Here is a 72,089-nt window from a genome sequence, read left to right as displayed (position 1 = left end):
ACCAGATATCAACTCCGGTCACAAAATGATAAGACAGTCCTACAAATCCCACAAGCAAAAACTAAAGCTTTCGAACGTACATTTTCACATGCTGGATCTGTTGTCTGGAACACTCTACCAAAACAACTCCGTCTATGTGATTCAGAGGGAATGTTTAGAAGGAAACTCAAGACTGAACTATTTCAATTGTAACTACTAAGTATGTTCCTATGCTTTGTGAATGTTGTTTGTTGATGTATGTACAGCGCTTTGATCAGGTCCTGTAAAAGCGCTCAATAAGAAATAGTTATTATTATTATTATTATTACTGTAATGTAATGTAATGTAATGTTATGTTATGTTATGTTATGGAAAGAAATGTTATGTTATGTTATGTTATGTTATGTTATGTTATGTTATGTTATGTTTTGTTATATTTTATTATGTTGTGTTGTTATGTTATGTTATGTTATATGTTATGTAATGTTATGCTGCGTTGTGTTATATTGTGTTGTTATATTATGTTATGTTATGTTATGTTATGTTATGTTATACTATGTTCTTTTTCCTCGTGTTGTGTTGTGTGACATGTCATGTCATCTCATGTCATATTATTTGCGTGCAGTGCATGAGTATCCCAAATTTTACACCGGTGATTTCACAGTCTATTCTTTAATTATGTGTATGTATGTAAGTATGTATATAATTATGTATGTATGTATGTATGTATGTATGTATGTATTCATTTATGTATATAGACTCCCTCAACATCAGCACAAACATTCTTTTTTATCATGGTGTCATAGAAAGTATAATAAAGGGCCTATATATATATATATATATATATATATATATATATATATATATATAATGTACGTGTGTATATGTGTGTGTGCGTGTGTGTACGTGCAAGAACACGTATATTCTACCCCCTTTGATATGAGTATAAAGGGCCAAAATGCAGTACTCTCTCTTTTTCACTATACATTGCACCGTATTTTCATTTGCGGTGTTTTTATCATTCAGTATTTCAAACTTAGCATGCTTGGGTCCAAAAGCGAATTGTGTATATTTTCTCATATTTAAATAATAGTAATGATAACAGATAGCGGTACTACTAGTACTACTACTACAGATACTAATACATATTCGCATATAGACCTACAATATCACCATATCAATTATATTACAATAATGGAAATATTTATTCTTTGATATAATCGCTCTCTATTATTTCTCATGCCTATGTGGCATGTCTAGGACGTCAGTCGCCAGTTCTTAATGTATTGAATTGAATGAATTGAATTTATTTATTTAACCACGGTAAAAAGCCTGCTATCAGCTATAAGCTGTTTTTCAGCAAGACCGTGAAATGAAAACAAAACATAGACATCATACAATGAAGAGAATTCACATAAAAAACACAAAATAATCATTACAAACGAACGCCAGAAAAAAAAAATGAAAGAGAAAAAAAAGTCACAGAGTATACATTGTGTTAAAGTACAGACACACACAAAAAAGGAAAAATCAAACATGTGACAAGTTATTGGGAGATAGTAATTACAAAAGCATTGTGTACTTTGATAAATTCGATATAATCAGGTAGAATGATTAGCAAAGGAGATGTGCGAAATTGCTCTTGAAAATGCAGTAATTGAAGTTAAGGATCTTGTTTCTGTTGGTAATGTATTGAATAATCTCGATGCCGAATATAAAGGTGCACAATAATGTCGCAACATGTAAAGTGTTTCAAACATGTCGCCGAGTAGCGATATTTGCCACACTAATTTTTAACCCGTTCCCTTTTCTGGTGTGATATCTCAATGGATTTGACACACATAGTCCAGGACGCACCCATTATAACCAATGCGTTTTTCGGCACACAGGTGTGGCCTCGCACGAACACACTGAATCGTGTCACGAAACGTTCCTTCTGTGACCTTGCAGTACCGTATTTGGTGTACTTGCTGCTAAGGACACTTTGCCTGATACACCGTGTGATTTTTCATTCATAGGATTGGTTACTTTTTGTTTTCTTATCATCATTAATTTAGTTGAACAACATGGCCTCCATGCGGCCTCTGTCTCACGTCTTGTGCACGTATAGAGGCACTGTCAACATCCTCGGCATGCTTGAAATTTCAATTAGTCCTAATGGCCTTTCATTTACAAAATTGAACAATGTTGAATGCACGGCAGTCAGCAGTGTAGTTCTTGTCCTCGATGTCGTCCATAGACTGTACCCCCCCCCCCCCAGAAAAAAAAAAAAGGGAAACTGCTGTACAGTCAAACCTGCCTATAGCGGCCACCCAAGGGAGGCGAAAAGAGTGGCCGCTATAGACAGGTGGCCGCTGAGGCAGGTTTAACTGTATATATAGGTTATGAAATGGATTATGAATGAGATGTACGATGAATGAGATGTACGATGTACGTGTAGTATTTTTTTTACCTCATTACTAAAATCATCAGAGACATTTTGAGTGCAATTCCGTGTTACAGACGCACTCGTTGATAGCTAACTTGATGTTAATTCGAAGATAGCTGCTATCCAAGAGACATGCAAGGTTAGCGCTCTATCAACGATGCGTGGAGGGGGGTGGGGGAGGATAGGGTCCCTATACTTTAGTTAAGCATCGTGTGGACCAGGGATGTGGTCTATAAGCGTATAGCTATACGGGGTGCAGTGAGCCTATCCACGAGGATAGCTACCTTCACAGGTTGTATTTTGAACAAACTTAAGAATTTTCAATTAGTTGAAACCTTAAAAGTATTGTACATTCATAGAGAAGGTATTTTGAAAGACCTTGGTCTTTCAAAATTTCATTTACAGGATTGTATATGGTTGAATAAGAAAGTTAGTTTGAAACATGGACTTTTTTATTATTCTGACTGGTTTGAGAAAGGAATTCATTTTATTAATGATTTGCACATAGGGGCTCGTGTCAAAACCTTTGAAGAGCTAGTTTTAGAATAAATTCGATATTTCAATAAATATAAATATATAAATATATAAAACATAATTCTTTAATGACTGGTATTTATCTTTCATGGTTTGATTTTTCTTTGGATACCAATGAAGATATATTTGATAAAATAAAGACAGCGCTTGTATAAAAAATCAAAAAATCAAAACGTGCTTATCCGGTAATAAGGAATGTACACTTGACTCTTCATGTGCGAAAAGAACAGGTTAATGGAAAGACTTTCTCTCCATTGATGATGTAACAGTTCAGTGGGGTGCTATTCATATGAATAACTATTTAACGTACTACTGAAACGCAACTTCGCTCATTCTATTTTAAGGTTTTTCATGGTATTATTGGTTTAAATGCATTCTTATTTAAGATTTTAAAAAAAGAACACCCAGAGTATATGTTCTGTAGTCAAGAACAGGAAACTGCTTTTCATTAATTTCATTTGTACAATGTCCTAAAACACTACCTTTATGGCAAAAATTATTTGATTTTATAGCGAAAAAGACCCAAAAGGTATACACATTTTCGCTATTTAACATGATGTTTGGTGTAAATAATGGCATAGAATTTTGTACATATATAATTTTTTTATTTCTTTGTCTTAAGTTTTATATTCATAGATGTAGATTTCAAGGTTCAACTCTGAATTGCATTTATGGATTTAGTAAAGTATAAACAAAAACTGAATATGCTATAGCACAAAAGAAAGGTAAATTGCAATGTCATAAACGAGAAAGTGGTCCATGCTTGTGTAATGGTTGATTCTCTACCTTCATATATCTCATAGACATCCATCTTCTTTTTGTTATTTCATTATGGCAGATAGTTTAAGTTGACTTGTTTTAACTGAACCCTTTTTATTGCTATAGGCAGATCACTTGTACATTGTTTATATTTTGTTTTTGTTTTTTGGTTGCATTAAAAAAAGGATAGTTACCTTCGAGGATATGCTTTGTCGTGTGAACGCACGTTGTAGTCAGGGGGCCAGAGCTTGCCCTCAAAGATTTATATAGATTTATATATATAAGACTTATATAGTCATAGCTATTAACATGCAGAGTTTTTATAAGCCCGTGTGTTTATGTGAGAGTGCGCGCGTGTTTGTGGCCCGTGTGGGTGTAGCGTTCTAGACAATTCAACGCCCTTAATTCTCATTCTCAACCGACGATATGCTAATGTGTGTGTATATATATATATACTAGTAGCATATACATATACATTGTACATAATGTATATCCATATTGTACGTATGTGTATGTGTGTGTGTGTGTGTGTGTGTGAAATGAACATTTCAAATTGTGTAGCGAATACTATGCCTTATACGAATCATTAAAACGAGATGAAAGTAATGAAAGAGAGAGAGAGAAGGGGAAAAAAGGGGGCAAAAGCAGAGAAATTACTCACCAGAGGACTGCCGATGCGATATGGAGAGAAAGTGATTATTAGATTTTTGTCATTAAGTTAATACGTTATGTGGTTTGCGGGGAATGTTTGCGTTTATTTCTTTTAGCACTGAGAATCACTGAATGATAAAAGACCAATGAATTAAATATGACTATCAAATTTATACTCATCACAAAGTGCATGTAATCCGCGTTGAGCTATTAAAAAATGAGCATTTCAACCAGTCAGCATTTGTTGTTGTCGTAGTTGTTGTTTTTTTCCCACAACACCCAAGGGCACATGCATACACGCCCCAACCCCCCCCCCCTCCCCCCTCCAACACACACACAAACCACACAAAGAGCACAAAAAAAAAACAAATGGACAGAATATTGTCATGTCTAGCTATTACCTGAATTCTCTCGACATCACGTTAGATTTTTTTTCTTTCGACCATCAAAATTAGCGATGAATAAAGGGCTGCTGAAAACTCACGCACACACAAACAAACACACACAAATATTATATAATACAGTGAAACCCCCGTGAAACGAGTTCGCTTATAACGAGGAACCGCTTATAACGAGGTGATCACGTCGGTCCCATTTTTCTTTGAGTGTAATACGTAACCTTGTAAAACGGATCGGTTACAACGAGTTCGGTTATAATGAGATTCCGGTTTAATAACGATGACATCGTCGGTGAGTCATGATAAAGAAACACATAAGCAATTTGATCGGTACAACGAGATTCCGTTTCTTGACCTGCAGCTTTCAAACACGCGACAAACGAAACATTGAAAACAATTCACGCTATCCTTCTGTTCTCTTTCCCGTTCTGCAGGGTCATTCTGAATACTAGTACACTGTAAAAACATCGGTGTTAGATTTAACACCACGGCTGTTAAATCTAACACCGATCAAACTTCAATAGAGGACCACACCCACAGGTGTTGAAAATGCACTGTGATGGTGTTGAAAAGTGTTCACCTGACACTTCGTGGTGTTAATTTGACATTGTACCTGGTATTATTTTGACACTGTACTGGTGTTAATTAAAAAATGACACCACATGGTGTTTATTTGATATTTGTTGGTGTTAATATCAATGGTTTAACACCCGTCCAGCTTCAATAAGAGACCACACCAGCTGGTGTTACTTTGGTGTAAATTTATTTTCACATTTTTTCGAAAATCTAGTATTTTAATGTAAAATTCATGATCGTCTTGTTTAAATCAAAAATCAACAAGAAGTGCAGTTAATAAGAAACTCTTCAAAAAACAGTTTAAAATTTGGAAATGACACCCGGAGGTGTTAATTTAACACCATAAATGAGCACCGAAAATTTAACACCAGCTCGGTGTTCACTATTTAACACCGGACTTTTTGCAGTGTACGTAGCGCTCGTTTGTACTGTATGTGGAAAAACACGTGAGCTGTATTGTATAATAATAGCGATCCCCATGCCGTCTCTCTACATGAATGATCTGAGGCGGGAAGAGGAGACAAACGTGCTAGGCCCAGTCGTCCCGCCGTTATCCCTCTTTTATCCTCCATTATCAGTGACAAATGCCGATCGAGTCCGGTTTTTTGCACGTTTTCTTATAAACCATGCGATAAGACACACGGATACCGTCCGATGTTCTTCAGTCTGTGAACATAATCATTTGATTTTCCTTTTTTTTTCGAGATACGCGTAGGCGGCCTACTTGATATTAGCTCAAATCAGTCCATGATGTGAAAACAAATACTTATTCAAAAATGTTTCATCCAGTGAAACAAACTGGTGGCAGAACATGGAGAAATACGTTTTTGGAATGTGTGGGCAGCTTATCATAATCCTTTTCATATTAGTTCCGACTTCCATTGTTTTGCTGGTTGAGAAACATTGATGTGTACACTACGTAAAATATTACAGCCGAAATAATTAATGAAATAATCGTGATGTTCATTATTATTTCACACTGTATTTTACAAATGAATAAGTTCATTCTTTCAGAATGGTCCGTTATAATGAGGAAGAGAAAGGCGTAAAAACGATCACGAATTCAACCATGTCGTGTACCTTTCAAGAACGCATGTACAAAATACGAAGAGATTTTGGGAAGAAAAATACAAAAAGCATTTTCAACCCCTGCTGGTGCAAACATCATGAAACACAGTCTAAACAATATCAACGTAATCATCGCGATCCCGCTGGGCGCACACAGCGTAAAATAAGTTGAATAATTATATGATATTGGATGGCCTTGAGGTTAATACAAGGAAATATTGGACGAGCTATGCACAAATATTGAACGAGTCGAAGACGAGTCCAATATATTGCTTAGCGAGTCCAATATTTCTTTGTATTGACCGAAAATAGGACACCCAATATTATCATTATTATCCTACAGAGGATTTTAGCAAAGAATATTTTCACTTTTATACCCTTCCTGTTTCTGAGTGCTTTATGGTCTCCTACTGTAATTGATCCTGACATGGGGTATGGTACACTCTTCAGTGCAAGTTAATCCACTTCATTCCCAGATAAAACAGTGATCTATGTATTTTGATGTACATTCCAAAGGAAACTTAGATCAACGTCGAACTAGGCCAAAACAAATCTTCTGTTCTTAAAACAAGTCTAGTAACACAATATAAACACAGAATTTTAGAAAAAAAAAAACAAATATTTTAGTTAATTCGTGATTGACCAATCACAGACGTTTTTACTTGATATTTCGGGTCATCTCGTATATCTCAACCAATCACGGTGCAGTTTATAAAAACTTTGGGGAATCCCCCTCTTGCCGTCCAATGTTTTAGATATTGGTCGCCTCGGCAAAAAAAAAAAATATTGGTCGAGTTCAACAAACTTTCTAAGTGGGTTGGAGGTTATGAGGTGCGTCGACAAAATAATACTTGTATTTGGGCTCTAAAAATCCTCTGTATGGATAATAATGTATGTTACTCTGCTTGCACCCATGTTCGGAAAAAAAGTAACAAACGTTTTAGTACAAAGTGATTTTGCTTATTAAATTTTATACTGTGTTTCACAAAAGATATTTTCATTCTTTCAGAATGGTTCAATACACGAGGAAGAGATAAGTGTAGAAAGGATTACGAATTCAACCTGCCGTGCACTTTTCAAGAACGCATGCACAACACACGCGAAGAGATTTTTCAGAAGAAAAACAAAGAACGCGCGTTTTCAACCCCCCTTTTTTATATTTTCAGTACCAACTCACAAATGATTCGAATCCTTTTTATTCTTTCTCAATGAAAATGATCCATCTACTTGTGTAATAACAACGCAAAGACTGCTCATAAGTTTGATTGCTTGGTATGTGACTCCATGCTTATGTTTTTCTTTGTTTTTAGTGCGTACGGTTATAACGAGGTACCGGTTATTAAGAAACGAGGCAATATCGGCGGTCCCACGGACCTCGTTTTAACGGGGTTTCACTGTAATGTCACACACACACACACACACACACACATGTATATATAAACACATATATATATATATATATATATATATATATGATTTTAATCTAAACATATTAAACCGAGGTGGTAAAAGGTAAAAGGTGGCATCCACCTTTTATTAGGACCTCTGTTTTTCTTTGTACTAGAATGTCGCAGCCATTTCAAAATCAATTTCATTGAATAAACTTTTATTGCTCTCTGAGAATTGTATGCTCTTTCATATTTAATATAAGTGGTTTCTGATTATGGCTGTGATATCCAAAAACGAAGAGGTCCTCATAAAAGGAGGTTCCCAACTCTTACTAGGACAACTTTGTTTAACTTTTTGTTTTGATATCTCAGCAATTTCAAAAACGATTTTCACCAAATAAACTTTGAAAAATAAACTTTGAATTTCTTTTAGAATTATATGCTCTGTCATACTTCTTCAGTGGTTTCTAATTACCTCGCAAATGTTAAAATCTGTATCCCCATCTCAACCAAAACTACACCATCCCTTTAAAATATTAAGGCAGATAGATATTCGTCGGTCCTGTGTATGTCGACTTACGAGAGGTTTTGTGTATTGCAATGTTTGGATTGAAGACAGAAGAAAGAAGTATACACTGCTCTATTACACCAAGAAACAAAAACACAAAGCTTTGCATCGGAATCAAAATGTACAGTTTTATTGGACAAGAAACGTGAAGAAATTACAATAAATTAAGCGATGCCTGCAGTGTAAGTGTGTTGACGTGGCATCGCTTCTACCTCTTGAGAATGACACGGTTACGTGAGATATTGGCAAAAAAACAATTGCTTAAGTTATCGTAAAATCTGGAATACACACAAGTACTACCTACCTACCTACTTAACTATAGCATTTCTGATTTGTCAAAAGATTGATAGAGCGAGAACATCGGCAGTTTAGAGATCTATTTATAGGAGTGAAGCGGGCGAGAAGCGCTGTAAGTCTAACAAAGGCCTTAGAGAAAACATTCAGCATTCGATTGCTAACCCAAAATACCAATCATAATACCGAATCGATCATCGAGTTTTGAGTTGTCACTCAATTCCACCGTACGCATGACTGCATGACTCCGTGCGAAGTGCTGCCAAGCCAGATAGCTAATTGAAGAATTTAATGCTTTGAATGCTTTGAATGTTTTACGGAAACGTTTCTGGGTATGTCGTTTCTGGGGTCACTACACTTTTGTTGATCCCGGCACAAAGTTCGGTTTAAGTGTGTTTGTAACAAATAGTACATAATCGAGACTTTTTATGCAACAATAAGCCGAGTATAGAAAGAAAGTATAGAATAGATATTACACTAGTAGTCAAACTTGCTGTATCCTGAGTTGTTGATGTGGGATTCGCTCTCAAAAGTCCATCAGCAAGCATACAATGTAGTATTTCTGTCCTATCGGCAAAGCTACCACTGTATCCCGATGTTCGTCATAACTTCATCAACAAAGATTCCAATGGCAACCCCAGTGTCTGCCTGAAAATTAGACTCGGGCCTCCATTACCTTGGAATAAATCCGAAAATAGACAAACAATCACTGCATGCCAATCAATTATAAATTCCAGCAAACTGGCTTAAATTCCAACAGAATTCTTTGTAATTGAATAGGGGACAATTGGGTCGTTGACTCGTGATGCTGTATCCACCGCACGCTCCAGATAAAGTAGATTTAATAGCAAGCGTGCCACACACGATATAGGGAGCTTTAGATTTGTGATGCGGGCGTTTAGACGACGATTGCATTGGCCGTTCTCCTCAGTGTCTCCCTGCGTCGTTTTGCAAAGTAGCTTTAACCCTAATCAGGCCGGGCTTTTCTGGCCATGCTAAAACCGGAGGGGGCGGATTCCGCCTCCCCCCCCCCCCCCAGACCTCGGCCAGTGTGGTGCCATCGCAACGAAATTTGGCATGCGTGACACCCACGTCATAATCTACAATATTGTGTCATAAGATTTTTTTGAACAATCAATTTCTAATTTTAATCAATTAATTATGCAAATAAAGCACAAAATCATATCTTAGCCTGATAAAAAGCATTGAGAGTCTACTTTTTGGTTTGTAAATCTGGTTTAGCATATTCAACAATTGTACATCACAAAAACTTCCAAAACTCATTTCAATTCCTATGTATTTTATTGTTTTCAGAACTTCTAATGTATTTCGTTGTTTTTCAACTTTTGTTTTTTCTTTGTTTTTTATTGGAAATTGTCACTGACCACTTTTCTACCATAATTAGCATAAAAATACTCACTGAAAGTGATTAATTGTAAAAATAATCAGGTTTTTATGACTTTCATGACAAAGCACTGTTTTCCATAGGAAATGTACACAAAATCACAAAATTGTGCCCGTTTTGGCCCAGCGACATGCCGTTACAAAAATGGGCGTGGCTTCGAAAAAGTATGCGCGGACGTTGCAAATTTGGTCTCAAAAGTTGCGCGCGACTTGAACGAAGAAAGTTAAGAAGCCTCGCAACGAGGCCTTCTCGCGTTACAGAATTATAGCTCGAAACGTGGGGGGGGGGGGGGGGGGGGGGGGGGAGGGGGATTCTGCCCCCCGGGCCCTGTTAGGGTTAAATTACGCAAGGACGCAGCCTACACAAAGTAAAATGGCGCCCCCATCAAATCTTTCCATCAAGTACTTGAGCTCGCTCTCTTGGGTGTGAATTTGAGCTGACGCAAAAATAGCCCAGAACCAACTGTGAAAACTCAGATGACGGGAGGTCGATTTTTACACGCAAATTTGCGAATGCGCAAAAAACAGGTTTTGTTTGATTTTTCCTCTGAACGTCCGCGTCACGGAAATCCAAAGCTCCCTATTATCATAGTCATCACTGCCTCCGTTGGCTGTGCGTTTTTGGTTGGCGTCGGCGGGGAGGACGAAGAATTTGACAACTATGGAATTACTCATATAACTAACGGGAAAATAGGAAGATTATCTTCCCCTTGACACTGTGGAAAAAGGATGAAATTTTTCCATCAACAAGATTGCTACTCTCTTTGAATAATGTTTCTATTGTACAGTAAATCTAAAAATCCTCAAATGCGCCCTTTTTTATATTGATTGTTTTTTTTTTTTTTTTGTCCGCTTAAAGTTTGGATACAAGTTCAGTAACTACCACGGTAAAATTGGCGTGCTGGAGACACGTAAGTGAAGTCAATAGACACACAAGTGACAAACTCATACTTCATGAATATTAAGTACTCATAGTGTGGTAATAGATTGGTTGGCACCATATACATTGTGGCATCTTACTTTTCACTCACCTTACAGCACATAGACACATATTCAACAAATCAATCAAACAAACAAACAAACATACAAACAAACAAACAAACAAACAAACAAACAAACATTCAAGCAAGAAAAGCAAGCAAGCAAGCAGTGAGTTTGCCCATAGATTACAAATCTCATCGATTCGTCATTGGAATCTTTTGGGAGAGGTGAAACCTCAATGCCTGACTGTGGTTGCCATGGGAACCTGTCGTGAGGGGTAACCGTGCGGGACATTTGAATGCAGATCATTACATCAGCCAATTAGATGAGATACGGAGACGACATGTACAGTCAGACCTCATTCATTATCTAACCATCACTAACCCGGATCTCTCTATTATCTGGACAAGAAATGGCACGTTATTTCCATCTACCATACAGAAAAAAGTCGGGATTTATTCATATTCTGTTTCATTTCCACATCGATTGAATTATCGAACAGTCAAATGTCATGTACATTTTAATAGCGTTACACGTAGTAAATTGGTAATGATTTGTGCACACCACTACACAACTAGCCAGAAAGTGTAATGCTTGCGAAAATCTCGTTTTTCCATTAATATTACTTTTGAAAATCAAGATAGCCACCGGTCCATCCAGACGTGACCGGATAGCTGACGATGGGCTTTACTCCGAGTTAATGCCCAGTCTGCCACATATAATCTTGAATTAATTCAAGCACTGTAATAAAAAATTCCTGGACAACAGAAAAAAAATAATAATAATAAAAGAGGCTTCAAATTGTGTATTTGTTTCTTTTTCTTGTCCGTCTTTACAAACCTGAACGGCGCAGAGATCTGTTACCTCTATATACATGTACAAAATAAATATATAATACAAGTACAATTACAAACAGCACCCAAGAAACACAACGATTTGCTCACAACAAATCTATACAGCCGATCAGAGTGTGACGTAACAATCATGGAAACACGTAGATGGAAATGCTTACTCTATGTTTAGTACCATACTTTAAATCTTCAAAGTACTTCTACCTTCCAGGGTATTTTTTTTTTTTTCATTCTAGAGATCATCACTACAAAAACTTGCTAGAGTGGGGATCATTCTGGAAATGGGAAGGCTGGCCCGGATACGAACTACTCAAGTATCTTCAACTGTGTGTACAACGTAGCTTTATTACTGATCTCTATTCAGCGTTGCCAGGGAGTGTTTCATAAAGCTGCTCGTAAAGTTACGAACAACTTACGAGCGACTGGTGATCAGCTCTTGTGCTGAATTATGGAAATTCTGATAAGTATAGCACACCACAACTAATCACCAGTCGCTCGTAAGTTGTTCGTAACTTTACGAACAGCTTTCTGAAACACCCCTCAGTTCCCATAAGAACAAAATCACCAAAAGACATGTGAAAAGTCACTTATTCACACACACACACACACACACACACACACACACAAACACACACAATCGAATTGGACGTGTAGTTTCGTCTCCGATTCCAAGACAAATATGTGTGTGTGTGTGTGCTAAGAGACAAAAGACGAATATGTTATCTTTGTATAGGCAATTGCAATATAATTCAAGGGGAGAACTTTTGGTAAATGCATTTTCGTTTTCATTATTGTGATAATTTTTCATTGGACATCACCAAAACATCACCAAAAATCACCAAATTTTGATTTGGTTACCAGGCTAGAATTTTGTTCCCAAACAATTTCAAAAATCACCAAATTTCACTCTTTTTGGTTACCAAAATCACCATCTGGTAACATCGTTACCGGTGGTACTCTATTATAAAGTTCAGTACATACACAGTCGGAGAATCCCGTCTGGACTCAAACGGTACTGAACTGATAAGTGAACGTTTGATATTGATGAGCGTAGTCAGTTTCGATGCACATATTAGAAATTATTACTCACTGACGGGCGTGCAAGCAAGTTGCGCTAGTCGTGGTTTCGAATGTACGGCAATGGACAGGGAATAACGATCGAATCAGTTGCTACACACCACACTGCCCGACTGAATTTTCCACAACTTATCTTGTTAAAATCTCAATCTTCATGTAATATTTCTTGTCCCAATCTCAACAAACTGTGCCTTTGTACTTTGTCACTCACTATATTTTTCATGAAATCTGAAAACAGAAAAGACATTTACCTGTAACCGTTACATAAAAATTTTTGTGCGCAGGATCCTCCCCTCCCCCCCTCCCCCCCCCCCCCCCCCCCATGCACAATACAGTCAACCTCGCATAAGTCGACCTCGTACAAGTCCAAATATTGGCTATTAAAATCGCGGGCAAAACTCTACTCCGGATGAATTGTGTTTATCTTGTGTTTATCATAATTCTACTGTGTAAGTCGAAATTCATGCACGTCTTACACCTTCTTGGGTTGGACGTGAGGCGAGGCTGACAGCACTATACACGGGCTTCATGGATTAAAGGACTGCACGGATATATTCGGGACTGATCTTTGGTTTCACAAAACCATGGTTAGGCCTACTGCATGGCATTTACGCGCAAGTTTCCATGGCAAGTTAATGGCGTGCTTTGGAGTGCTCTAAACCTTTTTTCACATTTATTTTTTTCATCCAACTCTCTGGCCTGAATTCACAACGGTAGATTAAATTCAACCCATGCATTATGCAACAGACATCTAATAATGAATGCAAACTGCTAGGGGAATGTGAAAGGTATACCTGGTACTTATGTGACACCTTTTTCCCATCCATGGATTGAGTTTAAGCCATGATGGATGTGATTAAATCTACCCTTTGGAATGCGGGTTTTTATTTCCAGGATAAGAAGAATCCTTGACAACGGAAAGCACTTTAGGAGACAATAATAATAATGATAAGAAGAACGTAATACATCACTACTACTCTTTTACAAAGAGCTGAAGCAAAAAACAATAACACAAAACACAAACAAACAAACAAATTGCAAACACAAATTGCACATCAATGAGTAACATAGACATAACTTATTTCTGCTGTAAGTGTAATATCAGCACATTGCACTATACGGGAATGACATGCACACAAATGCAAGCACAAGTCTCATCAATTGTGGTGGGAGTATTAAAGACCAACTCAAAGAAAGTCCACTTATTGTGTGTGTCGATCAGAGACGGCAAGGAAACATGGCCAAAAACGAACAGCCACAAAACATCTGACAAACTGAACAATGACCACACATAAAAATAATCAGCACTATAACACTAAACATTATTTCCATCTTATTTCAGCCAGATTTCAGGAAATATTCCCGACAATACCAATAACTTGTTGCCTGGACAATGCAAGTCTAGTTCTGTGTGGTCAACAAATGTCAACATCTTTAATAACCCACGAATCCTATAATCATTGTAATTACGCCGCAAAATCAACTTGGAAAAGAAAAAATGATTATAAATTTGATGTGACAGCTGAATATTTTGTATCAAATGAATGAAATATTCAACGTCTTCCCTGTCCTTCCCATGGCAAAAATCAACACCAAATTTTCACAAAATTATCATCACGCAATGTCACGTTGGAGGAGGGAGCATTCCACCACAGACTGGGCTATAGGCTAACTTGTCCACATAGTTTGGGGCCAAACTACATAGATTTTGTATGGTGACCGCTGAATCCGTTTCCGAAACATTGTCACTGTACGACTCACAGTCAGAAGAGCACAAAGCTTACGTCAAGGCTTCATTGGTATCATTGGTATCAATGAAAGGGAACACCCCTTCCCCCCCCCCCCCCAAAAAAAAAGAAAGAAAGAAGAAAAGCACCAACAAACTTACAAACAAACAAACAAACAAACAATCAAACAAACAAATTACATACATTGCACTAACAGAAACACAGCAGACACAAAATATCAAAATGATTCACCATTTACGTGCCCACGCACTTGGCTTAATATTAAAGCTGTTTCATCAGTAAATAATTCAGCCAAACTTTATCGAAACAAAAAGTTAGCATCTCACTTGCCTGTAGTAATATTTCTCATTGCTGGTAGGACAAGGTGGCACAATATGAATTACGGGACCTAGATAAGATCCATGCATTGGCAAGTACATTGTAGTTTCTAGACATTTCTGCCAATCAGCACACAACAAAGCAGAGAAGGGGTTCAAAGAGGATACTATGACACGCAATCAAATAAGCACACACAACCTACGTATCAACAGGTAAGAAAGACGGACATTACCTAGGACATAATAAGGCCGAGTATCCCAGCTCCCCCCATCTCATCCCCCTCCCATTTACGTAGCAGTGTTTTTGGTACTAAACCATGGAGCCCATTGAGACCCATGACGATTAAATAGAATCTGTGCAACAGCTGCAGTACAGTTAGTAGTGGATGGCAGTATGAGTGAGGTGAAATAAGCCATGAAATGCTCATCAGCAAGCCAGCCAGTTGAAGGCTTACCTCATGAATCATTGAACACCACGGCCAGCCGAGTGCCACAGTGCCTGTCACTGATGCAGATTTTTACGACCTCGTTTGTACTTGTACCTTGCCAGCCAACCATAAATCACAAAGCGTTTTTCACTTTCCAAACAAGATTATTCTCATGTTGTGTTTTTTTGGACAAATATCTATTACATTTTGTTAATTGTATGTTAATTTTTACAGGGAATCATGTCATATAAGTATTCCCCCCCCCCCACCCCATGAATTTATCATTGCACAGTGAGAACCAGCCTACACATACATCGTACATCGAGGTCTGTTGCATGCTGCTTATATTATGTGCTACAAGCTGGCACGCAAAAAAAAACATGTATGATATTGCAGTTAAAACTTGACGTCCATTTTTTGTCTTGATAGGCCATTATTAAACAGAAATTCAACTGCACATCTTCACTGAAAACCCTGTTATTTCCACAGGAAATCCACCCAAAGAAATATCATGACGTCAAACACAGCGTTTGGGCGCAGTCAGGAACAAACAACAAAATGGTAGCCAACTCGCACTTGCACTTTCACCATCCCAAAAATAGATGAGCGGTTATCTCTACCGGCTTTCAAACCATTCTCCACAAACAACTCAGCAGCCCTGCAACCTGGCCAAATCCAGTGACTCTTGATGGGTCCAGTACCAATTAAACAATGAATCTCATAATTATCGATGGGGATTATGAAGATTATATGAGCCCTTTCCATTGATGGTTCAAGGTTTCATGAAATCTGTAGCAATCGACTATTAATTCAGCAGGCCAGCCAAGGGAAGTGTCAACCAGCAAGTCCAGCAGAGGAAGGGGGTGTACTAGTCTTTTTCAAGGACCCTCAGGTTTGTTACTACATATTAAAGTAGCAATGACAGTCGTGAAGCTAGGTGCATTAAAGGGACTGTACAGTACTGGTTAAGGTGGGGATTCGTGTTTTGAACATTCCTAAGTGAGATAATGAGAAACCTCCTGTGAAATATGAAAGAGCATGTAATTTTAAGAAGGATTCAACGTTCATTTGATGAAAATTGGTTTTCAAGTGGCTGAGATATCCAAAAAAGTGATAATAATAAAAGGCGACAGGCCACGCCTTTTATTAGGATCTCTTTGTTTCACCTTGTTTTTGGATATCTCAGCCATTTCAAAACCGATTTTCATCAAATAAACTTTTGATACCCCTTAGCATTGCATGCTCTTTGACATCTCATAGAGTGGTTTCTGAACATCTTGCCAAACATTAAAAGCTAAATCCTCACCCCAACCAGAACTGTACACACCCTTTAATACCAGGGCTTTGGGATTTCTTCAAATGTGACAATTATTCATGAGCCTGGAGATAGCTTAATGACAAGCCACTCCTGCCAAATAATCATATACTAGTAGTTACTTTGACCAATAAAACTGCAAGATACATGTATATTAACTTCTTTGAATGACATGGTTTTGATCGGTTGTGACTTTGCTACACACAACGGTAGCCAAATTGAGTAATTGAGAAGGTTCCCATCTTTTGCTTGCTTTTCTATCTTAAATTCACTACATACAGGGAGCCTTGAATTAAGACTAGGCCAATGCAGGATTACACGCAGAGGAATTCAAATGGCGATAAACAAGCAACATACTGCAACACAGGACTGTAGCCTTTGGTTTCAAAAACCACAGAGGCCAATACAAATCATACTCATTGAACAATGTGATAGGAAATAATAACAGAGACTCCAACCCACAGTACCTTCTGATCTGGAGATTCTCCCGCCTGAAACCCCTAGCAAACGGGAGACTCAAAGTTGATGTGTGCGAAGCGTGACATTCCCAGGGTTCTAGATGCTCTCTGGTGCTATCTAAGGCTTATTTTTTCAACATATGATAGAAAAATGTAAGAAATCCTTTCCAACAGGAGACACAGAGCCAGGGCGGGAGAAATTAAATTTCAAACGGGAGAACGGGAGATTTTGCAAAAATGGGTTTTCGGCGGGAGATCTCCCGTCGAAAACGAGAGAGTTGGAGTCTCTGTAATAAAGCCGTTGGTGGTGGAACATCATGTTGCACTAGCACACAGAGCAAGAGAGGGCAGCAGACAGAATGTCCTTTAGCAGCATGATTCACTACCTTCTGGAATGGTTGAGGCACCCGTCTGTGCACACTTTAAGTCATGTAGACTGTCAATATACTTCAAATGAAACGAACTCGTCTCAACCCTGTATATCATTTTAAAATTGCACATTTTACTCATATTGGACTGTTTCAAATGACGGGCAAGAAATACCCAACATTCACCTCGTCTTGTAAAAGAATTATTCACCGAAAGACTTCACGTAGGGAGTAGATGCAATGGGACTTGTATGCTTTATCCCATGTTTTTATTAAGTCGTGAAATTAGATTTCACTACTAGTGTGCTGTCATTAATTTTAAGGAACTCTTTTTATTCCCCTTAGACAAAAGTTCAAATTATGTTATCTTTAATATGCATGCATGAATAAAAAAACAAAACAAAACAAAACAAAAGAGTTCATATATTTTCTTCCCAGTGGTTGCAGAACCCTACTGCATTGTCTCCTAGAAAAGCATCAATGGTGAATCTCAGATCACCAAGCTTGAATTCAATGGTATGAATAGAAAATGAAGGAAAGTTGTTTGAACAATGGTGGGCTTCATTGCATGAAACTAAATACAACGACTCCAACCCCAAGCACCTTCTGATCTGGAGATTCTCCCGCTTGAAACCCCTAGCAAATGGGAGACTCCAACTTGATGTGCGCGAAGTTCTTTGGCCAGGGTCCTGGGGCCCTGGAAGATCTAGGGTTCTAGATGTTCTCATGCTATCTGAGGCTTATTTTTCAACATACGATGGCAATAAGTAAGAAATCATTTAAAGCGGGAGAAATTAAATCTCAAGCGGGAGAACGGGAGATTTTGCAAAAATGGGCTTTCGGCGGGAGAGTTGGAGTCTCTGTAAATATAGACACCATGATATGAGGAAAAGAAGGTAGATTGCACAGTCATAAGTAGAACAATAACAAAAACAAACACAATTCACCTCAGTACTCTTAGCACGTGAGTAGGATGTCTCATTTAAAGGTACATAGCATCTCAACAGGGCACTACATGTACCTGCACTGGTGATACAAGTCACAAATACTGCCACAATTACTCCGTCTCAGTTTCTTCAAGGACTTAGGGTTGGGGTTATGGTTGTGATAGGGTTTGAGGTTTAGTTTGATGTGAGGATTTAATAAAAATGTGATTTAATAATAAAAAAATTAAAAAGGTGGATGGTAATTAAATGCTCATTTTTCTTCCTAACTTGTGAACTTCAGTGCCGAGTCTGTATATGCTGAAGGGCTCTCGGTCCACTTAAATGAGGTCACCCAAGTTGACTTCTTTTTCCTTTAGATGAGCATTGGTCCAAAGATTCTCCTTACTCTACACTTTGACTGGTATCTGTGGCATTTTCAGGGTGTGAACGAATAGATGCATTCTTCTTTAACATCAAATTTCATCTACATGTAAACTGATAAGAACTCACAAAACACATCAGATAGTTCTATTTAAAATGCACTTGTTTTGGTCAGGAGAACAAGAAACAACAGTTCAATGCCCTGTTAAAATGATTACCTATTGCTGATGAAGATGGGCATTAACCCCAACGTCATCAGCTATGGCTGATCGAGCTAGATACATTTGTAGTGAGGTACAAATTTCCAGGAACTGAAAGCTCCGTTTTGGTCATTTCAGGAACACACTAGACACTGCTACAACGAGATTGATATAACCGGAGATGGGCATAGATACAGCGATTCCTTGTGGAATCACATTACCATCATTTCTAGATGGAGGAGAAAGACTTCAAGTTTAAAGCTGTGTAGTACCCAAAATCCATCCTCAAGGATCTGCCCAAATTTTCATGTTTAAATAATTGGGAAAGACATGAAGCTGCACGGCTAAAATGAACAAAATATACACTGAAATATAAGGTTCAAATTTGCTCTATTAAGTAGTTGGTCATACCATAAACACAAGGCACAAATTCATGGACTATATTCTAAAGTTGCATGGGCCAGCCATATGCAAAACAAAACTATAAGAAATGCAGGACATTGGACTCTAGTATTGAATCGCTTTTATATGATGAAAAAAAAAACAATTAACCCTTTGTGTGTTTTGTGTGCTAATTGGCACAGGAAAACCCATAGCATTGTACACACTGTCCAAAGTCTTTGGCACAGAAAGGGATAAGACTGTCTTTTCTCCTCAATCTTTCCTCTCCATCAGTTAAATGCCTCATTTTGTGTACTTCAGTCCTGGAAGTGGTCTTTGCACAATGTGGGGAAAGTTTCTTTTTCTTACATGCTGCTGAAGAGGTGCTGTGAAATGTGTATCAAACATTTTCTGCCATGCAAAACGATTGCACATAAGGTTCGAACATCATTCCATCACTTTAGAGTGCTATTTTTAGTTGTATGCAGTAAATCCTACATCGCTGCCTGGGGAACTGATTAATAGCGACAAATTTTTCTTGACTGTGCTTCACTCTTTGATAATTTCATGTTTAAAACAACAAGCTAACCTGAGGGACCTCCTACAAAGGCTTCAAATGGGTGGTGGAATCATGGAGTGGTGGGAATGGATGTGTATCAGGCAAATAAAATATTCAGGAAAGGTACACTGTACAAATTACATAATGTGCTGTTTTAAGTACACACAAAAAATGCACACATTATTGCAAATACTGCTACTCATCTCTCTCAGGCCACAGCGTGAGCGAAAATCGCAGCGGCCATTTTTTGCGCAGCGAATCCAAGCAATGCGGATCTGCACGTTCAAGAGAAAAAGCCACATGCTCTCGTCTGAGGCTTTATACCAGCTTTCTGCCAAGGACTATACTATGAAACAGCATTAACAAGAACATCGACAGCAATGACAAAAAGATCACAGCAGTTTATGTGATAAGCTATTGCAAACAGATTTGATGGCATTCTCTGCTAAAGACTCGTGGGCAAGCAACATCATACAGTCCTTCTTTTTTGGTTTGTTTTGTTTTCTTCCTTTTTTCTTTCTTCCTACCAACTGTTGAAGCTTCTGCTACAGCTACATATCACAAGGGACAATATGTGAATATAGAAGTTTTTTTTTATCAGCAGCTTTCAGAAATTCAAGAAAAAAACTAGGACAGTATGGCGATAGATCCGGGGACACTGCCTACAAAAATCTATCTCGAGGGACTGATCATACATAATTATATACATGTGTACTGGTAAAAATTTCATCTTACATGTATGAAAATTGCATGAGGTTGAGGACAAACAAACAAACAGACAGAGACCATGAGAGAAAAGTGGTTTGGCATGGCAACGGGATGCTCTCATCATCATTGTCATCATCAGCAGATGTTATTTTGACACTTGGCTACAGGCACGATCCTTAGCATCCGCCATCAGGCCCCTCCCCGCGACACGGAGCGGGCCGTCCGCGAAGACCTCATCCCCGTCGTCCTCGCTGAAGGAGGGGTTCACCGGCCGCGGTGACACGGCGTAGTCCCACGCTCGTTGACGACGAGCTGCCCGTCGAGGAGGAGCGGATCGGCCCTGGGAGGGACTCAGTGGAGTTGACACGCGACGATGATAGACGTGACTGGATGAGCTCCACCAATCTTCGGAATCTCCTCACAGGACCTGGATAAAGCCCAGACATTATCGTTGCAACAATTAATACCTAATATTTGACCGAATAACGGAAATGACTTGGCTCAAAACATTCAAGCCAAAGAGAGAGAAGAATTATTAAAAAAATGACATCGGCAAGAAGCGTGCAGTACTGTTGCAACTTGGAATATGTATTCACAAGCAAGCTTGTTGGCATCACCGTTGCCAAACCTAGAACCTTAACATCATTAAAAAAATGCTTGAAAAATACTGTTAGAGTCTCTACAGGGAACTACGAGCAGACAAGGTTATACTTGTTTACTGTATATGCCGTATATTTCGCAAGGTTTTTATTTTCACGAATTTTGCGAGTCCGGTGTTATTCGCGAAAAGACACACGAGAATAATGACTCTGATCCCGATATGAATGTGACGCACATGTATTCATGTCTCTCTTTGGTACAGTACTCCACAATCGCGAATTCAACCACTCGCGAAATCGTCGGGAAGTCCCGATTCACAAAAATTTAGACTCGCTACATATATGGCATATACAGTAATCAATGTCCATCATTATGGGCATCAGAAGACTTCCTGTCACAAAATTACATGAAAACAGGTGCATGCATGTGAGGCAGAGCCAAGTTTGTTTAACCCTAATGCTGTGTTTACACCATATTCCCGGCGGTCACGGCAGCCATATTTGCCCAAAACGTAGTGAGCCATGGGTAGATGAGACATTCTCCTGTTTTCCCCTCTTGTATTCTAGTCTTGTTCATTTCAGTCCTCGCCCCGGAAAACATATACACCTGTAGCTATCAGAAGCTGTTTTCACGGCATCTGGTCAGGTTAGACTTGTTTTCACGGCGTCTGGTCAGGCTAGACTATCAATATTTTCCGCTGCGTCCCGCTACGAACTGCCTGCAACCCGTCTTGTAATGGCTTTGTATAATGTACGTGTCGTCATGTTTTGTTACGTTCATCTCCCATTCTAGTATGGCATACAAGTTTTATCATTAGCACCGGGACTGCCGTGGCAAATTTTTTTGACTGTTTAAAAATCTGACATGGCATCCACGGCAATCATGGCCTGTCACGTTTGCCTTTCCCATCTCAACACGTTGTTTCACGTCCAACCAGTTTTGTCCATGGTTGGCCTGAAAAGTGATTGCTGTGGCTGCTCAAAACACGATGTAAACACAGCATTACCATGTTGTGCTTGCTGCAGTGCTTTCTTTGCCATTAAGAACAGAAGTCTGCAAATTATATAACTTATGAACACAGATTACCTTATTCCCTCTATTGTGTTACCATGACCTTTATTGTTAGACTGAGGCACATAATGACATCTGAGTGGGTTTGCTACTCAACGACTCAGTCAGGCTTGCATGGATTACTGAATACTGATGAAAAAGACCTTCTAGAAGATACTGTTGCCATGGAGACAAGAAGTGATGCATTCTCACCTGAAAGCAGGAGAAAGTGGAGGATGTGGACGCAGTTCTCCTTGGAGGTATCCGCCCCTCCGTCCGGCATCAGAATCTCCACCTGGAACTTGATTGGCTTGGCAAAGACCGCACCCGACCCCGCCCGTTTGAACTCCGCCCTGAACGAGGTGGTCGACTGGACGCTATGGCTCATGTCTGGTATCTAGGGAGGTGAGAGGAGAATGGGAAAAGTACGCTAAAATTAAGTTCTTGTTATACTTAATCTTACCAAATATGTCATACCACTGTCTTTAGGAATAAACTTTCTCTTTTGTTTCCACTTTCCGACTTGCCTTGGTATTTCATTAACCCCAAAAGGGCGAGAGGCAAATCTGCCCCCTGCTACATTTCGCACGATAATTCTGTAGTGCGAGAAGTCCTCGTCAGGTTTTTAAACCTTTTTTTTTCTCAAGTCTCATGCAACTTTTGAGACAAAATTTGTGGCGTTGGTGCATACTGTTATGAAGCCCCCCCCCCCCCCCCAATACTGTAGCATAGCCCCAAACCCAGGCTGAGTAGGGTAAGCATGAGTCAAGCTACAATGTACAATGTATCTCATCCTCCTTTTACTAACAAAGAGTACATGAAAATTGGCATTCAAAATGTTTATACTTATCAAACCAGAAATTTTTGAAGCCCTTCCCATTCATCTCTGTCTGACCACTATTGAAATATCCTAAGAGAGAGATAAAAATACTTTCTTGCTTTAAGATGTGAGTGACTATAATTTTTTCATGTAAGTTTTCTGAACTTTGTCAGGAATGAGAATGTGGGTTGAACATGAACCACTTTACCCCTCCAGGATAAATAAAAGTGGTGCCCATATTCAAGATTGAAAGTCTCCCCTTAAATTAAGGGCAGAATAAAAGATCCAGTCCTACCGTAAGGAAAGCTTGAACCAGCTCCGCCTTGATGGATCCCAGCGACTTGTCCCTGACGGCTATCGATAACTCCTCGTCCACCCTGTCCGATGCCATGAAGCTGCTGAACCATGACTTCTTGGACATTCTGCAGCAGATGCAAATCAAAATAGATTACAATCATTCACCTAACCAAATGTGTCAGGCCTATGGCTTTTTCACACTTATTATTTTAGCGATGGACATTTCTTATCTCAAAGTTTGGTTCAGATATTTGTGACCCGCTACAACAAAAGGATCCTAAAGTCGCTGACGGGCAAGCCAATCATGGCCCAGAAAAATGCTATTTTCAGGCCTTTCCTTTGATCATTTAGCTTCGAAATTTCGGAAGATGGTAGAAGATACATTAGACTACAAAATTATGTTAAAAACAGAAATCCAAACGTTTAGACAGATTTTGGTGATCTGACTTCAAACTCGATTTTCTCAGCTCACCCGTCAGCGACTTTAGGATCCTTTTGTTGTAGCGGGTCACATTTATCATCTTCTGTGCAACTGGTCTGAATTAATATTTGATCCTCATAATGAATTGTAGAAAACAAAGCTTGAGCACTCAAGATTGGGATCTTAAACATTATCTTGAGAGGGAAAAATGCTTTGAGTAGGGGTGGTGACATACAGGCAAAGATTCTATATGTGACCGTGCACCACAAAACAAACAAAAAGTCGCACTCCTTGATTTTACGTAAGGAGTCTTAACAGGTGAAATGGGTCAACACAGTCAATCTTAAGTTTTTCATATTTTCTGAAAGAGCTATCTTTCTTCCACAATATTATTTAGTTTGGGATCATAACACGAATGGGAAAGTGTGTTTTCAGCAGTTTTTCTACAACCCCTTTTTGGGGGAGAGTACAAGAATGATCAGGTATGTATTAGAGGCCCCTTTTCATTTCTTAAAATCGTTTGTACTCTCTTCTAATAACTATTGAAAGGATAATAAAATTGTATTGAATAAATTGATGACGGCTATCCCAGCAGAGTTAGAGCATGATATGAAACTGGTCTTGAGTGGGATTGTTATGATCGTGATCTCCAAACCATTCATGCAAAAAAAAAGGAAGAATGACACAATAGCATTCAAATAATTGCTGTTTGGTTATCCATCCAGCTCTGCATGTACAATGTATGTGGAATTTCATCATTATCACATACCTGCCAACTCTGAGACTTAATAAATCTGAACAAATAAAGAAAAATTATTCAAAAATCTGAACTTTCATAAATTTCATATACTGTACTATTAACAGATATTTCCAAAAATCAGAACACAATGAAATTAAAGCATTTTCGTTCAGTGAAAAATCTGAATATTCAGATTGAAATTGAACAGTTGGCAGGTATGTAATCATCATCTTATATTGATCGGGGGGGGGGGGGGGGGGGGGGAGGGTAGATATGTAGCTATATAAACATAAAAACATAATTCATGCAGAGTACAATGAAAGATGCAAGGAGTCTCAGGGACAGGGGCATTGGATGGACTGTCTCTTCACTGAATGGGGCAGAGATGCTCCCGTGACATCTTGTTCATCTTTTCGACAATATGTGACCGTGCATCACAAAACAAACAAAAATCGCATGCACTGATCTTGTGTGAGGATTTACATAGGCTAGGAGAGCCCATTTGAATTGAGTTATACATCATTTTAAAGCTTAAAGTCTTCTCTTTCAGAATCTGCTCTTAATTAAGAATTCATGTCTGGCGACTTTTTGTTGGTTTTGTAATGCAGGGTCACATATTATGATGTCAAAGTTCAAGTGTCCCTCTCAAAACTACAACGACAGAAAGCTGGGAATGAGACAGACGCTTGCATCCGTCCTTTTGATGGTGTAGCATTACAGAATAAAGAACAAGACCCGATGACAAACACTTTCACATAAGTATGCATTTTACACTGGCAAATCTTGGCTTCTCGCAAAATTCACATAAATTTTATGCATGCGACAATTTCTGATTGTACGGTAAGCTGACGGATGGCGCACTCACTCTGGTGAGTTGTCTGGCGTGAGGGAGAGTTCGTCCGGTTCGGCCGGTTGCATCTTGCGCCGGTGGAAGCGGGGCGAGCCGAGGATGGAGTTCTTGAGGCTGTTGAGGCGCGCCCTCCAGGGCGTGGACTGCTGCTGCTGCTGGGAGGAGGTGGCGGTGGGGCTGGCAGGGGGTGTACTACCACCACCGGAGCCTGTGGAGACCAGACTGCTACCGGAGTGCTGCCGACACACCTGCCGCGGGCTGTGGGTGGGTGATGCCAGGGGGCTGCTGGTGACACTCCTAGACCTGCAGGGTGGGGCACAGAGGGGTGCATTAGATCCCATCAAACTGGTCTTTGACCCCATTTCCACAAAGTTTATGGTGTTGAAGTAAAAATCATTGTTTTGAAGTACACACTGTAGTTATAAAATCTTCATGGTAGCACCATATAGATTTGAAACCCGGAAATATGTTCTGCTGTTTTCTCCGCATGGCTGTTCCCTTAATTTTCCATGGTATCATGTCATAAGGCCTCTCACTGAATTCATCATTCTTATTGACATTACTCTAAAGGATTAATCACAAGAGAACAGGCTGGAGTAACATTTGAACGTGGCAGCAACACTAGTGTACATGTAGTTCAAAGCTCATCTCTCGTGATGGTGCTAGAAGACATTCATCGGCAAAAATTTGTGTCCCAAATGTAAAGTAAATCAACCCAAAGGCAGAAATTTGCTAACTTTGCTTCATGACACATGATAACAGATATTTCTCCTTCATCATCAATTGACCACTTGCAAATTGTCTATAAATTCCAATTCACACAAACTATTTTGCTAGGGGTGAAATGTGCTGTATACAATAAATAAAAAAAGATAGGAGAGATACAAATTGGAGATCTAATCTCCTTTTACCAGTTGAGGATGAACTGATTTTCCTACAACACGCAATTCACATAGACACCTGCCCGAGTTTACTCGGGACTAGTCTTAAACAGGTTCACCACTGGTAGCAGCGACATTTGATGCATATATGTATGTGTAGGTCATTTGTTTCACAAAACATCCTTCCATATAAAAATTTTGTAATAAAGCCTGAAATATAAGGAGATATCACTATTTTTCTCCATAAACCATAACTGTAGACGGTTTATTCTAGAAACAATTTTATACCCCCCCCCCCCCAGATCTCGGCCGTCGATCGCGCAATTGCCATGAAATTTGGCACGCGCATTGCCTGTGGCGTAATCTACCAAGTTATACAAAAAGAAATGGAAATTTTCGTCAAAATAATTGATTATGCTAATATATGCATAAAATCATACATTTTGCTCTAAATCAGAAATTAAAGCTCCTAGAATCCTAATTTTTGGTGAAAACATTCTTTGTAGCATTCCTAACAATGTACTTGAAGAACAAATTTGGTATCAAAATCAATTTCTTATGTATTTTATTGTTTTATGAATTTCTTATGTATTTCTCTGTTTTTTCGACCTTTCGTTTTATCATTTTTTTCTGCAAAATTTATGACAGAACCTATATCAAGCATAATCATGCTAAAATTAATTAGTTTCAGCCTATAAAAGTGAAAATAATCAGATCTTTATGAATATGAAGAGAAAACTCCATTTGCATAGACTTTATACACAAAATAACGTTTTTGAGCCATTTTCGATCTGACAGGCATGTATAAAACGTTATGCAGTGTCGTAACGGTATGCATGATTTTTGCGAAAATGGTGTCAAAAGATGCGCGAGACTTGAAAGTAAAAAGTCAGCGAACGGCGCGGTCAAAAAATTTCGCGTGGTGGAGAAGTCTCGAAAAATGTCGAGGGGGGGGTGATTCAACCCCCCCCCCCCCCCCCCCCCCCCGGCCTTTTTAGGGTTAAAACTATGTGTACTTTGAAGCACTAAAGCTGGGTTTTTGTTTCATCTGCAAATGTTAAATAATGCTTTTAACCCCCTGAGGACAGGCTGATTTTGCTACAACAGGCATTTCCCACAGACATCAGCCTGAGTATACTTGGGAATAGCCTTCAGCGGATTAAGGAGAGATGGGCTCACCCTGAGTTGTGATGGGACATGGCACGCCTGGCTGGTGACATGGATCCATCTCGAGGCATATCAAAGGACTTCCTCTCTGATCTCCTCCGGTGGTAGGAGTCCACTCTCTTCCTGGGCGGGTCCGCTGCTCGAGAGAGATGGGCAACCATTAGCACCCGCATCATTTTTTATTCAGTTATTTTTTTTTGTGCTGCAGCAATACAGGTATGATTAACAGTGTACATCATATCATCAAGGAAATGACACACCAATCAGTGACTAGATAAACGTGATCACATGACAGCAGACCATTTGTAAAGTTTCCCCACGAGCAGATTGTTAATCATTATGTAGAGAAAGCATAAACTGCCCAAAAGTACCATATTTCTACTCGTCTTTGAAGTTGACGCAGCACTGAAAAAGGAGTAGGCCCTACGCAACAGCATATAAAGCAATTATGCAAGATGTTTGTGCGCTTGTGAATTATAACAAGATTTTGAGCACTAGTAGCAAGCGTTTGCACACTCACGAAGCGCTTGGGCAACAGATGAGACAATATATGGTGTATCATTGAGCAGCCAGTAACAACGGTAGCCTATGGGGAAATAATCTATTGGCCTATGCATTTCGTTCAATATGCTCTCATTTTGTACAGAAAAATGAGAAGACAACAATATGTTGTCCACTCAATATATAGATGATAATGCATTATGTTGTTACTACAGTCCTTAAACCTTGCCAGTCATGAGAAAGGAGCTTTTAAAGACTTTATGAAAAGAACACTGTAGAAAATATTATCACCTGGCAGGTCGGCCTTACAATTCATTTTTTGCACAACTTAAATTCAATAACACAAAAGGTTAAAATCTTCAGCTCTTGTTTAATATAGCGATGACATTTTCACAATGACAAATTGTTGTGTATAAACATACATAAGCTTTGGTTTCTCTCTCTCTCTCTCTCTCCCTCTCTCTCTCCCTCTCTCTCTTTCTCCAGTTTTCACTACTAAATACATCTTCTGTCTGAAAAGGTAAATATTATGTTTAATAGAAATGATGACATTTACATACAATATAGATTTCTCATATTTCTGGAATGACACAATACATTGTACACTCAAATGTCAGCCACAGAGGAGACGACTGAGCTAGAATGACATGCTTGTCGTCATGGTAACATTTCAGTCATGGTGAAGTCTTGGAAATATTTGCATCCTTACTACCAAGAAAAGTTGATGGAGACAGAAAATTCCAAGGTTAAAATTTTATGCAACCATAATTATGTACTTGAGAAAATGTTTCATTCCTCATGACATGTATGTATCTTATTTGCATACAAAATTAAATAACTGAACATAATCCTCCTGCCAAATGTGTTGCCAATTTAAGGAAGTTTTCAATTCAACAGGTATTTGAAGGTTTTTGATATTTCAAATAAACAGTAGGATATTACAAAATTAGGACACAAATGAAATCCATTCATTTATTTTTTCAATCATATGAAATACTGGTATGAAATAATAGAAATCAAAACAGAAAGTTACAGCTGCAAACAACCAGCCACGTTTATGGTTAAAAAGCTTCACAAGTTCCTGCATCATGGGACACATGAACCAACAAGGACTGGAAACTCACCAGAATCTGATCTTGTCCTGTATTCCAGCTCATCTTCAAAGCTGGGTTTTCTCTGTTTTCTGTCTAATAGCAGTGAGTATATCACCTTCTCTGAATTGTGGCTGAAAGATAGAGAGAAAAATATTAATATAATATATAATGATGATGGATTCCAATCAAACAATCAGCTGAAAGCTATCACGTGATCAGATTTTAGTATTTTTGCCGAAAGGTCCAACTTTACTTTTCATCACGTGCTGGTACATTAATGACCACGACTTCAAAGTGCTGGATTGCCTACATATTACAAAGATATTGTAATAGTTAGTGTGTGTGGTTCAGTAAAGTTCGGAGCTGGTGCCTGCCTTTTTGAAATCTTCCCACAATGGCTACTGTCGAATTCAAATTGTGTCACCCATTCTATAAAACAAATAATGCACATCACTTGGTCAGGCTCAGGGGGGATACATTCATAATTTGTACTCAACTGACACTCTCTGTGTGATATGATTATATTATTTGTCACTGTACAGTACTATCAATAAGGCATTAGGCTCTTGTAAAGACATGGCCATTATAGGAAAGTCACAATGTCACCATAGCATACACTACAGAATCACTCAATAAAACATGGATGGTTTTTCCCCATCAACGAACTGTGAACACAAAGCAATTCTCGGTATCACCAATGCCTACGTAGGTGCCATGCGCAGAGCAGCGTTGTAGATGCATTATGGGATGGAATAGCTCAGGTGACAAACTTGCCCCAGTTTTGGCTGCACATGCACTCAGATCACGCTCTGTCTTTTCCAGAGGTATTTTTTGTTGAAGATTTCTCGCTTTCCATCATGTGACTAGCACATTGAAGCCCTGCAGTAGTGAACCATGACTCAAGTGACTGCAAATCAGTAAAACTTAGAAACTTTCAACTCTTTAAAGCTGAATTATAGCCAAGAAAAAAAGGGGTAACAACAGAAAAGCAGACAAATAACTCCAGTGGATCGTATGGGAACTGCGACTCGCGTGAGACAACCAGAAGCAAACAAGGGCACCAAGGAATCCCACAGTGCAGCTGTGACAGAGCTCTTCAGCAATACTGAGAATTGCTTTGACTGTACACTATTTATCACGGTCTTCGCTAATGGAGTTAGCCTCCCCGGAGAGTCTTACTGGGGTGAGAGAAGATTCCTCAGGAGCTTCTGTTTGTCTTTGAAGCAGCCGAGTGAAGCCATGCTGGCGATGACATCGGGATCAATGTCTTCGTCGCCGAGGATGGGAGGTATCTGGGATGGATGATGACAAGAAGATTTTAGACCTTTTTTTTTTTCAAATTCAAATGAATTTGTTAGGAATTTTCTGTATCGAATGTATATTACACATAAAATACAGTCATTTCTTTTTGTTTACAAGACAATAGAACATACAGTGTGTACATCCGAATATAAAACTGAGATATGCGTGTACAGATTGAAGAAAAGAATAAGAGAACACATCAATTGGGAACCACTCAGGATAAAGTGAATCATTATGATCTGACTGTTATGGCACATGTACTGGGAGTGTGAATGCAGAAGACTGTCGTTAAATAAGCACATAGCTTGCAGACTGTCGTCAAATAAGCATATACCTCAGTCTACATATTATCTGTGGTAAGCTTCAAACCATGAATACAGTCAGGCAAGGAGAGATTTGGCCCTTTCTCCCCTGCAAAGTTTTTCTCTAACCCCACAAGTTACTCATCTCCCCCCCCCCCCCCCCCCCCCCAATTTAGTTCCATCAACTTCAAGGGGTCAAGTTTGGCCCTGGTACTACTCTCATTAGCTTGCTAAAAAGATTCATCTGATTGGAATATCAACTGGTTGAAAGTTCATTTTGTCACAATCAGTTACAAATTACCTTTGCTTGATGAGACTTTCGCCGACTAGATCTGTAGGCTTCTTCAGACCGAACGCTGTGCGAGAGACTTCCCACTCCATAAAACAACAAGGGAAAACCTTCAACCGAGACCTGGGGCAATACTCACTTTCCTCAATATACGATCCCATTTTCTCAGATCGGCGTGCGCCAGCTACGTCGGCTAGTGGGAAGTCTCTCTCGCAGAGATCGATCTGAAGAAGCCTACAGATCTAGTAGGCAAAAGTCTCATCAAGCAAAGGTAATTTGCAACAGATTGTGACAAAATGAACTTTCAACCTGTTCTCATTAGCTGTTGTTTAAAGTGAGCTCTCCACATCATTAGTCCAGGACTATCTTGTACTGCACTGATTTGGAAGGCCATATCAAACAATTTCTAGTACCCCCAGGCCATCGATACTACATTGTATGTGGTACCTATGGCAGGTTGTTCTGTGCAACCTGGGGCCCCTTTCAATATCAGTGACAACTGCCACATTTCTAAGACAAATTTTCTCTCAGCCAATCAGTTGCAAGGATTTCAGTAGCTTGTCACATCTATGAAAACTTGTCACTGGTAACAAGTTTTATGAAATGGGGCCCTGGTCCCATGTTTTATCAAACATACCAATTTGTATGTTTTCAGAGCATGCCTTGGTGAGGTATTTTAGTAATTGAAAAAAAATAGATACTAGATAATTATGGTTGTTTTTTCATGAAACATGAATTTCAGTTCACTGATGAAATATTACTGTGAAAATGTTCAAGGGAGTAGAGTGGTGTCAGTTATAAAACTAAAGCTCTACCACAGTACGTAAGCTGACCCAGGAGTTTTTGTGTTTTTTGTGTAATTTGCATATTAAATCAAACTCTAGGATCTTACCTTAATGTGATGCTTCTTGGGAAGATCTGACTCGGGTTGGTTGTCATTCCTCGTCCCTCTGGAATCATATGACACAAAGATAAAAAAACAAAATCAAAATGAAACAGAAAGCACTTCACTAGGGCTGAATTAACGGACAACAAAATCATATCTAAACATACGACCACACATATCATTTCCTCACATGCTATAAACAGTTCTATTTTAAACACACACACAACGTTTTGCGTTATTACAGTTTTTAAGGGTTCTGCAGTCTAAAACGATCTACTTCATGGGGTTTCTTATCATCCATTTCTACATGATAGCATACTCTTACAAGAAAAAAAGGAATAAAAAAGTAAGATTTTTTGAATAGATAAACATGTATGGAAACATTATGTTCCATGATGGCTAAGTACATACTGTATGTACAGTGTATGAGGCATGACAGAGCTTACCTAATGCATTTTCATCTGCAAAGTTCTTAAGAATTTGATTTCTGCCATTCCTCCTATATCACACAATACTACTCATTGGGGCCAGAACATAATAGAAATGTGCAGTTACTTCAAAGACATAAAACACTGTACAATGATACTTACAGTACAAACCAAGGATGCCTCTGTATTTGTGACAGCTGTAAAGAATCAAAGAAAGGAAAGAGACTCAGAACAACAAAATAATTGAAGATGTTTCATGGATCACATTCAACATCCAGAGATTACAGATATGCAATCACAAAACATGCATACAAATAACCTAATATATTACTCTTCACCAGCTGGGAAACATAACACACATTGTAAAATTATGATGCACTTTAAATTGCATTTCTGCGGTGACAGCATTAAACATTCCACTTCTGATGCTAGCTCACTTCTATCTTTCTGATAGTGGAAAGCATGTCAAGTATTAACAGAAAAAAAAAATGGTGCTGACCTGGAGGTGTAGCTTTACACAAAGTATGACCCATAGAGATGCATACCATTTTAAGAAACGATTTGACACTCCGTAAGCCCGGCTGTCATCATACTCAGGTTACGCAATTTGAAGCACCATCATCAGTTCTTAAGATGTACAGCTACACACTGCTATCATGGCGGCCACATTTCAGCAGTCGGCAATGAAGATCCCAATTCACCCTTGTTATGATGCGTTTAACGTAATTCCAATTAGAATAATTTTCTTTTCAAAATCCTTTCTTCTAAAAAACTCTTGTATAATTCTGGACTTGGTAATTTAGAAAGGGATCAGTTTAATCCACAAACTTGGCTCATTATTACTGTTGTATTGTCGTCTGTGGACTAATAATGTATAGACTGTAGTGGTACTGATGCACATGGATGCACTGCCTATGCCATTACTGTAGCACGGGGCATTTTATCATGACACTGTTTGCTAACACATATGCTGTACACGTATCATAATTAGAGAGAGAAGAAAATAACACCTGATATGTTTCCCTTTATTTTTCACTATCCTAAGATCATTAAGACACCACAAAATCTTCCTGCATAAAGGATTTAAAAACTTCCTTCACCTATTTTTGGGAAACCCAAGGTACAGCACTAAAAAGAAAATAATGAACAAAATGGCAAATTTGTAGTTCATACCCCAGGGTACTGAATGCAGCATATGATCTTATACCAATGCACGACCTACATTATTCTGTAATTGATGGTACTGAAAGGAATTTGCATAGTATGTGTACAGGCGAGTTGGTTAGTTTTGCCAGCCCACACACATCACCCCAATACTCACCGTCAGCCGCTTGTCTGCATTGACCTCCACCATGCCCCGCAGGAGGTTCTGGCAGTCAGGCGGGACGAAGTGCGGAATGTGAAACACCCCCCTCTTTACCTTCTCCAGCAGGTTACGCAGGTTGTCATCGTCAAATGGCAGCGCCCCCTGGTGGCGAAACGCATTTAAAGATTTGATTCAGTGTAGCGAGTTTACTGTAAAACCAGAAATTCTCGCATGCACGAAACTTTTTTCTAATTTTGAGAAGGGTCAAGATTTGTGAAAGTAAAATATGCACAAAACTTTTTCTCTACACAATGCACTGAATGCTAGTGGCAATTTGATAACACAAAGTTTCATGCCGTAAAATAAAAAAGGCCATCAGCTTCACTTCAGGAAAATGTCATGCCGTGAATGTTTATCGTTTTACAGTATGCTGGATAATGTTACAGAACTAACTGTGAAAAGGATGCCAACCTCGTAAACAGCATTGCAGTATTCTGAGGGCTAAAAATACATGGTGCAGTGGCGGATCCAGAGGGGGGTGCAGCCGGCGCACGCCCCCCTTTATTTTTCGTTAAAAACAAAAGAAATAAAAAGAAAAAAAAATGAAATGAAACCCGGAAGTGGCACCAGAAACATTAGTTGCGCCCCCCCCCCCCCCCTACAGAATTCCTGGATCTGCCCCTGTGGTGGGAAGAGTATCATTTACCTTCACTGCAACAGACAAGTGTAGGATTACACTTTTGAAATTAAACAGGATTTTCCCTGAAACCTGCATTTCTTTTTGTTGACCAAAAAAAAAAAAAAAAGATTAAGTACAAAAAAGATACTACAAAAAAAACATTAAGCTGGCGTCTCTCCTGTAACTCAATAGGCTCCGTAATGTGATTAGTGTTGCTATGAGTTTCTAACGCCACCTGTATGATTAATAGTAAAATGTAACATTATGATACTGAGCTCTGACGTTTGCAGGTGTCATTGAATTAGTGACTCTAAATAGGATAGCTTGCACTTACATGGAAACTTCTTGTCTTTTCTCATTTCCAATCTATCTTCTTGGGACTGACGTCAAGAAAAAATACCACCTCACATGAAACACACAAATGAGTGTCTGATGTGAATTGATCAATTATACTACTTTGAACAACAGAGCTTCAGGGAAGCCAGACCAACAATGATCCAAATATAGCTGCCCTCGCAAAACACAAGAAGAAGAGAGGAAGGTGCTGTCTTAAAATTCACTCTCTTTAAAAATGTATAATGCAGAATCCCTCTAGATTCTGCCAAAGAATAAGCCTTAACATGCTACAAAATATAAAGTGAGTTCCTAGCCGGTGCTCGGATGCTATTAAATCCTGCAGTGCAATATTTACCATAAAACATATATTTTTGCATACATTTGAATTTTGCAAATCTTGCGAGAGTCAAGATTTTTAAAATTAAAATGCACGCTAAAGTTCTTGTCTACACTATATGCATAGAATTCCAGTGGCCATGCCCTAAATTTTCACGCCGCAAAAAAAGGCCGTTGGCTCCAATTTGCGAAAATTTGATGCCTTGAATATTTTTTTATTCATACAGTATTCAAAGACTTTAAGTTTAAAAAGAAAAAAAAAACCTATACAGAGCACTACGGCAAAAGTTTTAGGAAGTGGATCAGTTATTTGTTATCTACCAATCATGTTGTAATGGACCATCAATAGAATCAATGGGACTTTCTGCATATATCGCACCATACAGTTGCTTTGTCAGAAATGATGAAAAAAAAATCAAAAACTTGAAATAAAATGATATACTTACAACAAGAAGGGCGTAGAGAATAACACCAGCACTCCACACGTCTGCCTTCCTTCCATCGTACTTTTCACCCTGCATGGAAGGAGAAAAATCAAAATGCAAAAGAAAAGAATGATGCAATATTAAAAGCAGCACAGAAAGGGAGGTTTTATATAATACAAACCAACTTGCCCACTTGCCCCTGGTGACCAAAACTTTACTCTTGGGCAAGTAATAATGAATGAGCACTAACCTGAAGGCTTACTTATCAAAGTTACAATTTTGAACTATATTACAATACAAACAAATGCCATAGAGCAGCAATTTTTCTGCATGTAACGACTTAAACCATGGATCCCTTGCCCAAAGCCTTATCAAGCAAACGGGGGAGAAATATGGGTAATTCCATGGGGTTGGGACTGAAATTGTGACATACAAGTTGAAAATTCAAGTTGGGTAAATTGAAATTTCCTTTTTCCCCCTGATTTGTTACTCCCATTCTTCAACATATTCCACTAGAAATCTGTTTATTACTTCACACACTTTCAGTCAGCATGGGTAAACAGGTATGGCAAAATACCTATGTTACACGGACTTCATTTGTTGACATCCTTCATCATTTTGTGTTCTGAAATGATAACAATGAACACATCCACGTTTTTTTCGTCCATAGCACATCAACATGTTATTTAACAGGCGCATGAGATCATTATTAGTAAGATTGTATGTTCTGATGTCAACTGCAAGCCACTTTTATTAACATGTTTTTTTCTACAAACCATTAACAATTTCAATCAAAGGTTTCACTTTTTCATCAAGAGTGATACAATGACAATATCCTTAAAAGCACCACAATTGAAGCAAGTGATTTGTATGGGTATTCAAGTGAAAACATGATTTTATTGTTATAATCAGGGGTTTTCAGACAACAACCTCGCCCACGGTGTACTACCTATGTTACACGGACAGTATGTCTTTGTAACATAGGTACACTACGACATATCAACTGATTTCCTTTATTGTGGTGTGAGATGTTAAAACCTACACATATAGACTTTATGTATGTTCCCACAAATAACACTATTGTAACAGTTCTTTGGAATTATATCTACTGCACACCTGTGGAACAATACCTATGTTACACAGACTTCAATTCTTTGTAACTCTGATATGAAAGAAGGCAGACTTAATCAGAAGAAGAAGAAGAAAGTGAAGCTTTACACAATTTGACCTAATATACACTAACAACATCATCAACTAGTTGTCAACTAACTAAGAAAACTACATGTAATAAAGAAAAATCAGACAAGTCTTCTTGTCTTCTCCATGTTCTTTGTTTGAAATCAATTTCTGCTCTTTTGTCCAATGTCCATTTAGCCCTCGATTTTTGTTTTTCTTCTGTCCATTTTCCCTCTGCAGTTTTCTTCTTGTCTAGTTTGTTACATTCGCTCTTCTTGGGTGTTGCTTTGTCGGCTTCCTCTCTGTTTGTGGAGTGCTGTGGATGTGTCCTTTTTACTCTTTCATGTAGTTTAACATGTAGCGGTGGTAGAGGAGGAGCCATGGCAGATTCATCAAAAAACTGAACAAAAGGTGTAAAGAGAAATAGAATAAAAAAATCAAAAGAAAACTTTTGTCGGGGTTGACTATATATTCCTGTTGATGTATCTGTGTGTTTATGAATGGAATTAAATAATTTTAACAATTTTGCTTACATTTCTACCTCTTGGCATACCCATTAGCTAGAGTTCCATGTGTACCTCCCACCAAAATTGAAAAAAAAAAATGGGTTATGCTTAAAATGATGTAAATATTAATAATAATAATATGGCATGTAAAACATAGGAAAATATCATTGTCATACTCTATGCTAAAAACTTGTTTTCAGATGCAAGCTACACTGTAGGAAGGGCAGGTCGCTGCCCCCAGTGTCCTAGCTAAAGTTAGGGCTAGGGTCAGGGTTACGTTTACGGTTATGGTCCTTAATAGACTCCCAAAATAATACTAGGCCCTATTTTATATTCATCCCCCATCGAAATTGTCGCCCTCTTTTTGAATAATAGTGTAGAGCAATAATAGTCCAATTTTGATTGGGGTTCATAATTTTATTGAAGCCTTTCCTACCCACTACCCACCCAAGCTGAATAGGACACTGGCATTTTAGCTTTGAGACTTCACAGTGGGTGAACATGGAATGGAAATGGTGAATCCTTGTGAAATGTTAACAACTTCATCAGAGCATCTAACAGGTCAGTGAAATCTTGGAAGGAAGTAAATCTGTTAAAGAGAAAGAATTTCACAGCTCCTAGTTCCCTCAATATCACCAGCAAAATAAGGCAAACTCTATTTCTCTAGTTCAGATGCAGTCTGGACATCTACGTTTTCCAACTAGTATATAGTGATTAATACTAACTCTAGCACGTTTACCTTGGTAGATATATAATGACAAAAGGGTCCAAAAATTCACAATAATCGTGAGGTAAAACAATTTTATTTTGCAGTGAAGATACACTGATATACTTTTGTATGGTTTTCTAAGAGAGGAATATATGCTCCTTTTGCAGAGACCGGCATGGACGGAAAATTTGGCAATCAAAATTATGAACATGAACCTGTAACAAATATCTCAGTATGTGGGACTACAGTATCATCGTCCACAGTATTTTTGGCCAGTTCAGAGGTTTAGATGTCATTTTTTTTCCTCTAATAGAGTTACAGAATATGACAAATGTTATTATTTTTGTAAAATAGCGTAAAAGCTTACCAATTGACATCAGAAACATTAAAACTCCTGTACCTACGTTACATGGACAACGGCAGAAAAATAGATCTTGCGCTGTCCAGGTAGGTGTATGTTGGCTGTGAGTAGTTTTTCTGCCATTGGGGGAGGACTGCCAGTGACATGAATACGATTGCTGAAGTTAGTAGCTCTTCTTTTTATCGCGAGACGCGTCTTTCCTTACCTACGTTACACGAAGAGGCCGGACATCGCACTGAAGTACAGTGATATGTTCCATATTTTCTCGTTTATTTGGAGGATTTTGATGCTAATTTTTGGATAAGAATACTCCTGAAATATAAATCTCATTATAGAAATAAAGTTTCTAATCATATTATGATTGGAAGTGTATGTAAAACCATGCTATACCTATGTTACAACAAAAATTGCCATGGACATCGTTTGTAACATAGGTATGAGGTTGCTTGAAGATGCTCTGGTGTTCTTATTTTGTTACAAATGTTTATATGCCTTATAGTCTTTGTAGAAGTCACCTTGCCTCTCTTAATTATGATAGGCATAATGCTGAAAGGTTGTATATTCCTGTTTTACATTGCCATGAAAATGGCATATATTTATGTCACAACATAAACCACAAAAAACCATGGGACATCATTAGTGAAACAGTCATAGACAAAATACATTTGTACACAGGCTTGTTTTTTTTTCATCAAATAATTCTTCACACATTTCTCTCCCAGAATAACTGCAAACCACAGACAATTATTTGATAAATTTTTCAGAATATGACTTTTATTCCCTACACAACATGAAAATCTAGAGAAGACCCAACCCCATGGAATGACCCATATATATATATTTTTTAATTTACACTTCTTTACACTTCTTGTAAAAAATAAAATAAAATAAAAAAATAGAAAGACACTAGCATCATAACCCAGCCTGATAAAGACACAAAACAGCCTGTATTACTGACATCTTTTTTTGATCTTACAATGTACGTCCATCGGCGTGCTTGCCCTCACCAACAATTTTACCAGTATCAAAGGAACAAGATGCCTTGTGATGTGTGGATGCAGCATTCAGTGCAATGTGCTAATGAGACATACTTTTATGCCAATTCACATGAAAAGAAAACAAATACTCAAATTGGCAATGTCAGGGAGCAAAAACCAGACGGATAACTTCATTTCAGCAATACTTAGACTAATTCCATCATATCTGTACGATACAAGGTACTACAAATAACTTAATTTGCACATACCTTGTATTGTATGCAGTACAATAATGCAGGGTGAGAAAGTTAGAAAACACAAGAGGTGAAAAAGAAAAAGTACACTTGACATGAGCAGTGCTCTCATGAGCTTATTGTTAGACTTGTCTACTCTCCCCTTCATGAATATTCATGTTTGTGTAACACATACATACAGAGACTTCAACCCCAAGCACCTTCTGATCTGGAGATTCTCCCGCCCGAAACCCCTAGCAAACGGGAGACTCCAAGTTGATGTGTGTGAAGCGCGAAGTTCCTAGGGTTCTAGATATTCTCTGGTGCTATCTAAGGCTTATTTTTTCAACTTAGCAATAATTAAGAAATCCTTTCCACCGGGAGACACAGAGCCAGGGCGGGAGAAATCAAATCTCAAACGGGAGAACGGGAGATTTTGCAAAAATGGGCTTTCGGCGGGAGATCTCCCGTCGAAAACGGGAGAGTTGGAGTCTCTGTACATAACATTCCTCCACACACAAAGTATGCTGTACTCTAGCTGTAACAAATGACGATCTGATGAGATTTTTGTGTACAGCACATTGTAGGTTAATGGCTAGTACTGTTTCACTACCCCCCTCTCAAAAATGTCTGCATGTTTTCAAACTACGCAGTATGTCGTGGGCGAGTTTTATACCACGCTGATCCCATGCGATACAACACATCTGCTGCTGAGATACCATTCTAGCTGAAAACGTGTTACGGTCACTAATGCATGCAAGCACGAACCCCATGGACCTTGTATTACTTTATCTCTATATCAGGGCAGATAATAAGATTCCAATGTGTGAAGGTGATATTTATTTTGTATTAACGTCATGCCACATCAACTATCATTTGGTATGAAAAGCACAGGTACAAATCTAGGATATTGTATTAGAAAAAAAAAAAAAGATAGCTTTACTGACAACCACTGAATGCAGGCCTGTTCGATTTTTGTCATGTTTGAACTGAATTCTCGCCTGTGTAAATCATTTGATAGCCATTCTTCAATATTGTAAAAAGAAAAATAATACTTTCAGGTATCCTTCATGTTTGGAAAAAAAAAGCTCAGGTTTCACACGATAATAAACTTTACACTAAATATCACACTAGACTATATCCTGATTGTAAGTGTAAATAAAACTTCCACTATTTTAAATTGCCTTTAAAAGGAACCCATACCTACAAATAGTATCAACAACTATGGGGGAAAAGATCTGAATGCAAATTACTGCATGTGTTAGTTGCAAAGTTTAATGTTAAAGCTACATAACACCACCCATCACCATCAGATTGTACGAAAAGAGTTCAATTCAAATTTTAATGGCAATGCCACAAAAGAAATACATCCATTGTATCAGTGAGAAGAACACTATGGCTTATGAAACTGCATTTATATGGAAGGAGCCTGCCTACCATGCAGACAAAGAAGAAAATTGACATTTTAAACAAAATGAACTGAAATCTAGAACAAGAGACCCGCGGGTCACGCGCTCACCTGAGTATCGCAATTTCACCTTCCATGCATTCTTGCACACTCTTACCTGAGAAGGTTGGAAACTTTAGGTCTGCATATGGATCCCTCTCCCCCCCCCCCCCCCTCAACTCGGGGGGGGGGGGGGGGGGGGGGGGAGAGAGGGGGCAGGCAGTCCTGGATCTGAATCTGCAATTAACAAACTTGGAACTAAAGTCATCAATGTACAAACTCATGGTATTAACTTTGCTTTATCATTTCTGGTTCTAGAGCAGAAGATTTTAAATATTCCTTAATGTGGGGGGGGGGGGGGTGGGCCCCCTAGGGGGCCCCCAAGAGGGACATGGTGCCCATTTGAAGGAATTGAGATTCTATCCCCCTAGGGATGCTACCTGCTAAGTTTGGTCAAAATTCATCTTGAGGTTTTCAAGAAGAAGATGAACATGTACAATTCAGGCTCCATTACAAGTGTAGGACTTCTCCCAAGCCCTCTCCTGGGTCCTAAGGGCGTGGGGGGGGGGGGGGGGGGGGGGGGGGAATGAATCCGCTAACCCCATGAACAAACTTGAAACTACAGTCATCAATGTACTTACTCATAGTATCATCTAAGCCCTATCACTTCTGGTTCTAGAGAAGATTTTTAAAGGTTCCTTAATTTTAGGGGGTTTGGCCCCCTAGGGACCCCCCAGGTGGGCCATGGTGCCCATTTGAACAAATTGAGATCCTATCCTCCTAGGGATGCTACCTACCAAGTTTGGTGAAAATCAGCCCTGGCGATCTCAAAGTGAAGATGAAAATGTACAATTTAGGCCCCATTAGGACCCCTCCCCACCCCCCTCCCCTGGGTCCCAAGGGGGGCACCCCTGATTCCCCCATGAACAAACTTGAAACTACAGTCATCAATGTACTTACTCATAGTATCAATTAAGCCCTATCACTTCTGGTTCTGGAGAAGAAGATTTTTAAAGATTCCATAATTTTAGGGTGTTTGGGCCCCCCTGGGGCCCCCCAGGTGGGCCATGGTGCCCATTTGAACAAATTGAGATCCTATCCCCCTAGGGATGCTACCTGCCAAGTTTGGTGAAAATCGGTCATGGGGTTCTCAAGAAGAAGATGAAAATGTAAAAAGTTTACGCACGACGCACGACGCACGACGGACGACGGACGACGGACGATGCACGACGGACGCCGGACGAAGAGCGATCGCAATAGCTCACTTGAGCCTTCGGCTCAGGTGAGCTAAAAAAAAATAATAAAAAATGGTGTAGCGGCTCTCCACTTTTCTGTCGGGGCTGAAGCAACAGATGAATACAGAGACAAATATTGATGTGTTTTTTATGCAAGTGCACTACCTCTATGGTACTACGATAGATACATTCAGCTGGATCATAGCACATCCTTTAAAATCTAGGAACATCTCCAAGAAGAAAAAGGGAAGCCACATTTTGTAGTTTGCCGACGCTCTCTGATGCCGACAAGCTGTCATGGTTGTCGTGGCAACATGCAGTGTAATAAAAACATGATGACGTGGTGTCGCTTTCCTATAAAATAGATGCATAATAAAGTAATGCAAGGCAGTTTCTCCTTTCACAGATTAGAAAGGTTCACTCACCGCTAAAGGTTTTGATTCTAATTCTCATTTTCCTCGATCTTTCTTGCGTTTTTCCTTTCCTTTCTTCTCTCCTCATGCCTCTTCCTTCTTCATCTCCTTCATATATTTCTCTTCTTCTACTTCTTCCTACTCCTCTTTCATCTTCTTTCTTCTCCTTTTCCTTGTTCTTTTCCTTTTGTTTCTTCTCCTTCATATATTTCTTCTTTTGTCATTCTTTCTGTCTACATAATAGTGACCCGCCACAACAAAAGCATTCAAAAGTCGGGGGAGGTCGATTTTCAGAAAATAACATGATATTATTCCCTTACTCTTCCACTGTAATTTCATATCTAACACAATTCATAAAAGAACTTGGTTGTGGAGATATTGATGATTTTAGTAAAGCATGTGAAGGGGTTTAGGAAATCAGCATTTTGAGGAAACCGCCTTCAAAGTTTTCCTTCAGACGCAATCGTGATCAAGGGGAGGCAAGACAGTTTTCACCTTGAAGGTATGCGCCTAGCAACCTCCGCGATGTTCATTCAAGCTTAGCGCCAGCGGTCTCTACGCATGACCAATCAGTAACCAGGATGCCATGCACTAGCCAATTAAAGATCACTCCCTCGTTGCTAGGGGCGGAGTCTATGTGCAGCGCTAAATCCAAATCTTCGGACACATTTCCGTTCCGCTGAAAGTCGGAAAATCATGGCCGAGAAAAACACGAATTTCTTGCCTTCTCTTTGATCATTCAGCTTCAAAATTTCAGCAGATAATAGACAAAATATTAGACTACAAAATCATGTCAAAAACAGAAAGTCAATTTTCTCAGCTCAGCCGTCAGCGACTTTCGGATCCTTTTGTTGTGGTGGGTCACATATCATAGTAACACTCTTCTACTTCCTCTTCCTTCCCCTTGCCCTTTATTCTTCCTTTTATCTTCATCAACTCTTCTCTCTTTCTTATTCACTGTTATCATCATCACACTCTTCATCCTCATTATCATCTTCTTTCCCTCCGTCTTTCCCCTTTCCTTCCTTCTTTCCTTCTGTTTGTCCGCTTTAGGCTTCACTTGATGCATCCCGCCTTACCCCCCAGGTACCTTAGTACCCCAGGCCGGGGTACCACGTTGTGTAGCGCCACCTCACGTCCACTCAATTTCCCAAATTTCGCGAGAGCCCAGATTCGCAAAATTCAAATGCACGTGAAAGTTCTTGTCTACACCATATGCGTCGCATGCCAGAGGCACTCTGCGAAAAATTTCATGCCATAAAAAAGGCCATCCCTTCCAATTCATGAAAATATCATGTTTACAGGTACTGCTTGCTTTCCAGCCAAAAATCATTCTGCACATTTAGATGTCCTGCGGCACAAGAACTTGCCAAGTTTGAGGAAACCCTATACTTCTCTGGGTTGTTGCGTATGATCGGGATCATGTTTGCATCAATACTTCATGTGAAGTCCTAACAGTGGATTGTTCTGTCATGTTGCAAAAGCATGTAAAAGTTTTGTACCAAGAGCCTCACACTGAGCACAGGCTTAACATACGGTGTATATGAGTCATGACATTAAATTTATGATTTGAACCTTGTACCTTGTTCCCCAGATTCACTTTGTCAATCTATTGAAGGTTTGTTTTTTTTTCCTGTTTTGAAAGTGTGTGATGAGTTAAATACTAATTTGTAGTTTCTCCTATAGCAACATTTTGGCGCAAAACAATTGGTAATAAATTTTCCATAAAATTACCTGAGTGTGAGCATTTGTCATGTGTTATTATTTGTCAAGTTTCTTGAGAATCAGAAGCTTTTATTTCGCTTGAGTGAATATAATAATGGTCGAAGTTCAGACACCATCCCAACACGTGAATTGACAGAATGAAGCACCGTGCCAGGTTTATTTATTTATTAATTTTTTTTTAATTGCAAGAGCTGTATGCATACAATATCACCATGAGTGAGTTTATCTTACAAGTTGGACCTTGCTGGTGACTCGCAGTGGACATGAGATGTTAGTATTATCCATATATGAGAGAAATGTTTTATAGTGCCCTCCCCCCTTTGGATACGATACAGTGGCGGATCCTGGGAGGACCGCAACCGGCGCACGCCTCCCCCCCCCCCCTTTATTTTTTGTTGAAACAAAAGAAATAAAAAGAGAAAAATGGGGGGAGAGGTGCGTGCGCCCCCCCCCCCCTTTAATTTTGTAAATGTGCCCCCCTCTTTACGGAATCCTGGATCCGCCCCTGCGATATCAATACACTATATACCCCTCTGCCATGGGAGGCAATATTTTCAAAAGTTCTCAATTTCATACGTATCAGTTCATGTTACACATTTTGTGAAAGTACAAAACGTCGTTAAAGATACCATCGATATACAGTCGGTAGTTGTTGCATTGGTAATTACTGTCATGAATGTAAAACCAGTAGTACACATTAAACCCTCTTTTCATGTTGTTTGGAATTGCACTTGATCCAGGTACTAGTAGTCTCAGGCCAATTCTCACCTGAGGAAATATTTCTGTACTTTGGACTTCAAACCTGTCATTAGTTAAAGTATGTGTGTCCCTTTTGTACTGTAGCTCTGAACACTGGATAATTTTCATAAGCTGGTACATGTTGCATATAGCAGGGCTGCCAATCTCACGCATTGAGTGTGAGACTCACGCAATTCGAGCAATTTAGACTGTCTCACTCTGATAAACGAAATCTCACGCTAAACCCCCAAAATGGGAGTGTACATGACTACAAAAATAAATATATCTCTAAATTCTCTGATATTCCGAATATCGATATCCCCAAGCCCAAAATTTTGAGATTTTCCCGCGCAGGTGTAAAGCTTAACCAATAATAATCGTTTTCCGTTCGCGCGCAAAGACGAGCTATTGGATTACGATTGGTTTTTAGCTATACCACGTGAGCGTAGCTTGTACTTTTGGCAAATTACAGTACATGTATGGCTATGACGTGTGCTTTACATCGCTTTACATACACTGACTGTGTACGTACGGCCGCACAGCAGGCCACCAGGCGCTAGCCAGGAGGTCGCTCCGCTCCCTCGCTGTGTCTCACGCCAAACTCTCACTCAAGGTTGGCAGCCCTGATATAGGTACACTACTAAGTTTAGACCTTTCCTCAGAATGATAAAACTGGATATTTCTTTATGATGGAGAGGGAAACAATAACTATAGATTTCTTGTGAATTTATTTGGATCCCCCCAAAAAATTCCAATCGTTATTCTTGGTACAAGAGGGGAAATGTATTCTGGAGTCAAATGGGGTTAGTTTTCTCATTTACTTGTTAGATATTTTTGTGTATTACAGTAAAGATTTCATACATAATTTTGGGAGACATTATTCTTCAACCATGCAAAATATTATCAATGAGATTTGCAAGAGGGATTAAATATGACCTTCAGGTTTCTGGCCCTGTTTTCTATTAATGACTAAAGAAAAAAATTAAAAAAACAATAAACAAAAAGAGAGATTAAAGGAGCATTCTTGATTTCCCACCTTGGATATGATGTGGTATACTTTTATTGCAGAGGCAATATGTTTGGCTTGCTATCAATTTGCCATCATCAGTTAAATACTTAATTTTCCAAAGATACAAACACTGTGACATAATATGGCGCATACGGTAATTCACATATGAACCAATGCGATTGTGCTCGGGACAGCTACAGCAAACTCATCTATTCATGAAAATGTAAACTCTGTACCTTCAAGCCTTATACTTAATGCATATAATCGGCTTTAATGTTTTAAGTCTAAGCACCATCTGTTCCAAACATAGCAAACTTAACCCTTTTTTAGTGTCGCTAACATCAGCATGCTCACAGTATGACGGTTGCATGGCACTTTGCACTGGGGAGGGGGGAAAGGGGTTAATCCATTTGGGTTTGGGGAATGACACTGACTGAGAGGATTACATCCTGAATTGCTAATTAGGGTGATTATCACTGGACGTAATTGATTCAACTGGCAAGTGGATTGAGGGATTAGTCGCTCTTGGCGACAAATCTGACATGCCTTCAACTATACCCCCTTGTCACCCCCCCCCCCCCCCCCCCCCACTGTGGCTGTGAGGGAAAAGTAAATTAATTAAAAGCAAATGGTCTCATTCTAACTACACATGCTCTTTATACCCCACACAAAACAGAGGAATTTGCTATCCTTTCATCATTAACCCGTTGAGGACAGTTTGATTTTTTGCTACAACACGCAATTCCCATAGACACTAGCCCGGGCACACTCTGGACTCATCATCAACGGGTTAAATTCATATAGACGAGAGATCTAGAGAGAGCAGATGGAATTTGTTCAATTTGTTAAGTCTGCACTAAATCCCACATATATTTATCAAAACTTGCCAATATGAGAGAGAAATATGAAACTTTAAAATTCTTTGTGTTGCCACAAATATGCTGTATTAAAATTGAGCACTTGAAACAGTTGTTGAAAATATCTGTAATGGAAATGAATGATTATTAATGAATAACAAATGGCTCTGATGTATGATTTTTTTTTCCCACTCATCCTAATGAACAATAACAATGAATAGCAAAGAAAAAACAAAACAAAACAAAACAATGAACACATCCATGACCACGCAACAGTAATGTTTTTGTTTTCTCTTTAAGTTTGGGGGATTTGCTGGGTTAAAGGGGAGGGCTAACCAAAAGAGAAATCTCGAAAGTGAAGTACTAATTCACTTTTCAGGTTGTTCATTACCTTCGTCACACATCATTACATCTCTCCAGCTCATGCTTAACACCTTGTCTTGCTATTTGCCTGGAAAAAAAGTTATTGACTCTTTCTGACATACATGGATATGGTATTTCAGAAGAGGGTGAAAAGGCACAGCAATTTTCACCAGCCATGTTTTACGAAATCACTGCAGTTCTACTTTATTTCTCTTTTGGGTCATGAATTCTGAAAGTATCACACATGTTCTGAGTACTTTAGAAACACCGAACACACAAACGACTGAGGAGGGAAAGTGCACTATAAATCTATGTAAACACAGAAACTCAATGTCTATGGAGGAAGAGTACACTTGTTTTCAGTCTTGTGTGTGAATGGAAGGTACACTGTAGTTGCAGCACAGATCCACCGGGAGAGAGATTCAAACGGACCGAGAGCAATCAGCTGATGGTAATTAGCCATCATTGATTAATGGTGATGTATGATAGATTGATGATTCAGGGTTCAGCGAAGACGAGCAGAAATCCCCCATCCCGAGGCATGATTCTACCCTGACGAGTGTCAGTCAGTCTAGATTCAGGGTGGTCTATCGAAAGCTAATTTCCAGGTCGCAGCATTTATTATGTTCCTTGCCTCCTGAATGATTCTACTGGAATTTGCACAAACCTGGCTATGAATTTTCAATCGCAGACATGCGGTAAATGTTTGAATGAAAAAAGCAAAGCAAAACAGGAGAGACGATCTGGGAAACTGTTACAAAACTCTTCCTCCAGATTACTCCAGATCAATGTACCCTTTATCTTTCAGGTACTCCACAAGCAGAGGACTTGTAGATTATGTGCAATATCAAGAGCTATTGAACGAGTGACTAAAAACAGTCAGAGTGTGGTGACTATGCAAGTATTGAAGTGGAGTTTAACTTTTCAGGGCTTATTGTTTTATGTGGTTATCTGCAGTCTGAAGGACAGAAACGCAAGCATGACCACAACACTGTCGAGGAAAAGAAAGGAATTGTCCTACGAAACTTCCATTGCAGCCAATGTTACATATATTTTGTTTGTTTGTTTGTTTGTTTGTTTGGTAGGGTAGCGGGAATTGATCACAGGCCAACAGAAAAAGCTTGGCAAACTTTTAACTTTTTAAATGAAAATGTTAGTTACGCAGAAGCAGGCATAATTTTGTCAGAGCGAGTCATAGGACACCTTATTGTACATTGTTCTGTGGTCTGTGTTTAATGCTTTCGACAAATAAATAAAGCAAGAAAGAGAAATACTGTATTAAATGTGGCATACATTGCAATGTTTCTACTTATAATTCACAAATTTCCTGAGTGAAATGATATAGAGGGAAATTATCAACTCCCACAAATGTTTCTTCCTGTAACACAAATGTAACACAATGTACACAATTGTAGTCTGCATAGTGGGCAATCGCTACCTTTTTGCTGGAAAAAGGGATCAAATCTATTTCTTGCTCTTTTTCTCACCTTCTTCACACATTCAACCACTTGCAAATCATCTTTGATACACAAAAATTGTCCCAATTCGCTGAAAATATCATAGTCTTGATCTACATATGGCATATATATGTAGTGTATTTTTAACCCCCTGAAGACTAAACCGGAGTATACTCAGACAGGTGTCTGTGGAAAGTGTGTGTTATGGTAAAATCAGCCTGTCCTCAACGGGTTGAAGAGGAATTCTTGTCTGCTCCCCCCCCCCCCTCCTACCCTACCCCTTCCCCACTTTAGGACCAGGCCATTTCTACATGGGGGGGGGGGGGGGGGGGAGGAGAGGGGGAGGGGGACTGCTACTTACCCTAATGACCTCTAGGCAAACATAGTGGGGGGAGCCACAACTGGTCTGGGAGAGGGAGTGGTCTAGCTCTAGCTCCAAGGATGCCAAAGACAGCCACCCAGATATTAAAGAGGACTTCTTATTTGGTCCTTCTCCCCCCCCCCCCCCACCACCCCCACCCCCTTATAACCACGCCCATTTTAACATGGTGGGGGGATGCTACTCACCCTTATGACCTCTGGGCAGGCGTAGTGGGGGGAGCCACAACTGGTCTGTGAGAGGGAGCGGTCTAGCTGCAAGGATACCATCCCAAAGTCAGCCACCCAGATATTAAAGAGGACTTCTTGTTTGGTCCTTCTCCCCCCCCCCCCCCCCCCCCCCCCCCCCCCGCCAACCCCCATCCCCTTATAACCACGCCCATTTTAACATGGTGGGGGGGATGCCTACTCACCCTTATGACCTCTGGGCAGGCGTAGTGGGGGGAGCCACAGCTGGTTTCTAGGAGGGAGTGATCCAGCTGCAGGGATGCCATCCCAAAGTCGGCCACCCGGATGTTGTTCTTGTCATCCAGAAGGAGATTCTCTGGCTTCAGGTCTCGATGACTGCAGAGGATGAGGAGGAGGAGGAGGAAGAGGAGGAGGAGGAGGAGGAGGAGGAGGAGGAGGAGGAGGAGGAGGAGGAGGAGGACAAGGAATGGTCGCAGGAATAAAATGGGAGAAGGAGAAATGTATTTGACTTGTATTAAATTCAATTCATTTCACTTTAAAACCCTGTTCAAAGTAAGAATGAGGTTTTAGCCAACAGACATAAATTTGTGCACAAGCTGTGTACAATATCAACCCTTCGAGGATGGGAGGATGGTTTGATTTTGCTATAACAAATATTTCCCATCTAGACGCTTGCCCGAGTTCTCGGGCCTCGTCCTCAACAGGTTAATGCTGCATTCCTACGGTTGTGTGATCCCCTAAGGAAGCCATGATTAACCATTCGTAGTTGATTGTGGAATGTATCACCATCTGCACCACTAATGAAAGCATGGTCTGATTTGTGGAGTAATCGTTAAGTGATCATATCAGATCTTGACGTCAGTCATGCAGTCACGTTGATCATACGACTGTAGACAATTTTATAAACGTCGAAGAGTTTTCTATGATCATCGGGACTGCCACAACAGACCTCATGATCTGATGAGATGTGATACAATCAAGATCACTCCATGATTCTGACCATAATTTCAACAGTGGAGCGGATTGTGATAGACTATTAAACAAAAATTCCATGATCAAATATCAACAGTCAACTACAGCATGAGTAACAGATCATATGACAGTGGGAACCCAGAAAAAAGATACACCATGTATTCATATGAATGGGAAAAGAATAGCACATCTAAAAGTCTTGGACACCACTAATGAATGCACAAGATATAGACGAACAAAGAAGGCATGTTTGTACAAAAGGCATTTCAAATGGAGGTTCTCCATTAAAACAATGAAGCAAATGATTTAACAGAAGAATTCTTTCATTCTGTTGAAGTAAACAGCATTGCAAGAAATTGAACACATGTCAATGCATAAATTCCCTGACAAGACTTCATTATGGATTCACCATTTGGGTACTACACACACACACACACACCACACAAGACTACATGTATAAATATGCTAGCATACTTTAATGTGCCTGTGTGTGTAAAGACGATTGTCTGTTTGTCTGTGCTGAAGTTTGTGTGTACATGTGTTAGTACGTGTTTGTGTACATGCAATGTGTGTGGTTGTGTGACAATGTGAGTTGTCACCTGGTTCATACTGTATATAACAATGTAAATTTGACTCTTTTTTCCAGCAAAGAAAAAAAAAATGATAGTGCAAGAAACCTTTTAGGTGCTGAAGGGTTAAATGACCATCTTCCCTTTGGCCAGGTGCCCAGCTTTCCAGGGATTTGTGCTTTGCCATTACAACAGACTCAACTTCCTGAACGACTTCCTGCTTTCATCTACACAAAGTGTCGGGGACAAGGATCCAGTTTCCGCTCTGTATTCAGAGCACGACGACCTGCCGTTTGTTGGGTTTTAGGGGGGAAAAAGACAATTTGGTCTCGCGGGACCTTCTGAAACAACTGAGCTGCATTTGAGCATGGCTGTCTATTTTGATATCTGTCATATCAACATTGTAGGGATGTCTGAATATTTTAGGTTTCAAATATCATCCCACAATGATAGAACTCCTCAAAAAAAGAAAAGAACTACACACACAACGTCCATCAAAATATATCTATAACAGACAACAAAATGACAACCTGCATACACTATAAAAACCACTAAATTCTGTTTCCCTACAAAGCCTTCTGTGTGTGTTTGTTCATGAACCTGTCCTTTAAGCTCACCTGCTCATAAAGACTACTTTAACCTGCTGTTCTCCAGTGATCTTTGTATTGGTATGCCACTTAGAGTTTTACTGTAACTGGCAGCGAGTTAGGCTGCTCAAATTGCATCACTTTCTGAATACTCTGAAACTTACAAGTCTGAAGTCTCACAGTCCAGTCTGTAACGTAAAGTCAAGGGGATTTTAAGCTGGGGGTCGTGGAAGAATTCAAATATCACGGCTTCATTGCATGGGACTTTAACCCGTTGAGGGCGAGTCCCGAGTATACTTGGGCAAGCGTCTATGGAAAATGTGTGTCGTAGCAAAATCAAACCGTCCTCAGCGGGTTGAAGGAGAGTGAAATCCAAATGGCTTGAGTGAAAGCAGCAGTCTGACAGTATAATATCATAATCATGATGATGATAAAAATATAATAATATTACTAACAATAATGATATTATTACTATTATTATCATTATCATTACAATAATTATCATTATTATTATTTTTATTATTATCATCATTATTATTATTATTATCATCATTATTATTATTATTATCATCATCATTGATATTATTATTTCATCACTATCTATTTTAATATCTATCACTATTAGAATTGTATTGCACAGTTCCATAGGAATATACTATTTTATACTGTTCAGAGATAAGTATTAATGAAGTTTGATTTATGGGAAGATTGGACAATTCTCATCATTCAGTACACCAACTCATTCTCTAATTGCTACACGAATGTGAAAGCCACTATCAAGGTGCTTATCTGTATACTTTCAGGGAAGTGAGAAACGTTGTGCTGAAGAACGAAGGAGAAATTTGGAAGTGACAGGACATAAACATTGCCAAGCATCTGCTCAGCTGCACTGAACCACCTGACAGCTCAGAGTTAAAAATATCTGGAAGTCTGTCAGACCAGGAGCTGATCGACTACACACGCACACATCCCAGACTTCGAAGGAAGTGAAGGGCATTGTTACGATGCAACAGACAATTTTGGGAGTAACAGCCACTATACAATTGTGGTCCCTAACCTTATATTACCTACCCCCCCCCCCTTCATCTCGCTTATAATACTGCATGCTGTTATTGGTGAATCATATTCAGCAATCACTGCTGTCCATAACAGAGAGGCTGTTCACCCAATCTCTGATTCCCATCATGTTCCGCTCGTGCCTCGCTCTCCTTTGCACCCTCCTCCCGCCCCAAAGCCATCCCTTTTTTAATCTTCCGCCCCAAACACTCCCCCAGTGCGACAATGACCTCCGTTGTCTGTTTCGAGCTCGGCCTTGAACCGCTGACTCACCATATTGAGAAGCTGTGACAGAAGTCGATGGCGGAGATGATCTGTCGGAAGAACCTGCGTGCCTCGCGCGGCGTCAACCGACCTTTCTTCACTAAGTAGTCGAAGAGCTCGCCGCCTGATACGTGCTCCAGGACGAGATATCTGACACGAAGAGAGGATAACATGCAATGGCAATCAAAGTGGAACAGTCCCAACAAAATCAAAATATACACTCTTCTATAAGATTAAAACTGGAGACAATTTTTACAGATTTATTAGTATTCATATTCATATATAATTGCAAACATTGAAACTGAAACCAAAGTTTCATTGTGGGCGTGTTCGAACGTCATGAATGTATTAAAAGTGACTTTCAACCAAACATATGGTACGCAGGATTGTTTACAGTTTTCTCAATTATTGCACTATCCGATCTGTATTTATATCAGAGTGGTGATGGTTAAAACTATTGAAAATGAGATTATGCCAAGCATGCTTTCCATACTAAAGAGGATCATGTTCTCCTTCACAATATCACTTTATTTATAAAAGCACTTTGTTTAATAGAATAAAACAAGTATATGAAAATGTGAAGGCGAGAAAAAAAATGTGAGAATAGATACATATGCAAATTATCATAGGAACATGGGTTAAATGCATGTAAATGTTTAGATAGATACTCACAAGTACTTTCTGTTTTCATAGACGTCGTAGAGGCCAAGTACATGAGGGTGTTCAATTAGTTTCATAATGGCAATCTCTCGTTCCACCTGCCAAGAACAATGAAAGATCACTTAATCAATTTGAAGTGAAGCCATGAGTGCAGACATCCATTTTGTTTATAAAGAAATATTGCAAAAGCAAAACAATTTGCATCCAAAAAACTTTCACAAACTTTGCCAAGATTCTCAGAGTAAAATGCACCCAAAATGTTTGTCTAGACACAAAGCGTTGAATGTCAGGGGCAATTTGCGAAAGTTTAATGCCGAGAAAAAGGGGTCGGCTCCAATTTGCTAAAGTTTCATGCCGCAAATATTTCTGGTTTTACAGTAGACTTCACAACTCCCCATTACTGTATACGCCATATATTTTGCGAGTCTAAATTTTCACAAATCGGGAATTCCCAACGATTTTGCAAGTGGTTAAATTCGCGATCGTGGAGTCCTCTTCTGAACGGAGAAGTGTTCACATGTACGTCACATTCACATCGGGATCAGAGTCAATATTTTCGCTTGTCTTTGATTTCGCGAGTAGCACCCGACTCATGAAATTCGCGAAAATAAGAACCTCGCGAAATATTCGGCGTATACAGTATCTGACAACTCATCCAAGAATCAATGTAGGAAATTTTGGAGCGTTTCTTTTTTTTACTTTCATCATATGTACATTAATTTGGAGAATAAAAGAGAAGATGATCAATATTCATAACCACACAGAATTCTGAGATGTATATGAAAGTAAGACTTTCCAGAGTAAAATGGTGAGTATGGCCGAACAACTGTGTACCTGTCCATACGATCAAGTGAAAGACAGAATGCCATGTCATGAATACATCATAACCAATCGAATACATACACAAAACCTGGTTTGGTATACAAATGATTGTTGATATTTATGATACAATCTGTACACTGTGTGTGAGTTTGGAATCTGGCACTCTCGATTCATTATTAATCTTTTATGTGCCTCTAGAGGCACATACAACAAGTGTAGCCTTGATAGCTTGCCACACTCTTTTATCAGCATTTAGTAATTCATCCGAACTTGTAGTTGTACAGTCAGCAAGCCTACTCCAGGGGGGTGTTTCATAAAGCTGTTCGTAAATTTACGAATGACTTTACGAACAACGGGTGATCAGTTCTTGTGCTGAATTATTGAAATTCTGATAAGTAGGCCCTATAGCACATCACAACTGATCACCAGTCGTTCATAAGTCATTCGTAACTTTACAAACAGCTTTATGAAACAGGGCCCAGGTGTAGCAATGTAGCTCATTCCAAGAAAAAGGCCGTAGTGACACAATTTGGGGATTAACAGTAAGGGGATTAGGTAATTTCTATTTAGTGACAATTCGTTTCCGAGACATCTGTGCCAATTCAATGGCGAAGAAGGCAGGCACTCCAAGTGCAGGCAAAAAGGCGTACGAAGCACATAGCATCTTCTATTGCATAATTTGTGATGCAAGGGCTCCTATCTGCAGAAAGGTCATTGGATGCATACGAGTTTATGCCATGTGGAAATATTATCATGATATATTTTCCTTGTGTGGAATTATAGTGGTTGAGATAGATCCTCCTAGCCACCTCTGTACACGACACACTCTGCTCGACCTCACCAACCCAATACCGACACGGATTACCATCTAATCTCCGTCGGGCTCGAGCAGATACGAGCGGCTGCGCCAACAGATTCCGTGTCGGGAAAATGAAATTTGACACACCCGCCCTATGTGAATTAATTTTGTATACATCGGATACAGTGTGCTGTAAATACAATTCCCAGAATGAGGTACAGTGTATACACCTGTACGGTTTTATGCACCTCAGCAGTTAAACGAGAATTTCTTGTCAGGGCGGTCAGGGTACACATGGATATTGATGTTGCATTGGCAGAAAACTTTGCAAACATGCTTTGTTGTGTCTACAAAGTGACATCTAATAAAGACAACTACATTTGGTGATTAAATCCACCAACTAATGGCATGTTTTGATATTAAAACATTTCAAAATTACTTTGATTGTTCTGGGCTTGGTCAGGCAAAGGGGAGAAGGTTTGATAGCGAACTATAAAATGATTGATTTTACTGTCTGCCTGTCTGTTTATACAGTAGCGTGAAGATGACACAGCCAATTAGATGTAATCTGTGCAATCTATAAATCATTTTATATGCTGTCTCTTGCTTTTAATTTCACAGTCCTTTCTCCAGACATCTACAACAATTAATTTTACGGTGTACGTATATTTGCTGTGTGCTATTAAAAAATCAGACTAGAGGAAGGTTCCACAGAGCAATCAAGAAGATTATGTGTTACATGGTGACAAGGGACATGTAAGCCTCTGCAACAATTGCTCCGGTCTTACTTTCTTTAAGGACTTTAAAAGGGTTACGGGTAGGGTTGCAATAGGGTCTTAGGTTTAGTTTGATGTGAGGATTAGGATTAGTGTTATGGTTATGATTGTGGGTACGTTTTATGTTTGGCTGAGCGTGCAGATATTCAGGAGCAATTGTTGCAGGAGCAAATCGTCGGGTGCCCGTGCATTGGCCGCTAACGCAATACAATTTGTATTGCGTTAGCGGCCAATGCACGGGCACCCGACGAAATGCCACGGGGACATGTTACAACATACAACCGTATGCGATAACAGAAGAAAATATGGGTTTTCAAATTCTCTGTTGTCAAAGATATAATCAAATTTGTCAAGCTTTTAGAAAGCCTCCAATGATAGAAGGAAGACTTAGCAACTCTGTATTTAAAAGAGAGAGCCAAAATAGCATTTAACTGCATCTTTCAATACTCATTCCCTGCTTGGTTGAAGTTTACTTTGAATATGATGGAATCAGACTGAAGTGAACTGAACTGAAATAAACTGATTTAGACTGAATTAAATGAAATCAAGTGTACTGGAATTAAACAAACACTAAATTTAAATTGATTAAAATTGAAAAGATTTGAATAAAACTGAGTCTGGATGGAAATGACTTGAATTAAACTGAATAATAGTAATCTTCATAAAAAGAAGAATTGCTGATTCATACACAAGAGGAGATCTTGTGAAAGACCCGCTAGCAAGGAGAGATGTGGCTGGTCCAATTAAATCAATCTTCATTGGCTACCTACAGAGTACATATGAAAACCACGACAGCACCCATGAGCGAATATGTGCATCGACGCATTACATGGTCATTAGTAATGATAAGACTTCAGTCAAGATTCCTCAGCTGTGTGTGTGTGTGTGTGTGCACTTTCTCACTGTTTTTTTTTTGTTGTTGTAAAGATCAGTAATAAAGCTGTACACAGGTTGTTACAAGGATTATTCTCAAATACAGTATGTCCCCCCCCCAAAAAAAAAAAAATAACAATCAAATTTTCGCGTTGATAACACCCAATATGATTAAACTGTCTAAATGCTACTTCAGGGTCTTAAAATATAACATATTAGCTCTATTTTGCAGAAACACCCCCATTCAATTTGGTTAAGCGGTCACAGAGAAATGTGGAATGTTGTAAAGCATGTGGTGGGTCTGATTCTTCCAAGTTTAGCAGTTCGATGCTTTTGTGTGTGAAAACAATAGACAGAACTTGGAGGGAAGAGATTCCGGGACATCCTCTACAAAATTCCTCATTTTTCTTTGACCACTGAAGCAAATCGAATGGGTTTTTTTTTTTTGTAAGATGTGGGCAATGAATTGTAGTTTCATACCCTTAATTTGTATTTGGATTGATTCACTATTTTTAAAGATATCATCGCAGAGGGTCCTGTTGTAATTTTTTGGGGGGACATACGGTGTACCCGGGTGCTGTTCGTTATTCCGAAGATTCGCTATTCCGAAGGTTCGTTATTCCGAAGGTTTGTTAATCCGAAACACACAAATTCCCTATACCTAGTGGTTCGTTAATCCGAAAATGAAAAAGAGTTCGTTAATCCAAACATGTGTGGTGTTATTCCGAAGGTTCATTATTCCGAAGATTTGTTGATCCGAAAATGAAATTCGGAATAACGTCAGATTATCTGTGAAGTCACCTTAATATTTCATCTGGTATGGTATACAATGTAAAGCATTTTATCCTCTGATGAAACTGAATACTGTATACGCTATAATTTTCGCGTACATAAATTTTCGCGAATTGCCTCTGTCACACATTTTCGCGAGTGGTTAAATTCGCGATTGGGGGACCAGAGAAAATATGAAGTGGCAAAGAAAGTGTGAATTTTCAACTTACTAGCAAATAAGAATGATACTAGTTATACACTGCATGAAAAAAACTTACCAAACTCTGCAAACTAGTAAGTTAGAATTCAACATTTTTGAAGTGGTTAAGTCCATCGCGCTAGATTTCTGACGAGTGGTCCCCTTGCGATAATGGATTGGCTCTCTACAGTATTCGTAAGTAGACGTGGACGTGCGTAAATAAGCTTAGCCAGTATGGTCTGTTCGGTAAGCCGTGACATGGTATACTAGTACTGAAATGTTCGTATCATCAAGGCAAGGGATTTATTTTGGAAGGTAATATTTTCGCGTGTTGTTAATTTCGCGAATAGCTCCCGACTCGCGAAATTCGCGAAAATAAAACCCCCGCGAAATATATAGCGTATACAGTACATGGAGTGGTGGTAGAGAATGTTTAAGTAGTTGATTGAGTATGCAAGGCAGACTCAGCTTGGTAATCTCAGAAAATAAGAACGATCCAACAATTATGGTCCATCCATGCGCAAGCATTTATTAAGCGTTACATAATCCCTTTCCACAGTCAACTACATGATTGTGCCATCGAACAATGGAAATATTGATCGGGCACAAGGTATGAATAGAGCGTGTGCTGATGTGCTCACAAACTCTTTTGTTAATGTTACAGAAAAGACATATGTATAAAGGTCAGCAAAGTCAATCTACTGAGCTCAACCTTGACCACTATGTACATGTACATTGTACATCTTTAACCCACTGAGGACGAGTCCCGAGTATACTTGGGCAGGTGTCTATGGGAAATGCGTGCTGTAGCAAAATCAGCCCGTCCTCAACAGGTTTACGAGTTTTACGGCAAAACAAGAACACACTAAATCAGAGAAAAGGCAAATAATACTGCAATACACGCAATTTTCATGCAGAAAGAAAACAAATATCAATAGAAGAAACCCTAATGTTTCTATTACAGCCATTTAAGTGGGGAGAATAGCACAAATTAACATGAATTTAGGTCATAAATGCAAGCAATCCTGTCTACATCTTGGGAACCTGGTACCGTATAGCAAGTTCCCATCTGTTGACGCTACGGGAACACCAGGTTCCCATAAGGAACGGGTTTGATACGAGATAATCATACTCGGTCATTCTGTATGAGCTTTGGCTAATCATATGATGGATAACATGTGATAACATCTTCACATTTGTCACCACTGCGTTCCTTAATTAAAGAACTTAGTATTTAAAACCACAAGCATTCTTGCCTCTTAATGTGAGTACCCTGGAATGAAAAACCAAAGTATCCAAGAAATGTTTGGCTTTTCGACAGCAAAGCAGGGATGATACTGGACCTACATGATTTGTATGTCGCTTGTGGGGTATTTAGCAAAAGGATGGGAGAGCAGATTGTGAAAACCTGTGCATGATAGCTACTGGTATATGACGCGTTATGTGTGTGTTTTCAGAGTATGTGCATGCACAAAATGGACGGAGGGATGGATACGACACGCTGCACTTTGGTCCCTAATTGCACATGTGAACTATGCTAATGAATTCGGCTAATGGGGGGTGTCGGATTGACTGTCGGGGAGAAGATTCCATGGCCGCAGATCCACCGAGTGTCAATGGCATTGATCTCCGGCCAGCGGGATGGACGGACGCTTGGCAAGTTACAGGTGAAGGGCTGTACCTTTGTCTGGTAGTCAAGGGTGGGGATACAATTGTGTAGTTGTCAGGGCTAGGGAAATGAGGGAGGGAAGTGGTATTAAAAGTGTGAAAGCTACAAAAGCTGCAATGGATCACATAATGGCTACATGCTGTTAGATTTGCCCCACAGCTTTACAGTGTAGGAGGTTAAAATGGAGCCCATACTCCCGCATAATAATTAGTGACTGTAATTAGTGAGCAATAATCAATAATTAGCTTTTTTACACACATAAAGCAGCGAGGGGCCATGTTGCCGTGGCCAGATCATTTCAGTTGTGATAATCTTAATTTGAATGCCCAGCACATGGAGCCAGCCTAATGAGCTGCAGAGGGGGGCGTCCACACACACAACATGGCTGATGAGTACACTGTATGTGATTCCCAGAAACATGCAATGTACGTAGGAGGATAAATTGCTATTGATCTTTAGCGAACGTCCTTCTGCCTCTAATGTGAGGAATCTCCCCCTCCCCCCCCCCCCCCCCATACACATACCCACCAGACTTCTTGACAAAACCTATTAAATACTGAACCCGTTATCCCATGTTTAAAATCCATGGCAGGGAACAATTTTCCTAGTACTGCACTGCAGTTTGCTCTGCATTTTTTTAAACTGCTCCACAAACTATTTTTTGTACCTAGCAGTTTCATTCCACAAAAGTGTAAGTGGAATCAAATTCAGTTGGTCTCAGAGTACGTAGAAGGCAACAGGCTGAAATGAGTTAATGATTACTGCAGTCCAGGAGTTCAATCCAAATTAAAGAAAAGGAAAGAAAATGAAAGAAGGGTTTAACATTACACTTGCTCATGAATAGAATACTCTTTCCTTCATTTATGCTGCAGCCTTTTTGTTAAAATGTACACCTTCAATACATAACTGAAAACCAATTAGAAAGCATTTCTTCATACCAAACACCAAGTAGCTATAAAATCACAATTTCAAATGCCATACTATACATTTGTACATTGTACAATAATGTACACTCATGTTTGGCTTTCCTAAGAAGAATTAAAAGTCTATTTGATGAAATTCAATTTTTAAATGGTTGAAATATCCAAAAACATAAATAAAAACAAACACACGATTCCTCTGTATGCTCTTTGATACACGTAGTTCATATTAAATAAGTGGTTTCTGATTATCTCACAAAAACATGAAATCTACATCCCTATCTTAACAAAACCTATACCATCCCTTTAAAATAAGCAGGTTGAACAACCTTCAGAAAATTCTGCAACCCACACAGTTTTGTATCTGACAAACAACATATTAGGCTCAAATGAATGATAGTCATTACTCTACATTCTGAAGTACTATTAATGTCTAACAGTAATTATAGGCAAAGACATAGCACCAAAAACACAAAAACAACAAAATTAGTATGGTTTTTCGTGGTTGATGAGTTGATATTCAAGCCTTTAAATTACATGTACATTGTATGTGCACAGCAAGAGTACTTCAATAATTCAGGCTGCCAATATTTTCATCCTTTTCATCGATTTATTTTCTATCTATTCTTCGTCTTTCTTTTTGCTTACTTGCCCAATCAGATTAAAGACATAATTTACCATTTGCAGATGAAACAAAAACCCAGCTTTAGTGCTTCAAAATAGTTCTAAAATGTGAGTTAGGGATAGAAACAACCAATGTAAATATTTGAATCAGAATAATCGATGTTAAGTATTGTTAAATATATACAAAATGTGAACAATAGTTATGATAAAAATGTTTTTAGAATAAACCATCTACAGTTATGGATTAATGAGAAAAATAGTGATATCTCCTTATATTTTAGGCTTTGATGGCAAAATTTTCACAGGGTATAAATGTTTTGTGAAAAAAACTGACCTACACATACAATGTATGCATCAAATGTGATATCTCGGAACATTTTTAAAATCACTGCTCCCAATGGTAAACAGTACCTTCAAGTGGGAAAAACAACTGATGTAAAATGCAATATAAAATTCGTTGAAGATTGTATTTCAAAAGAAGTGATAAAAGTAGCCATCCACTTATAATACCAAAATTAATCCATTCTCATGTCCTGGCACTATGCCAGTGTAGATTATCATGACTGTGTTGTATAGCAACATGACAGTTCGTGGAAGACTTTCCATTTTGCGCATACTGCAGGAAAAGGTCATTTCTGATAACACGCGTGTTGTTTTCCAAATTCACTGAGATAAGCATCTGTGATATATTGTGATTATTCATGCAATCATTATAATGGGGCTTGCCCTTGTGACAGCACATCCACCTTGCAACAACAGAGAGTTTATTATCAAAAGCCTAGCGTTTGACAATACTAATGAAACAATACTTTAATAGCAATGTTTTTAGCCCACAATATTAAAATGCACGCTTCCCAAAATGTTAATTGATAGGGCATTCTGGTCACTTGGTCTACAGCTGTATGCAAATTTGTTTGTTTGTTTTTTGGTTTGAACATGAACTTCATGAATTGTTACATGTAATTGGGCATGCTTAATGCATTATGTTACTTTGAAAACAAGTTTAATTTTTTGTTTAACCAATTGAGAAAGCAGAAAGGTTACTTGAGAAAATGTGCTTACCATGACTTAAAATCACAAACTACAGTGATGTACCTTATTGTGTATTTTGGTTCCTTTTTGCAGATAAAATATCTCAGGCTTAAAGGGTATTCACCATTGGAAGCACCGATTTTTTTTTTTTTTTTTAATGTTTAAGTTATGACATTTGATGCATACTGCATGTGTACTGTACATGTAGGTCAGTTGTATCACAAAACATCCTACCATATAAAAATTTAGCAATAAAGCCAAAGGAAATATCACTATTTTTCTCAATAACCATAACTGCAGATGGTTTAGTCTAAAAACAATTGTGACCCGCTACATCAAAATGATCCTAAAGTCGGGCGAGGTCGATTATTTGAAAATTGCATGACACAATCCCTAATCTTTCTGCTTTAAATTGATATATAACACATCTTATAAAAATAATCGGCTGCGGAGATATCGATGTTTAAAAGAGAGCATGTCGAGACGTCTGGGAAATCACTGTTTCGAGAAAAGCGCCCTAAAAGTTCTCCTTGCGATGCAATCACGATCAAGGGACACGCAAGTCAGTATTCACCTCCGGACAATAGAAGGTAAGCCCTAGCAACCCCCGAAATGCTCATTCAAACACAGTGTCGGCGGTCTCCTCACCGACCAATCAGTGACCAGGATGCCAGGAGAAGCGGCTGGGCATAGCGCACCCCGCCAGCACGCACCAGTCGACTGGGGAGTGTGCGAGCTTCACGCTTCGGTTAGCGGCAAGCAGCAAACTGACCAATGAGATCACTCTGGTCGTTGTTAGGGGCGGAGCCTATCTGTGGCGCTCAATCCAAATGTTCGAACCAGTTTCTGCTTCGTTGAAACGCCAAAAAACATGGCCCAGAAAAACGCTATTTTTTGGTCTTTCCTTTCATCATTTTGCTTCAAAATTTCGACAGATGATAGTTGACATGTCAGACTCTAATAATATGTCAAATTCAGAAAATCGTAAGTTTTGACCGATTTTGATGCTCTGACTTCAAACTCGATTTTCACGGCTTTGACCGTGCGCGACTTTAGGACCATTTTGTTGTAGCGGGTCACAATTTCATTTTAACTACTGTTCATATTTGTATCTTTAACAATTTTTGATTATACTGATTATAAACATTTTTACATTGGTTGTTTCTATCCCTAACTCACATTTCAGAACTATGTTGAAGCAATAAAGCTGGATTTTTGTTTCACCTGCAAACAATAAATAGTGCTTTCAAAATACAGATACCCACAGCTTTATTACAATCTTTAAAGGCAGATGTTGAAGGCTTTTCTCCATGGCAGCTAGTGCACTGGTGCTGATAAAATGTATACTTCCACTGGTGACACTGTGCTGTATACAGGGTTAAGGGATACCAGTCGAATGAATGGGGCGACTTTTCAGCACACTTTGACACCCCTGCAGGTGGTCCTTCCGCTTCTTCCTTTATTAACCTGTTGAGGACGAGACCTGAGTATACTCGGGCAAGTGTCTATGGGAAAAGCATGTTGTAGCAAAATCGGTCTGTCCTAAAAGGGTTAAAAGAACCTGCAGCTTGGGGGAGAGATGGGCGGCACAATCGAATCGATCTTCATTCACGTCTCACTGGGGTACATTGGAAAACCAGGACTATAATAACGAATGGATGCTAAAGAATTGTGTGTATCAAGAGAATAGGAGCAATGAAGCAATCACTCATTGCTATTAACACTCAAACCCATTCGAAATTCGTCGGCTGTGTGTGTAGAGACCTACTCATAGGCCCGAAGTCACAAAGGTGGTACAATTGAAACCATGGTTTAAAACATGGTGTCAATTGTACCAAATTCGTGGATTCGGGTCATAGTGATCAGCGATAGAGGTGTCACATAATTTGTTACAGGGATTCCTAAATATATAGCGGTACAGTGTACATGCAAGTCAGGCCAGCCATACATTGCATGGTATGTCCATGCTACCAGGTCTCTTTACTCTTTTGAAACTTTATAGTGATTCAAATATTCTTTCCTTTTTAAACCAGTTGAGGACGGACTGATTTTGCTATAACACACATTTCCCATAGACACCTGCCCGAGTATTCTCAGGACTCGTCTTCAACGGGTTAAAGTCAGATTGCCCAAGGCAGGGTTATGTGTTGTACAAGACTAGCTTTGACTAGTCCAGGCAACAAGCTGACCCTTGATGAAAATTTCTTAGTAAGAAACAAATTTGGTTATGTGCACATTCAGAGCTGTGCACTGGGAGTGCAGTGCTTTTGACCGTTTAAAGCCACCGTTTACCAGTGGGAGCAGAGGTAAAAAAAAACAAAAAAATGTTCAAATTATAAAATCACATTTGATGCATGCTAGAGTGTATGTGTACATATTTTTCAGTTGTATCACAAAGCATCTTTCATATATTAGAATTTGGCTATAAAGCCACAAATATATAATAGGAGTATCAATAATTTGCTCAATAAACCATAACTGCAGAAATTTAATAACACTATTGCTCACATCTTTTATATTTAACAATGCTGAACATATATGTAGATAATACTGATTGTTAGGTTAGTTGTTTCTATTCCTAAATCACATTTTTGAACTATTTTGAAGCACTATGTAAAGCAGTTTGTTCTTGCTTTGTTTTTCATCTGCAAATGATAAATAGTGGCTTTAAAATCAAAGACAGCTAAATCCTCACTGCCTTTCTCCAAGGGACCTTGGTTCCCCTCCAACTCATCCCTCCCCTCAACCCTCCTTCTGCTGCCCTCCCTTCCCCTCCTCCTCCTCCCCCCCCCCCCCCCCCCCCACCCCTGCTGTATCCATCAGCCATTTTCACTGCATGAGCAACCATTTCACAAGCCACAGGGAGCTGTGGGCTGATCAGCCCCAGCAAGGTAACTTCACAAATGTCTCCCGGTGCAGAAAGCGTGAAGCTGCATGTCACGCTGGTGGTTACAGTGCTCTGCGTTTCTTTTCTCCTTTTCTTCCTTTTTTTTTTCTTTAAACTCATCAATGAGAGAGAGGGGAAAAAAAGAGAAAGTGTGCTATCAGAGCTCCCTAATTCATTCTTCTTTTTTTTTTTTTGCTTCTCTCTCTCTCTCTATCTCCGTTTCTTCCCAGCTGCAAGAACACTTATAAAATTTGGAGGTCAGATCTCCAACTGGTTTAATGCAGTGAAGAAATCGATCCTGAAAAGATTCAGACAGACACTTCTAGGAATACTCTAATGTCCTGCATCGTATATATAGCCTAACAATTCTATACTACTCCCTCCTCTCAAAAAAAAAACTATATAACGATATTACTATACATTATTATGTTTATTACATTTACTGCAGTAGATGTGAATACTGTGTAGAATAACCTTGAATTTATTGCCCCTGAAAAAAAAAAACCTCCCTAATACCCCTATAGTACTGTATCATGGTTTAAATCAAATAATGGAAACACAAACATAAAAATACCAAGATGTTATAGCCAAATGTCATTATAAGCTTTGGATGTTTTGGGCAATGCGCTTTTACTGACAAACAAAAAAAATGAAAAACAAAAAATAATAACAAAAATTGAATGAAATTAAGTCATAAAAAGATTTTATTCAAATATAATGCATCCCTTTTATTTCATGATTCCCCATTTACTCTTCCTTGCACAACAATTGTTGCTTAAAATATAGTGTATAATTGAAAGGTACATTGTAAATATGACAGTAAACAGCCAATGAAAGTACATGTATGAGTTAAAAAAATGTACACATAAAGATAATTAAGAACACCTCGACTTTCTGGTATCATCCCGTTGAGGATAAACATATTTTATTAAATACTAAAACACGCATTTCCCATAGCTGCATAGGTTGCCTGAGTATACTCGGGACTAGTCTTCAATGTGTTTAACAGTGAATGTGTAGAATAAACCATAGATCCCTTAATATTCCTGTGGCTGGTGCCAAAATCTAATGATTGCTTCTTGAGTTTGATTTAGAAAACGTTCCTACTAACAAGCTCAACTGAAAGACATTTGCTGTCAATGAAGATCAAACATTTATTATTCACCTGTCACTCTCTCTTGGAAGAAGATTACCTTGTTTATCATGGATATCTAAGTTTAAGAATTTTGCAGCAGGTATTTCACAAAATAGTCATAAAAGTGAGTCAATTCCTCATGTCAGCACAATCATCGATGCAATTAATTTCTTTACTTTTTATACTACATTTTTGATTTACCTATCTATTCATTTGAAAAGTGTTCAGCATTCATTCCTATATCATTTTATTTATCAAATTTAATTCATAAACTTATTTGTGACCCGCTACAACAAAATGATCCTAAAGTCGGGCGAGGTCAATTATTTGAAAATTGCATGATATAATCCCCTAATCTTTCTGCTTTAAATTGATATATAACACATTTTATATAAACAATCGGCTGCGGAGATATCGATGTTTAAAAGAGAGCATGTCGAGACGTCTGGAAAACCACTGTTTCGAGAAAAGCGCCCTAAAAGTCTTCCTTTCAACGCAATCGCGATCAAGGGACATGCAAGTCAGTTTTCACCTCTGGACATTAGAAGGTAAGCCCTAGCAACCCCCGAAGAGTTCATTCAAGCACATCAGCGTCGGCAGTCTCCTCACCAACCAATCAGTGACCAGGATGTGAGAAGCGGCTGAGCATAGCGCACCCCACCCACACGCAACAGACGACTGGGCAGTGTGCGAGCTTCACGCTTCGGTTAACAGCAAGCAGCAAACTGACCAATGAGATCACTCTGGTCGTTGTTAGGGGCGGAACCTATCTGTGGCGCTCAATCCAAATTTTCGAACCAGTTTCTGCTTCGTTGAAATGCCAAAAAAACATGGCTCAGAAAAACGCTATTTTTTGGTCTTTCCTTTGATCATTTTGCTTCAAAATTTCGACAGATGATAGAAGACATGTTAGACTCCAATAATATATCAAAATCAGAAAATCGTAAGTTTTGACCAATTTTAATGCTCTGACTTCAAACTCGATTTTCACGGCTTCGACCGTGCGCGACTTTAGGACCTTTTTGTTGTAGCGGGTCACATTTTATCTAGCACTAGTACTGTTTACATAACCCTTTGATAATGTGTTTTGTTTGTCAATTGGCACATCTGGTGCAGTATTCACTTAGCTGATTGGCACAGATTTCTGAAACTAAATGCCTATGAACTGTGATTACAATGTCATACTTATAATCCTCCTAATCCTTACTGTGTCACAATTGCCTCCTGATGGACGAAGGCACCTACTGCTATACAATGTCTGTACCTTAGTGGGCTACTGGCTACCGTCCAGTCAGATCAAATTTGGCCTAATTTGGAATTAAGTTGCAGACTGAAAGGTACAGCATTGTAAAGGCTAATTGTTTGTACACGTGGAGGGTCCAATTTATCTTACTATTTAGCAAAACCATTCTTCTTATACATGTTACATCCGGTTATATTAAATGGGTTAGTCAAATACCGGTTAATACTTGGCTAAACGCAGTCTCGTGATGGAGGCACATTCGTTATGTTCACCAATGGGCGAACATTCTCGTAATGTTCTCCCATGAGAAGACGTTTTCACGTAACAAATGACAGAAGGCCTAGGACCGCGCGCACACAGTGAATTTGGCTCTGCGCGAGCGAGCGATCGAGTGCGTTGTGCTGGTGGTTGACGTTGACATATTTGATTTGACGTATTTGACTAACTCATTATAATATAACAGATGATGACTTTTGTTGTCGGGAACATGTGCCAAATGTTCCACCCTCAGGGTTTGAAATGCTATTTTGGGAGGCTAAGTCCTGGACTTCGTCTCGGGATTTTTAACCTCCCTCAGTAGCATTTCAAACCCTCCGGGTGGAACATTCAGTATGTTCCCTCCCCCGCCAGTCATCATCTATATAATGAAACAAATAAGTTAACCCTGGTTGTAAGAATCAACAACTGCTAGGTTTAGACTAGGGACTAGATCAAAACAGAATGCCCGATGCTTTGCTGTAGAGACTCTTTTCATATCTACCTCTGATAATGTGGAGGGCATTATACAGTCACAAGGCCATACCTTTACATTACTCGATACTTTAGGTTTCTTGTGGCAAACATATTAGAGAGAATGCGAGTACGCAAGCTCAGGTGGAGGAAAAGAAAAATGTCCCCAAGCTCGCATAGACTGTGTCAACACATCAGATGATCAGAGAGTAGTCTACTAGATCAGACCTTTTGCTTACACACATTTTGTATGCCAAGCATATCTGTACTTGTGTTGTGCCATCAGAGTCAAAGTATTGTTTTGTTTTAAATAATCACACTTTGACATGTTTCATACACAAACACACACCCACAAACACACACACACACACACACAATCATATATACACTCACAAAAAAAAGAACCTCGCCTGAGATGAACTGTTGACAAACAGTGACCCTCATTTAAAAAGTGGAAGGTATCAGAAGATACACATCAAAGCTTTTCTTCAGTTTAAGGAGGGCAGGTACACGTATTACAAGTCTGTGGCTTTGGCAACATGCATTTTTCACTGGAGCAAACCTTGGATCACCCTGTACTCTTGAACACATTTTTAATTCATGTTGAATGTCTTTTCTTGAAACATTTTCTGTGTGCATGAGACTTTTGCAAATTTTGAGAGGAGCCATGATTCGCAAAATTAGAACACATGCCAAAGTTCTTGTCTACACAATGCACTGAATGCCAGTGGAAATTAGAGAAATTGTCATGCTGCAAAAAAGACTGTCTGTTCCAATTTGTGATGGTTTCGTGCTGCAAATGTTTCTGGTTTTACAGTATAGTACATCTAACATGCAGCAGTTCTGCACGTGCCATATCATGAGGTCTTTCTTTTTACGAATTTTGTGCGCCGGGTGCCATTCATGAATTTTAAAACAAGCAAAAATATGAAATCTGATCCCGATATGATGGAGCAGTGCATGTGTACACTTCTCTGTCCATTGCTGTATTCCACTATTGTAAATTTAACCACTTGTGGTATTGCTGGGAGCTCCTGATTCTCAAAAAATTAGATTCGCTTAGCCCATTGAGGACAGGCTGATTTTGCTACAACACGCATTTCCCATAGACACTTGCCCAAGTATACTCGGGACTCATCCTCAACAGGTTATGGCATGTACAGTACTTCATTGGCGTGCACAACAGAGATTAGCAATTGCTGTGGTGTGACCATGTACAAAATGTATTCCTACAAGTTGTAGATTGGACCCTGTTTGAACCCATTTAAAAATTGCACACACACACACACACACACACACACACAAAGGATACATACACTTACACACTAGCATATGTACTCAAATCCAGAACTTGTTAACTCTTTCATTCTCATTGCGTACAGGTCTAAATATCACCACAACATCTTTTAGAAGCTGGTATGGTACTCTACGGGTTAAAGTGAGGAAGTAAAACTGCCTTTCAGGGATAAACTCCAATTAGCCCACTTTGCTGTTTGAGAACAGGCGGGAAAACTTCGAAAGCCGGCCAATCTAGCTCTCAGGCGATCTACCCGGTGTGCTGTACCACTCTGACAAGCCTCACTGGCGAGGCCCGAAAATTGGCTCGTAATGGCCCCCTCCAGACATTGGAAGTCTTGAGAGGACGTAGGTCAGACGCCAATGCAGGTACACAACTTTATTACCGTACAAAAGCCATCCCAGAGTTAGCATTTCCGCAAGAACCTTTATAAAATCATCGACATCAACTTCTCATCCATGACATATCATAGTTCTCAGGACTGTTCTGAAATCACTCAGCAGGAATAGACTGTTTGCCAGTTTGTTTACAAACTAGAGTAGTAGAGCAGTCAAAACAAGCTTGAGATGTGGTATAAAAACCTAAAATCTTGAGTAATTTCACTTTCATCCATTTCGTCCACCTGTGCACTGTCTTTTGGATGCATGTCTCAGAGTTTCATTGGTGTTTCTGCCTTCGTGAGACATTCGCATGCTGTAAGAAGGCTGTTCTACACTTGAGTGATGCAAATGCAGCCATTGTTTAATACATACAATGTAAGTCTCCATATCAAGAAGAGAAAACAAAAGTCTGAAATACTTTTCTCAACAGGAAAAGTCAAAGAGCAATTAGTAAATTGATACTGACAATGATCATGGACTGTGCACAAGCTGTCAAAACTGCAGGGACCAGACGTGAAGGGAAAACGATTTCTTTCAGTTTCACTAAGGTGTTACGGGATATCAGGGAAGGCACACAATGATTGGATGTCATCACCATGAATGTAAATTGAGCATCCATCGATACTGGATGAAGAAGAATCACACCTCTCCTTCACGTTGGCAGGTCGACCTACCCTTCATGATAATGACTCGGTGATGTGAATAACCTTCTGCGCAAGGCAACGATCATAATTACCCCATTACCTTGAGAGTCAGAATGGCGTTAAATCATTCATGAGATATCGAGTCATATGGTATCCAAGGTCATCCTATAAACTGCGGAGCTAAATCCTTTTTACACTGAGAAGTGCTTAACTCTTAATGTGCCAGGCCCAAAACCCCTAACGTGCCAGAGGTTTTTTCCTAACGCCAGAACGTTTCGATACATCACTGACAATAAAATTTAAAACCGCCATATCTCTGAAACTATTGACTGTTTTGAATTGAGTTCTACACAACATATATCAAGAAATGTTTGTTCTTTCGTGTCATGTAGTCAGTTTGGCATAATATCTATCTGAACCTGAAATATTGCAGAAATAATTGATACATCAAAAAAAATATTAGAAATTTTTGTGTAGTATGGAAAAAAAGAGTCAGTCATGTTTTTTCTTCAATAGAACGCTCCCTTGACTCTGTGAGAAAGTTTTAGAGCAACATCTCCTCTTTCAAATGATAACAAAATTGCGTTCTAGAATTGTATGATTCCAAAGATACTAGCAGTTTATTTTGTCATAGCAATTTCTCTTTCTGCCTCAGTAATTCATTCCCAAATCTGAGTCCTTTAGTCCCAGATCCTGTATTTGAAACTAAAGTGATTGTCCCGGGCCCTGGAAGAGTGTCTTTTGTCCACTTGAGAAGGAAGAGCCTACTAATCCTTCTTTTGTCTAAGTGGACCACAGGCGGGGGGTACTCTATTGAAATCGGCAGGTCTTTGTCCGCGCGCAATTCCTATGCTAGCGTGGGGACGATTGGTGACGTTCACCAAAACAAAAGGATGAAAGACTTGACCGACGACCCTCTTTGAGGGACAAAATCAAAAGAGCTTCCCGCAGGACAGCATCCAAGCGGAACAATGCGACTGGAACCGCATAGACAATACACGCAGAATCAATAGCATACACACGTGTGGTTTACCAATGAGACTTTTGATCCATACACATCTCGCAGAGGGTGCGCTCGCTGCGGATTTTCCCGACACGAAAAAAATACATCTAGCTGAAAAATCGTGTAATTACTCAAAATTTTCTAATGTAAGCATGCTCACATTTTTAGTGGAAACGATGGCTATGCTAATCAGCTACCACTACATATCATTGGCAGTTTCTTGGTGTAACACATTACGGTACCAGAAGAACTTAAATGATCAATGCTTTTCTCGCTCTTCTTAGTCGCCGATCGGCGACCATGGCACGTCAGGACTAAGGTCGCCGTTCGGCGACCATGGCACGTTAAGAGTTAATTCTGCACATTATTTACATGTACAGTACCTATTGAAGAAAACATCGACTTTGAATCCTTCCTGTGCCTCCATTGTACATGAATGTCATGCTTCTTGGTCCTTGATCTACAAAAGTATTCCTCTCTTAAAGGGCCCCTGAAATCCAAATGCATGTTGATTTGTGTTGATTTATGATGATACCCTCAACATCACTTTTGTGGTGAAATGAATATCTAGAAACATTCCATATATTTTTAATGATTTCTTTTCTTCTATTTTTCTTCAGATTACTTGGGAATGCCCACAAAAAAAAATCCTTCCAAACCAATATTCCTCAGATGACCTCATCTGTCAATCATTGCTAAAGTACTGAAATGTTTAACAAAAGATATTGGAATGCACCTTCCCCTCAACTCAGTATAACTTGCATGTTCCCTCACCATGTCTTTTGTTAGTCACATCAAATATCACAGAAACATGCAAGTTTCTTGAATCCCCTAATCCTTATTGTGTCACCATGGCCTTCCTGCGAGGATTGAGGCACACTTCAAGAGATACACCTACGTTTGTAAGTGGATTTGCTATTAAACTTAAAATTAGGTCATGTTTGAGAGGGA

At 39.2% G+C, this 72,089-nt stretch overlaps 1 protein-coding gene across 1 annotated transcript; it reads right to left on the bottom strand.

Annotated features, from left to right (window-relative positions):
- Window positions 1-20,890: 20,890 nt before the first annotated feature.
- Window positions 20,891-53,433, bottom strand: LOC139737734 (serine/threonine-protein kinase BRSK2-like; the record flags this gene model as incomplete). Its single annotated transcript, XM_071648411.1, is given in 15 exon segments — window positions 20,891-21,025; window positions 21,027-21,172; window positions 22,609-22,792; window positions 23,511-23,637; window positions 25,538-25,825; window positions 27,583-27,706; window positions 29,196-29,296; window positions 30,345-30,457; window positions 31,951-32,008; window positions 32,535-32,569; window positions 33,694-33,840; window positions 35,476-35,544; window positions 49,452-49,602; window positions 52,685-52,825; window positions 53,348-53,433. Coding segments are annotated over 15 exon segments (1,905 nt in total), but the record flags the coding sequence as incomplete, so codon positions are not given.
- Between the last annotated feature and the right edge of the window lie 18,656 nt (window positions 53,434-72,089).

The sequence above is a fragment of the Diadema antillarum genome, unplaced genomic scaffold (genome assembly GCF_040938485.1).
Source record: "Diadema antillarum isolate AM-2024a unplaced genomic scaffold, OU_Dant_1.0 seq00000702_RagTag, whole genome shotgun sequence".
Classification (NCBI taxonomy): domain Eukaryota; kingdom Metazoa; phylum Echinodermata; class Echinoidea; order Diadematoida; family Diadematidae; genus Diadema; species Diadema antillarum.
Note: the sequence above shows the minus strand (reverse complement) of the source record. Positions and strands in the feature narration are given on the sequence as shown.